Below are 72,089 nucleotides of genomic sequence, written 5' to 3'. Positions count from 1 at the left end.
CACTTGTTGCTCTTTCATAGAACCCAAGTCCAAATCCCAGCGCCTGCATCAAGTTGTGGCTCACTCTAACTCTGGCTCCACAGATTGGATGTTCTGTTCTGCGTACGCATACATACACTGACAACTATCTAGAACATGAATACAGCTGGAGAGTAAGCTCTGTCTCCATGGTTGTTACATCCTTGAGGCTAACATTAAAATCCAATTCTTAATATCCAAGACCTCTTACACCGTTCCACATGATATGAGGGCTCATCACCAAACCTATTGTTTTCATCTGCTGTAAAACACATGTTTTGACCATTTTCCCCAGGTATATACCTAAATGAGTCATTGTTTTCATGGATAAAGGATACAGGGATTTAACACCCTTATTCATTATGTCTACAAAACACAGCTGTAAAAGACCACACAAAAGAGACTCTTTCCAACTCTGGTGGCACAAACCTGTTATCCTAGCTTTGCTAAGGTGGGAGATAATATAATCAATAGTTGTTTTTTTTTTTATTTTATTTTTCTTATTAGTTACATTTTGTTAATTCTGTATACAGCTGTATCCCGATCCCTCATTCCCTCCCCAATGCCACCCTTCCTCCCTCATCTCCTCCCTGCCCCTTTCCAAGTCCACTGATAGGGGAGGACTTCCTCCCCTTTCATATGACTTCGTTTTGTCAGGTATTTTGAGAACTGGCTGCAAAGTCCTCCTCTGTGGCCTAACAGTACTGCTCCTCCCTCGTGGGGTGGGGAGGTCAAAGAGCCAGTCATTGAGTTCCTGTTAGCAATAGTCCTTGTTCCCCTTACTATGGGAAACCAATTGGTTACTGAGCTATCACGGGTCACATCCGAGCAGAGGTTCTAGGTTATATCCACTCATGGTCTTTGGTTGAGTGTCCATCTCAGAAAAGACCCTGTTACGTGCAAACACCATGCCATTTCATTTAAGGTCCTGAGCAGCCACCAATTTCACTGTCTAAGCAGCTCCAGGAACCAGCACCCTATGCATACCAAGGACCAACTCTATCTGGTCTTTTAGCACTGTTAATAGGAGAACAGGAAGTGTGTAAGAACCAAAATGGAGGGTAAACAGGCTACACACTACCATTCACTAGGCTCAGCACAACGCTTGCAATCATTAACTTACAACTGTAGTTACCTGCATGGGGCCACATAAAACCAGCCAAATCAGCACTCAGTCAGGGAAGGGAAGGGACTCACAGGTCGTACTCTTTTTGATACACATATTATTGTAAAGTAATTATGCAATCAAGCTTACCTACTTTCTTTCCCTGATGTGAACAAACTAATCTTCTTTATTAGTAACTTTTCTCATTGCATGACAATATGTTTCACAACTTAGAAAATGGAGGCCATGGTTTGAGAAGTGTTAGTCTAGCATGGCAAGGAAGGCAGGGTGGAAATGTGCTGGTGCTATGGTGGCAGAATTATGAGGTAGTCTACATGACAGCAGACAAAAAGAAAGTAAAGCAGGCTGGAGAAAAGGCAGGTGTAACCCTCAAAGGCCTCATCTAGTTACCTTATTGTTGGCACAGGGACTACTTCTTAACCTCTGAACTATAGGCTATTGATAAAGCCAAGAAGTTTTAACAAAGTTATAGTGATGAATATTTACATCTTAAAACCCAGAAATATCTCAACATGGTTACGTACCTCAGAGTCTTAGAAAAGAAGTTCAACACAAAAGCAATAGAAAGCAACAAGCAATAAAGTTTAAGACAGGAATCAAAGAAATGAAAATTGAAACATAGAATCCAACAGAACTGATTCTTTGGGGGGGAGGAGTGATAGTGGGGATATTTGACAAATACCTAGCCAAACTAACTAAGAGAAAGAAGACCCAATTAATAGAGTTGGAGACATTTCTCTCTACTAATCCCTTCTGGTCCTCCCTACCTCCCTACCTACTTTCAAAGGGAAAGGACATACAGATCCCAATAAGATACAGAACATCAGTATAGAAAACATAAAAGTCCTTTTTTAAAAACAGAAGAAAGTCAAAGCCATGAATCCAGAAAAGAGTACTTGGAGTAATGAAGGAAGATTGGTAAGACAGAAGGGGAAGAAAATAATCAGAATGTTATATCTGTGCATGAAACTTTCAAATAACAAAAATCAACCAAAAATTTAAAAAACCAAGCATGATCTTCTAGCGAAAATTAAAATTTAATATTAAAAACATAAAGCTAAAAATCCAGAAGAAATGGATAAATTCCTAGATACAAATGTTCTACCAAAATTAAATTAGGAAGATATAAAGTTCAATAGATTTATAACAATCAATTATATCAAAGCAGTAATTTAAAAAACAAAATAAATGAATACAGAAAAGATACTTGTAAGAAAAAAAGGATGTGAGTGGGAGGGAGATGAGGAACAGGAGTGTAGAGAGTAATCAGAATGTATGTTTACACATGTATGTTACACATATGAACATATCAAAGAACAAATTTATTTTAAAAATATATAAAATAAGCAACAAGTCAGTTAGGGAAAGAACATGACAAACTCATTTTTCAGATCTTGATCCACACATGAAAACAAAGCCATTTCCTCGGACCCACCCCGATTTGTGGCCCCCAAGAACAGCATGGATCAGAGAGCAGCAGGTAAGTCCCCTCCCCCCATCTACTGGTCTGCCACAGCCTGCCAGCAACAGTGGCCAGGTCTTCCTCTGCCCACCCCACACCCTAGTTTTCTGGCCTGCACCATTTCTTGGGACCACACTGATCTGTACCCTAGAGACCAGCACAGATCAGGGAGCCACAGGAAAACCAGTGGACCGAGGCCATCAGGAACCATGAGCTCTACCTACAATTACAGAGACCTATAAATATCAGAAACCACCAAGCCCACTAATAACAGACTCAACCAAATGGCTAGAGGTCAGCACCAGAGCCATACGACACTGCTAGACATGAAAACAAGAGCACAACAAAATTAAGAACTAAAAACCAGTTTCTCTGATGAACCAATGAAGAAAATAATCCTGGTAAACATTCTTGCACATTGAACAACACATTAAGAAAATAATCCATGAAAAGCAGTGTGATGTCATTCCAAGAATGCAGGGTTTATCCAACATACACAAATCAACGCAATTCGAAAGGGTGAAGAGATGGCTCACTGGTTAAGAACACTTGCTGCTCTTGCTGGAAACCAGCAGCCACTTGGTGGCTTATAACCACCTATAACTCCAGTTCCAGGGTACCTGACACCCTCTTCTGATCTCCATGGATACCAGTAATATATATGGTGTACATACATATATCATGACCCTGGCAGGAAAGCGAATTGTGTTAAGCAAAATAAGCCGGATTCATAAAGACAAATTCTGCCTGTTTTTCTATATTCTCTGGTACGTGGAATCTAGATTTAAAATTATATATGTTAATGTTTTTGTGGAAGTCAGGAAAATAGAAAGGACAACATGAGAAATGAAGAAGAGATTTTAAAGGAAAGATGGTAATGGAAACCATGTGAGTTGAAAGCAGATGCCAGAACTATTTAGGAGAGAAAGGAGCAGTGAGAAGCAGTGGTGGGAGAAAATGGAAGAACAGTTAAAGAGAGAATGGATGAGAACAGAGTCACACATTTATATAAAGTTCCCATAATGAAACCCATTACTTTGCATATTACCTGAAATGATAAATTTTCAAAGAAAAAAAATCTGTCAAAGGTGTTAGCTCTTTAGACCACTCAGGGATGACCCATTAACACCTGAGGAGGTTCAGACAGCAAGTCAGAAGCCGGTGAAGAAATCCTAAACAAGAAATAAGCCCCACCTTGGGCTTGAAGGTGGGCTTGAAACCTGACTGAAACCTGAGTCCACTTCCTGAGACTAACTGCAAAGTCATGATTTTTTTTTCTGATTCCTGTCAAGATGTTTTGCCGAGAGCATCCCAGAGTATGAGGCCATGTGAAAAATACAAAGACACACATGCACATTCTCACCATCTCAAGGCTCAGGTACAACACAGTGGTGCAAAGAAACATAAAAAAATAAAACAAACAAACAAAAAACCCCAGAGGTCCGGAAGACTGCCGTGAAACGATGTCCCCTGGACACGACAGGACTGGATCACTGTATTCACGAACCTGAAGCAGCTGTGATTGCCTGGACATGATCAAGACAATCGACACTACAATATGGAGGAAGACTACTCTAGATGAGGAGTTTCCAACTGATGGTGGCTCCTGGGGAAGGGAGAATAAGCTTTCTCTTAAGGGCTTGACCCTTGCTAGGTCAACCACACTCCAGTGGCTGCCCCACACCCATGAATATTAAAAAGGACATCAAGTTGGGAGATAGATTGAGGACTTCTATAGGTGAGGTCAATAGGTGAGGAGTAGGAACCATCATGACCAAAATACAGTGTATACTTATATGAAATTTGTTTTTCAAAGTTCCTTTAAAATGTTACATTTTTGCTCAATCCCTATCCAGAAAGGCAAAGAGGATGGACATCAGAAGAAGGAGAAAAGAGGGAACAAGTCAGGAGCCTGACACAGAGGACCTCTGAAAAGCTCTGCCCTGCAGACTATCAATGTAGATGCTGAGATTTATGGGCAACCTTTGGGCAGAGTGCAGGAAATCTTAGGAAAGAAGTGGGAAATAGTAAGATCTGGAGAAGACCGGAACTCCGCAAGGAGAGCAACAGAACCAAAAAATCTGAGCACAGGGATCTTTCCTGAGACTCCAACCAAGGACCATGCATGGAGATAACCTAGGACCCCTGCACAGATGTAGCCCATAGCAGTTCAGTATCCAAGTGGGTTCCATTGTAATAGGAACAGGGACTGTCTCTGACATGAACTGATTGGCTTACTCTTTAATTACTTCCCCCTGAGGGGGAAGCAGTATTACCAGGCCACAGAAGACAATGCAGCCACTCCTGATGAGACCTAATTGACTAGGATCAGAAGGAAGGAAAAGAAGACCTCCCCTATCAGTGGACTTGGGGAGGGGCATGCATGCAGAGGGTGGAGGAATGGAGGGATTGGGACAAGAGGAGAGAGGGAATCACAGGGGGGATACAAAGTGAATAAAGTGTAATTAATAAAGAATTTTAAAAAATAAAAATAAAAATGTAAAAAAGAATCACTGGTCTCATAAGAACTTTGGACTAGAAATCAAGAGACTGGCTCTAGTCCAATTCCTGCACTGCACAGGATTTGGTTAGTGATTTGAGGCAAGGCAGATAACATTTGTTTTCTTGATTTATTTGTATGCAAAGTAAGAACACGGGTTAACTACTGAAAACAGTGTTGCAGGATACTTGATCTTACTGTGAACCCCAAAATTGTAAAAAAAAAAAAAAAAAAAAAAGTTATATTTTTATGGATTGTGAGATTTCAAAACAAAATTTTAACTTAAACTACATAATGGAATTACAGGTCTTTGAAAGAGGAGGGCTCAGCTTTAGGTGTGCAAAAAAAAATCCTTCTAGAAGCCTCACAGCAGCTTCATGTTTAGAAGAACTCCCAAACAATAAACGGGAGTTTATTCACCTGAGAGCCAGCAGAGGCAGACACATGACACAATACCAGCCTCCCCTCTGCTGGGGTTCCCTCCTTGCTTGCAGACAACCGGGGCCCAGGGTATGGCTGCATGAAGTTTTCTCCATGGGACTGAGATATGGAACAGCCTTCTCTCCTGGAGCCCTGCTGCCAGGGTGGAAAGATGGTACAAAATTAAGTGAATACTTAATTCAGCCGTGAATACTTAAGTACTGTGCTCATCCTCTGAGATTTTAACTTAATTGGCTGATGGTGGGTTGGTGAGTCAGACTCTTTAGCCAGCACCCTCAGGTGACTGTAAGATGCCAGTCATTTCCCAAGCCAGCCGCGTCAGGTGAAATATGTTGCTATTTCCTATAAAGAAGATATAAAAAGTATGAACTGTATTTTCATTAGAGAAGTTCTCATGTGGCACAGGCTAGCCTTGAACTGTGTTCAAAGATGACTTTGAACCTCTGAAGTTCTGGATTACAAGCATGCACTCCCATGCCTGATTTATGTAGTTCTGGGGTGTTGAACTGAAGGCCTTGTACATGTTAGGCAAGGACTTTGCAAACTAGGCTACATCCCACCCACATGAAATTAAGGGTTTACAAATGGTCTCTGGCTTTCTGTTATGTCCACAGTGACACAAGGCCAAAATATTTGGCCTTGATTCCTGATACCTCTTGGGAGTATATGACAAAGATAAGGCAAATCCAACTACACCTGGTCTTAAGATCATCTGGGGGATTGGCCAAGGCAACCACAATACTGCTACAGGAGCCAACCTTGTTTGAGACTTTGGGAATTATCAGTCCCACTTCCACTTGACTCCCAGAAAGGGAAGAAGAGCCGTTACTCCAGACGGTCACTGGTGGCCAGAAGTACAATCACCCATGCCCATCTAAAGAAGCCTTCTTAGAACCCCACCCCAAAGTATGGGGTTTGGAGGAATTGTCCTGTTTGTCAACATGATTACTTCCACATGCCAAGAAAATAGAGTACCCCAACTTCTTGAAAGCTTTGGCTGGGGACCCTGACAAATGTCATCCAGCCCCTTATGCTGACCTTCCTCTGGCTGTTACCTGTGTCCTTCAGAACACTGTAATCAGTGGGCAATGTTCACTAATATGTTTGCCTGAGCCAGTCTAGCAAACTTCATTGAACTGAGCACAGATGGGCATTATAGAGGCCTCTCAATTACAGGCAGTTGTCAGAAACACAGATTGCATCTTGAAACATGTGATTAATGCTGGAAGTGCGGGAGATAACACAGCTTCTCTGTTTTGCCAAAGTTTCCTGCATTTCTTTTTGAAATAAAATGCATTTCTTTTTGAAATGGAATAAAATAAAATAAAATGGCAAGGAATAATACACACACACACACACAAATGAAGTCATTTGCAGGAAAATGGATGCAACTATCCAGATTAACCTAATTTAGTCAGTCTTATAAAGAGAAGTAGTGAGCTCTCTGCTCCTCCCTGTTCCAGAGACAGCCATATCTTTCCATGAAGTGCCAGCCTCGTCCCTTGGGCATGATGGTGAAGGTCAGAGTGAACAGATTTGGCCGTATTGGATGCCTGGTAACCAGAGCTGCCTGCGGCTCTGGCAAAGTGAAGGTTGTGGCCATCAATGACCCCTTCATCGACCTCATGGTCTACATGTTCCAGTATGACTCTCCCATGGCAACTTCAACAGCACAGTCAAGGCTGAGAATGGGAAGCCTGTCATCGATGGCAAGCCCATCACCATCTTCCAGGAGTGAGATCCTGGAATGGGGCGATGCTGGTATCGAGTATGTTGTGGAGTCTACTGGTGTCTTCACTACTATGGAGAAGGCTGGGGCCTGCTTGAAGAATGGGGCCAAAAAAGGTTATCTCTGCCCCTTCTGCGGATGCCCCCATGTTTGTGATGGGTGTTTACAACTTACTCAAGATTGTAAGCAGTGCTTCCTGCACCACAAACTGCTTAGTTCCGCTGGCCAAGGTCATCCATGACAACTTTCGCATCGTGGAAGGACTCATGACCCCACTCCATGCCATCACTGCTACCCAGAAGACTGGATGACCCCTCTGGAAAGCTGTGGCTTGATGGCCACGGGGCCACCCAAAACATCATCCCTGCATCCACTGGTGCTGCCAAGGCCGTGGGCAAGGTCATCCCAGAGCTGAACAGGAAGCTCACTGGCATGACCCTCCACATTCCCACTCTCAACGTGTCTATCATGGATCTGACATGCCGACTGGAGAAACCTGCCAAGTATGATAACATCAAGAAGGTGGTTATGCAAGGCATCCAAGGGCCCACTGAGGGCATCCTGGGCTACACTGAGGACCCAGGTTGTCTCCTGTGACTTCAACAGTGACTCCCACTCTTCCACCTTTGATGCTGGGGCTGGCGTTGCCCTCAGTGACAACTTTGTAAAGCTCATGTCCTGGTATGACAATGAATATGGCTACAGCAACAGGGTGGTGGACCTCATAGTCTACCTCATGGCCTCCAAGGAGTAAGAAGCCCTGGACTACCCACCCCAACAAGGACAAGAGAGAGGCCCTTGGCTGCTGAGGAGTCCCTGTCCCTGCTCAGCCCCTGACACTGAGCATCTCCCTCAGTTTCCGTCCCAGACCCCCATAGTGGGAGGGGCACAGGGAGCCCTAATCTCTTGAATATCAATAAAGCTCACTGCACCCATACACACAAAAAAAGAGAAGTAATGGGTTTTCTCTCACCTGTGGATCCTTTATAGCTGCATAAATTTATGTATGCACTAGTGACCCGAAAGGAGAAGCAAAACTGTCCGGAGGTAAATGGGGCGGCAGTTGGTATGTGGTGTATGCACGAAGAGCATTGTACACTTGCGTACAGTGACTTAGTGTAGCCTATAGAATAATAATAAACTGTTAAATAAAAACCATAAGACTCATCATTGATTACAACAAGCCAGGCTAAAACTTGAATGGAGTCATGCATGTTAAGATTCTAAGTGAACATGATAAAACCAAATTGTTCATCTAACATTTTAAAGAATCAGAACTCAGCCTACGAGGTGGCTCATGTCTATAATCCCAGCACTCCAGGAGGCACAGGCAGGCAGATCTCTATGAGTTCGAGGCCAGCCTGGTCTACAAAGTGAGTCAAGAGCAGCCAAAGCTATGTAGAGAAACCCTGTCTTGAAAAAAAAAAAAATCAGGAGAAGAAATTTCTAGAAAGGGCCAATTGATTTGGCAGAATAATCAAATTCCCTCTACCTTAATTCTACCACAAGAGAGATCACCTGAGTACTGGGACGTAAGAAACAGCACACCTGCCTGCCAACACAAAAGCAAAAAGCATGAAATTTCCAAAATACATCTAGGAAATTGATAGTGTTTCAACTAAATCACTGAAAAGTTTAAGCTTGAAAGCATTGCAGAACTGGGCAAAAGTCTCAGAACTAAGCTAGTACTATGAGTCACACACACCTTGGACGCAAGAGGCTGAAGTCGGAGGATTGCCACAAACTGGAGGTCTGAATTCAGATGAGCCTAGGCTGCAAAGCAAGACCCTGTCAAAAGCAAGTCTCAGGTTTGGGCATAGTGGTGCATACGTTTACCCCAGCACTCAGGAAGCACAGGCAGATAGATCTCTGTGTGTTTGAGATCAGCCAAGTCTACTTAGTGAGTTCCAGAACAGTGATGGCTGCATAGTGAGACCCTGTCTCAGAACTATCAGAATGAGCAAAATCTGGATCATAGAGATTACAGTTTCTTTTTAAAAATCTTTCTTCTCCCTCCACTCAGATGTAGCCTGTGGTAGCTCAGTAACCAATTGTTTTCCCAAAGTGAGGGGAACAGGGACTATTTCTAACAGGAACTCAATGACTGGCTCTTTGGTCTCCCCACCCCCGAAGGGAGGAGCAGTCCTGTTAGGCCACAGAGGAGGGCTTTGCAGCCAGTCCTGAAGATGCCTGATAAAACAGGATCAGATGAATGGGGAGGAGGTCCCCCCTATCAGTGGACTTGGAAAGGGGCACGGTGGAGATGAGGGAGGGAGGGAGGGACTGGGAGGGAATGAGGGATCGGGACACGGCTGGGATACAGAGTTAATAAAATATAACTTATAAAAAGAATAAAAAATAAAAAAAAATTTAAAAAAAAATATTTCTTCTCTAATGATGGACTGAATTATGTGTTCCAGATCCTGGCTATAAGAGATTCCTCAGAATTCTCACATAAAATTCAGTAGCTTGGTAAATAAATAAATGACATGAAGGCTAGGACTATTATTCAATAATAGAACACTTGCTTAGCATGTGTGAAGCCCTAGGTTCCATTCCCAAGTCTCTTTCTCTCCCTCTCTTTCACACACACACACACCAGAAAGAAGCAAGACTGATTTTATTAAAGACAGGGTTTCAAAGTGTATCCCAGCTGACCTTAAATTTAGATTAGCTTCATAAGTGCTGGAATTACAGGTGTGTTGTCACATCCAACCAGAAGTTCATCTTACAGATATGTGTGTGCTAATGTGTGTCTGTTCATTTAAATCTAGATTTGTGGACCAGTGAAATGGCTCAGCAGATAAAAGTGTTTGCCGCCAAACCTAACAACCTGAGTTCAATCCCCCATCTCCAGGACCCCCAGCAGCTCCTCTCTGACCTGCACCTGTGTGCAACATATGGCACATGAGTCCTACCCCCACCACACACAAAAATAAAGAAATAAATAAAATTTAATAAATAAATCTCATTCCTATATGAGAGAAACACAAAATAGTTGTCATCTTTTCTTCCATTACCATCTATTGTCTTGCCCCCTCTCAAGTTCCCTTTGACCTTCATGGTTCTTTAATGACAGCCACCTGAGCCAAAACCAGACTCTTTGGATGTTAGCAATGTAAAATAACAGCGCACCCCCACTGTGGGTAAGTCTAAATGCTATCAAAGTTGCAAGCCACAGGTGTGAGCAGGAACAGCAAGGGCCTGGGGCAGAAATCGGTCTCCGCCTATCCCTCTCCTAGATAGACATTTCTCAGTGGTGGGATTGATTCCCAAGGGCCAATCACAGACCTTGGGCGGGGAGGTAACCACTTTTAAGAGCGCTTTCCTGCGTCTGTAGCACTGAGTCCGAGTAGGTGCTGGCTGTGGAGAGGTGAGCAATAATCCCGCTGTTTACTCTTCTTTTAAGTGTCTCTTTGATAAAAATTTTCTCCTCCCTTTCTTTGAATGTTTGGATGTCTCTCAGGAAGAACTATGGGGTATGGGGTTTACAGTTTCTTTGAAACAGGGACTTGTGTAGCCCAGGCTGGTCTTCAGTTTGTCCTGCAGCTAAAGATGTCTTTGAACTGACCCTCCTGTCTCCACCCCCAGGGTGCTGGGTTAGAGCTGCGCTTGTACTACCTCTATGCGGTGTTCCAGTGGACGGTAGGCAAGCACCCAACCAAATAAACGGCAACAGCTCTTCTTCTGCCGGAATCCAGGGCCACGCATAAGTCAAGGCTACCCAGGCAAGCACAGCGTTGAGCAAAGCAAGAGTCTGCTGTTGGGGTGCCTTTCTGTTCTTTGGGGGGATGTAAAACACAGATGCAGAAAACTGCAACACCTGAGCCTGCCAGGTCCTATGCCAAGCCATGTGTAGAGCCTGGTTTTGTTCTGTGAGCCCCTCTCCCTTTTTCCCTTTCCTCACCCCCTTCTTCTTTGGGGGACAGGGTCTCGCTGCAGTCCAGTCTTGCCTCAAACTCATGAGTTCTCGTGCATTGGCCTCTTGAGTACTGGACTTACGGACACAGCCCACAATACCTGGCTACACCTCTCCTCCTCAACAGAGTACATCATGCTTTGTTCATACAGATGATGTTACATTCTGAGGTAGTTTTAATTCAGCCTCAGAACTGAATCTTCAGTGATGATCTACCCCAGTTACTGCCTGCACGTGACTTACGTTTATTTCCTAGATGCATGTGTTAATCCTATCATTCAGTGTTTCCAGACCAGGCGTTTTCCGTACCTCCCTCAACACTCCTGAGCCTCGCAGCCTTACCTTACCACTTAGGCTGCTACATATATTTGACTCACCCGGGTACAGCAGCCAGCTGTGAGTGATCACGGTCTAAGCAGCAGGAGCCCTTTCCCCAGCCACCCTAGGACTGTTTCTCAGCCAGCACAGGGAGCTGCCGCACTTCGCACTTCCCAGCCAGTTAATACAACAGGGCGTGGGAAGCAGAGGTTCGGGCGTCTCAGCTTGAGGTCTTGGGGAGCTTTCACACCAACTAGGTTTGTGTCTGAGTGAAGCACACAGATACCCACTCTTATACCCAGTACCTGCTCACACACCCTTGCACAGCCACCTTCGTTTTTCTGTTTTTGCAGGGAGGGTGTCTGTGGTGCTAAGGACAAACCTGGGCCTTGACGCTCCTCAGTACATTCTCCACTAGCTGAGATAACCTGCCCAGCACCTCAGAAGCCAACTGCTAGTGGGGACTTCTTTCTTTTCAGTTGTGTGAACTGGATCATCTACACAGTGTGTGGAGAGAGTGGCATGGCCATGTAGTCTTTCTACTCATATTTTTTTCAATTATGTTCATACCTGCTAATTCTATGGGTGTAGTTTTTTTCTGTGATGACCGGTTTCTACTCCCTCCTCTCCTCCCAGCCCCTCTCCCACACCTTCCTCTGCACCCTCCCCATCCACTCTCCCTCTGTTTCTCTCTAGAAAAAAGTGCAAGCCTCCCATGGATATCGAGCAATCATGGCATACCAAGTTGCAGTAAGACTAGGCACCTCCCTTCATGTTGAGGCTGGATGAGGCAACCCAGTGGGAGGGAAGGGTCCTAAAAGCAAGCCAGAGACAGGCCCTGCTCCCACAAGAAGACCAAGCTACACAATTGCAGAAGACCTATGTCAGTCCTGTGCAGGCTCCTGGGTTGTTGGTTCAGTCTCTGAGCCCCTATGAGCCCAGGTTAGTTGATTCTGTGGGCCACCTGACTAGCTGGGATTGCAGGCATGCACCATTTTTAAATGCTTTAATGCTCCACATTTGTATCTTTCTCTGATAGCCCTTCTTGAACCATCCCATCCAAAGAAGTGGTTCTCAACCTCCCTGATATGTGACCCCAGCATCCCAGCTCCTCATGTTGTAGTGACCCCAACCATAAAATTGTTTTCATGGCTACTTCATAGCTGTAATTTTGCTACTGTTATGAATCATAACGTAGATGCTTTTGGAGATAGAGGTTTGCAGTGTGGTTGTGACCCACAGGCTGAGAACCACTGCTCCACGGCTTCTTGAATTCTGGTAAAGCACCGTGTGACTGAGCATCACCCAGTGCCTTAGTCCAACACAGCGTGTGGTTACTGTGTGTTCTTACTTGTCCCTCCTCCCAGTAGCACTAGACTTTGTGCGTGGTGGGTAACATTAATGTTCCAGAACTGGTCCTTTTAATGCCGCTGAAATATGAGCATTAGATTGACACTTTTATTCAGTGAATTCCTGTGTTTCAGTTATGGGCACTGAAATCACAGGGTCTGTAGATGAACTAGGAAATTGACTTCAGCACCTGGGTGAAAATTGTAACTTTGTTAATGTTTTGCTTTCCTGCTTTTAAAGGATCCACCCTACAAAAACACTCAGTTAACTCTTTCAGTACCTGCTTCGTTCTCAGTGAGCCTGACCCTGCACTGGGATGTAAAGGGCACAGGGATGGTATCCTTGCCAACGTCCTTTTGTGTTTTCTTTTCATTAAGTAATTTATTTACTTTACATCCTAGTAGGAACTTCCCTCCCTTCTCTCCACCCAGTCCCTCCCTCTCATCCTCCTTTCTCTTCTCCTGTACCCCCTCTCTTTTTCTCAGGAAAGGGGAGATTTCCCATGGATGTCAACCTGCCTTGACATATCAAGTAGGTCTGGGCCCATCTTTTAATGATAGACAGGCTATCCAGTTAGGGGAAAGGAGTCCCACAGAGACCGTCGCTGTTCCTTCTGGTAGAGGTCCCACATGAATTCCAGGCTGCACATCTGTTACATATGTGGACAGGGTAGCTAGGACTGTCCATGCATGTTCTCTTGGTGGTGGTTCAGTCTCTGTGAGCCTGTATGCAATGTTCTTGACCTCTCTGGCCCTTTCAATCCTTCCTTTCCCTCTTCCATAAGGTTTCCTGAGCTCTGCCTAATGTTTGGTTGTGGGTCTCTGTAGCAGTTTTTGTCAGGTGCTGGGTGAATCCACTCAGATGATTGTTACACTAGCCTGCTGTCCACAACAATAGCAGAGTGGCATTAGTGGTGCCAATGGTGGGCTCTCTGTTATGGCATGCTACTCAAGTTGGGCCAATCATGATTGGCTAGGTCGAGGGTTTTGTGTGTGTTAGTGTCCCCCGCCCTCCACTGGAAGTCCCACCTGGCTACAGGGGGTGGCCACTTCAGGCTCCATTTCCCCCACTACTAGGACTCTCAGGTAGGGTCACCACTATAGACTCCCAGGAGCCTCCCCCATCCATCAGTTTAAGTTCTCTCTCAGCCCTCCCTCCCTTTCCCCATACCTGATCCCCACCCCTATTCCTCTCCCTGCCCCCTTTCACCCAGTTCCCTCCCTCCGTCTATTTCAGAAGTCTATCTTTTTTTCCCCTTCTGAGTGAGATTCAAGCATCCTCCCTTGAGCTCTCCTTGTTACTTAGCCTCTTTGGATCTGTGGATTATAGAGTGGCTATGCTATATTTTATAGCTAATATCCACTTCTAAATGACTACATACCATGCCTGTCTATCTGGATCTGGGTGGCCTCATTCTGGATAATATTTTCTAGTTCCATCTATTTGCCTGGAAATTTCATGAGGTCCTTGTTTTTATTAGATAAGTAGTGTTCCATTGTTTAACTCTACTACATTTCTAATCTATTCTTCAGTTCAGGGAAATGTAGGTTGTTTCCAGTTTCTGGCTATTACAAATGAAGCTGTGATAAACACAGTTGAGCTAATGTCCTTGTGATATGGTGGACCATCATTGGGCTTATGGCCCAGGAGTGGTATAGCTGGGTTTTGAGGTAGAACTATCCCCAATTTTCTGAAAAATCTCCAGATTGATTTCCAGAGTGGCTGTACAGGTTTGCACTCCCACCAGCAATGGAGGAGTGTTCACCTTGTTCCAGTCCTCCCCAGCATGTACTGTCACTTGAGTTTTTTATCTTAGTGATTTTGATGGATATAAAATATCAGTCCTTTTTGTTTGCATTTCCCCGATGACTAATGAATATGGATATTTAAGTTCTTTGTTTAGATCTATACCCCATTTTAAGTTAGGTTATTTCATTTATAGGTGTTTAATTTCTTGAGTTCTTTATATATTTTGGATATCATCCCTCTGTCAGATATAGGGTTGGTGAAGATCTTTTCACAATCTGTAGGCTGCCATTTTGTGCTATTGATGGTGTCCTTTGCCTTATAGAAGCATTTCAGTTTCAAGAAGTCCCATTTATTAATTATTGCTCCTAATGCCTGGATTGTTGGTGTTTTGTTCAGGAAGTTGTCTCCTGTACCAATGTGTTCAAGGATATTTCCCCACTTTATCTTCTATTAGATTTAGTGTATCCAGTTTTATGTTGAGGTCTTTGATCCACTTGGACTTGAGTTTTGTACAGAGTGGTAAATACGGATCTAATTATATTCTTATACATTCTCAGACATCCAGTTACACCAGCAACATTTGTTAAAGATGCTGTCTTTTGTTTTCCCTGTATGATTTTGGCTTTGTTAAAAATCAAGTGTCTGTAGGTGTGTTGGTTTATTTCTGGGTCTTCAATTGAATCAATCAATTCCACTGATAAATCTGTTTTTATGCCAATATCATGTGGGTTTGTTACTATTGCTCTTTACTACGGCTTGAAAGCAGGAATGGAGATACCTCCAGAAGCTCTTTATTGTACAGGATTGTTTTAGATATCCTGGTTTTTGTTTGCCATATGAAAATTGTTCTTTCAAGGTCTTTAAAGAATTGTTGGGATTTTGATAGGAATTGCATAGACTCTGTAGATTGTTTTGGTAAAATGGCCATTTTAATTATGCTAATCATACTGATCATGAGCATGGGAGATCTTTCCATCTTCTGATATCTTCAATTTCTTTCTTCAGAGACTTGAAGTTCTTGTCATACAGGTCTTTCACTTGCTTGGTTAGAATTACACCAGATATTTTATATTTGCAACTATCATGAAGGGTGTCATCTCCCTGATTCCTCTCTCGGTCTGTTTATCATCTATATAAGGAGGGCTACTGATTTTTTTTTTTTTTTTTTACTTCATTTTGTATTCAGCCACTTTGCTGTAAGAGTTTTTCTATCTCTGGTAGAATTTGGAGGTTCCTTATGTATATCATTATCATCTGTGAAGAGCAATATTTTGACTTCTTTTTCAGTTTGTATCCCCTGATCTCATTTAGTTGTCTTAATTGCTCTAGATAGAACTTCAAGTACTATGTTGAATGGAGAGAGTGGGCAGTCTTATTTTGTCCCTGATTTTAGTGAAATTGCTTTAAGTTTCTCGCCACTTAATTTGATGTTGGCTATTGGCTTGCTGTATATTGCCTTTATTGTGTTTAGGTATGCACCTTGTGTATCCCTAATCTCACCAATACTTTTAACATGAAAGGGCATTGGATTTTGTCAAAGGCTTTTTCAGCATCTAATAAGATGGTGGTTATAGTTCAAGAATATTTGCACAAACTGTTCAGACTCCAGTCTCATTTAGATATGAATGTTTTACTGGATGCCTTTTCCAAGCTGATTGCAATCAGAGCCACAAAAGGACTTGGGAGCCTAATTATGACATTGATCCATTTTCCATGGTCAAGATATAAAGGCAAAAGATGCAGTTAGCTCATACAGGGGGCAGATAGTGATACAGGGTGGTTGGTTCTGATAAGTTATTTTTGCTAGACAAGCAGTTCTAGCTGACTTTTAAATTGATTGGTCCCAGGTAAAATTTATGGTTAGGGACAGCTGTGCTTATGGTTGAGGAATTTCTAGGAATAACAAGGCCACAGAGTATGCTGAGCATAATCACAGTTTTTGGTCAAACTTACCTTGTACAAAGATTCTTTTTCATCAGCAACAAGTTGAGATAATATGGCTGGTGGGCCTGAAACAAAAACGGCTATACCTATGCCAAAAGAACCAATTATGTCATTTTTTTTTTCCTTCAGTTTATATGGTGGATTACATTGAGGGTTTTTCCTTATATTGAATTATCCCAGCGTTCCTGGAATGAAGCCTACTTGATCTTCTTTGATAATGTTTTTAATGTGTTCTTGGGCTTAGTTTGTGATTATTATTTTTGCATCAATGTTCATGAGCGAGAGTGGTCTAAAAATTCTTTCTTTGTCGGATCTTAGTGTGGTTTGGGTGTCAAGGTGACTGTAGCTTCATAGAATGAGTTTGGCAATGTTCCTTCTGTTTCTATTTTGAGGAGTATTATTGGTGTTAGCTCTTCTTTGAAGGTCTGTTAGAATTCTGCACTGAAACCATCTGGCCCTGGGCTTTTTTGGTTGGGAGACTTTTAATGACTACTACTATTTCTTTAGGGGTTATAAGCCTGTTTAAATTGTTTACCTCATTTTGCTATAACGTTGGTAAGTGGTATCTATCAAGGAAATCATCCATTTCATTTAGATTTTCCAATTTTATGGAATGCAGACTTTTTAAGTAAGACCTAATGATTCTTTGGATTTCCTCAGTGTCCATTATATCCCCATTTTCATTTCTGATTTTATTAATTTGGATACTTTTCTTTTTTAGTTAATTATTTTGTGTTTTCTCAAAGAACCAGCTCTAGGTTTCATTATTTCTTATTCTTTGTTTCTAACTTATTGACTTCAGCCCTGAGTTTATTTCTGGCCATCTACTCCTCTTGGGTTTGATTCTTTTCATTCTAGAGCTTTCAGACATGCATTTAAATTGCATTGTATGAGATCTCTCCAATTTCTTTATGAAAATACTTAGTGCTATGAACTTTTTTCTTAGCACTGCTTTCAGTGTGCCCCATAATTTTGGTTATGTTCTTTCATTTTCATTGAATTCTAGGAAATCTTTAATTTCTTTCTTTATTCCTTCCTTGACCCATTGGTCATGGAGTGTAGGGTTGTTCAGTTTCTGTGAGTTTGTAGGCTCTCTGTTTCTGTTGTTGAAGTCTAGCTTTAATTCATGGTAGTCTGATAAGACACAGGGCAATATGTCAATTTTCTTGGATCTGTTGAGGTTTGCTTTACATCTGAGTGTATGGGCAGTTTTGGAGATGGTTCCACGTGGTGCTGAGAAGAAGGTATATTTTGTGTTTAGGTGAAATATTCTGTAAGTAACTGTTAGGTTCATTTGATTCATAACAACTGTTAGTTGCATTTTTTTCTCCATTGAGTTTCTGGATGGCCTGTCCGTTGGTGAAAGTGGGGTGTTGAAGTCTCCTATTAACATGTGGTTCAATGTTTTATTTAAATTTTACTAATGTTTCTTTACAAATGTGGCTACCCTCACATTTGGAGCATAGATATTCAGAATTGAGACTTCATCTTGGATTTTTCCTTAAAGTATGAAGTGTCCTCCATCTTTTTTTATTAATTGTGGTTGAAAGTCTATGTTATTAGAATGACTACTCCAGTTTGCTTCTTGGGTCCATTTACTTGGAAAATCTTTTTCCAGCCCATTACTCTGAGGTAATGCTATTTTTGTTGCTGAGCTGTAATTCTTATATGCAACAGAATGATTTCATTTGTTAGCTTGTGTCTTTTTATTGCAGAATTGAGTCCACTGATGTCAAAAGATATTAATGACCAACAATTGTTAATTCCTGTTATTTTGATATTGATGGTGTGTGTGTATGTGTGTGTGTTTCCCTTTTGTTTTTGCTGGTGTGAAATTATTTCCTGTGTTTTGAGTGTAGTTCATCTCCTTGGTTTTGAGTTTTCCTTCTTGTATCCACTGAATTTGTTGAAAAATATCGTTTAAATTGGTTTTGCTATGGGATGTCTTGTTTTCTCCATGTATGGTGATTGAAAGTTTTGCTGGGTATAGTAGTCTAGGTTGGCATCTGTGGTCTGTTAGACTGTAAGCCATCTGCCCAGGCCCTTCTGGCTTTTAAGGCCTCTGTTGAAAAGTTTCGTGTAATTCTACTAGGTCTGCCTTTATATGTTACTTAGCCTTTTTCCCTTGAAGCTTTTAATAATAATCTTTGTTCTGTATACTTTTTTTATTTTTATGTGACAGGAGGATTTTCTTTTTTGGTCCAATCTATTTGGTGTTCTGTAAGCTTCCTGTATATTTATCAGCATCTCTCTTAAGGTTAGGGAATCTTTCTTATATGATTTTGTTTAAAATACTATTTTTAGGTTAGATCTTTTCATAGTGTCCCAATTTTCCTAGATGTTTTGTTAAAAACTTTTTAAATTTGACATTTTCTTTGACCAATGTTATCAATTTCTTCTATCGTACCTTATACACCTGAGATTCTATTCTCTTCCATCTCTTGTATTCTGTTGGTAATTCTGTAGTTCCTATTTCTTCCCTAAGTTTTATATTTCCAAGATTCCCTCAGTTTGTGTTTTATTGCTTCTATTTCCATTTTCAGGTCTTGAACAGTTTTATTGATTTCCTTCACCTATTGATTGTATTTTCCTATATTTCTTTAAGGAATTTATTTCTTCTTTAAAGGCCCTATAATCTTCATAAAATTGGATTTATGGTCACTTTCTTGTCCTTCAACTGTGTTAGGATATCCTGTGCTTGTATGATAGTGGGGTTCTGATGGTGCCATATTGCCCCAACTCTTGATTGTGTTCTTAGCTGGACTTTAGCCATCTGTTTGTCTTTAGTATTGGCAGGCCTCTGGTAATACAGCCCAAGTTGTAGGCCAGAAAATGGAGTGCCAGAAAATGAAAGCAGGTGCATTATACCTCTGTTGGGAACGTTTTAGGAAAACCAGGGGGCAGGAGGCCGTACCTGGTGGTTCCAGATAGTCACAGGTAGTGCTGTGATCCGGGAGATTTAGTGAACAGCAGTGTAGCTCACCACTGCTGGGCTTGGCTAGGGAGACACAACAGGTAAGGTGCTAGGGCATAGGGGTCATACCTGTCCCAGGTGGCAGCTGGCCTCCAGAGATATAGGCTGAGCTGTGAATGGGGTTGCAAGGGGACTTTTTTTACTTGTTTTATTTTTAATTCGCTTACAAATGACTGGATTGCCAAAGACGTTAGACATCTTAAGTTTTTTGTTAACTCCCCCCTATGCCCTGCTCTCCCCTACTACCCTGGCCCCTAGCCCCCACTACACCTTTAGCCTTTAATATTCTCCCCCATTCTTTCATATCACCTGTGTTCCACTGTCTCCTCTCTATTTTTTTACTTCAATTGCAAGATGTAGGTTTCCATAGAGTTTTTATTATATACCCTCATTCCAGTTCATTTCCAACTTCATTACTTTCACATCCAAGTTTGAACCTCTCCACTCTGACTTGCGCCTCTCTATATTTTTACCTATGTTTTAAGAAGTTCACCTCCCTTAACTCTATCCCCAATGGCCTATCTCTAATTTCTCAGCTTCCACATGTACTCCAAAATACACAAAACAAAATATCCAAAGATACAGGTGTGAAAGCAATAAAGTGTTTGTCTTAATAAGGCAGGGTCTCACCTATTCCTGACTGGCCTTGAACTCCTATGTAGCAGGAAAGCCCTGGAACCTCCTACCCTTTAGCCTCCACCACCCAAGTGCTTTGATTACAGGCATGTAGCAGCATGCCCTGTTTGTGTGAGCACTGAAGATGGAACTCAGGGCTTTGTGCTTGGAGGTAAGCACTGTACCAATGGAACTACACTACCAGACCGTGCAAGTGTTTAAGACTCTGGGTAAGATGCTCAATCCTCATTCAGAAAGGGAAAGAGGATGGACATCAGAAGAGGGAGAAAATGGGGAAAAGAACAGGAGCCAGCCACAGAGGGCCTCTGAAAGACTCTACCCAGCAGGGTATCAAAACATATGCTGAGACTCATAGCCAAACATAGGGCAGAGTTCAGGGAATCTTAGGAAAGAAAAGGGAGATAGAAAGACCTGGAGGAGACAGGCGCTCCATAAGGAGAGCAACAGAACCAAAAAATCTGGGCACAGGGGTCTTTTCTGAGACTGATACTCCAACCAAGGAGCATTCATGGAGATAATCTAGGACCCCTGCACAGATGTAGTCCATGGCAGTTCGGTGTCCAAGTGGGTTCCATAGTAATGGGAACAGGGACTTTCTCTGACATTAACTGTTTGGCCTACTCTTTGATCACCTGCCCCTCGGGGCAACAGCCTTACCAAGCCACAGAGGAAGACAGTGCAGCCACTCCTGATGAGACCTGATAGACTGGGATCAGAGGGAGGGGGAGGAAGACCTCCCCTATCAGTGGACTGGGGGAGGGGAACAGGTAGCAAAGAGGGAAAGAAGGGTGGATTTGGGAGGAAAAGAGGGAGAGGAGGATGGATTTGGGAGGGAAGGGGGGAGGAAGCTACAGGTGGGATACAAAGTGAATAAACATAATTAAGAAAGAAAGAAGAAAAAAAATTAGATGTACACTAACTTAATATGTTTTGAGACAGGGCTTCACTATGATGCCCAGGCTACTCTTATTTTTTTTTAATTCTTATTTAATTATACTTTATTCACTTTGTATCCCCTCTATGGTTCCCTCCCTCCTCCCATCCCAATCCCTCCCTTCCTCCATCCTCTACATGCATGCCCCTCCCCAAGTCCACTGATAAGGGAGGTCTTCTTTTTCTTCCTTTTGATCCTAGTCAATTAGGTCTCATCAGGAGTGTCTGCATTTTCTTCTTCTGTGGCCTGGTAATGCTGCTTCCCCCTCAGGGGGAGGTAATTAAAAAGCAGGCCAAATCAATTCATGTCAGACAGTCCCTGTTCTATTACAATGGAACCCACTTGGATACTAAACTGCCATGGGCTACATCTGTGCAGAGGTCTTAGGTTATCTACATGCATGGTCCTTGGTCCAAGTATCAGTCTCAGGAAAGATCCCTGTGCTCAGATTTTTTGGTTCTGTTGCTTTCCTTGTGGAGTTCCTGTCCTCTCCAGATCTTACTGATTCCCACTTCTTTCCTAAGATTCCCTGCACTCTGCCCAAAGGTTGCCCATAAGTCTCAGCATTGATAGTCTGCAGGGCAGACCTTTTCAGAGGTCCTCTGTGTCAGGCTCCTGACTTGTTCCCTCTTTTCGCTTTTTTCTGATGTCCATCCTCTTTGCCTTTCTGGATAAGGATTGAGCATTTTAGCGAGAGTCCTCCCTCTTGATTAGTTTTTTTTAGGTGTACAGATTTTAGTAGGTTTATCCTATATTATAAGTCTATATGAGTATATACCCTGTGTGTCTTTCTGCTTCTGGGATAGCTCACTCAGGATTATCTTTTCCGCATCCCACCATTTACCTGCAAATTTCATGATTTCCTTGTTTTTTATTGCTGAGTAATATTCCATTGTGTAGATGAACCACAATTTCTGTATCCATTCCTCTGTTGAGAGACATGTGGGCTATTTCCAGCTTCTGGCTATTACAAGTAAGGCTGATGCAAACATGGCTGAGCAAATGTCCTTATTGTGTACTTGAGTCTCTTTTGGATATATGCCTAGGAGTGGTATAGCTGGATCTTCAGGAAGTGCTATTCCTAGTTGTCTGAGAAAACATCAGATTGATTTCCAGAGTGGTTGTACAAGTTTACATTCCCACCAGCAGTAGAGGAGGGTTCCCCTTTCTCCACAACCTCTCCAGCATGTGTTGTCACTTGAGTTTTTATCTTGGCCATTCTGATGGGTATAAGGTGAAATCTTAGGGTCATTTTGATTTGCATTTCTCTTATGACTAAGGATGTTGAGCATTTCTTTAAGTGTTTCTCTGCCATTCGATATTCCTCTATCGAGAATTCTGTTTAGCTCTGTACTCCATTTTTTAAGTGGATTACTTGATTTGTTGTTGTTCAACTTCATGTTCTTTATATATACTGGATATTAGCCCTCTGTCAGATAAAGGGTTGGTGAAGATCCTTTCCCAGTCTGTAGGCAGTCATTTTGTTCTGATAACAGTGTCTTTTGCTTTACAGAAGCTTTTCAGTTTCATGAGGTCCCATTTATTGATTGTTGCTCTTAGAGCCTGTGCTGTTGGTGTTCTGTTCAGGAAGTTGTCTCCTGTGCCAATGAGTTCAAGTCTCTCCCCCACTTTTTCTTCTAAGCGGTTTAGTGTGTCTGGTTTTATATTGATGTCTTTGATCCACTTAGACTTTAGTTATGTGCAGGGTGATAAGTATGGGTCTATTTGCATTTTTCTACATGTAGACATCCAGTTAGACCAGCACCATTTGTTGAAGATGCTGTCTTTTTTCCATTGAATGGTTTTGGCATCTTTTGTCAAAAATCAGGTGTCCTTAAGTGTGTGGATTTGTGTCAGGGTCTTCTATTCAATTCCATTGAATCCACCAGTCTGTTTCTATGCCAGTACCATGCAGTTTTTAGTATTGTTGCTCTATAGTACAACTTGAGATCAGGGATGGAGATACCTCCAGACGATCTTTTACTGTAGAGAATTGTTTTCGCAATTCTGAGTTTCTTGATGTTCCATATGAAGGTGGGAATTTTTCTTTCCAGGTCTGTAAAGAATTGTGTTGGTAATTTGATAGGAATTGCATTGAATCTGTAGATTGCTTTTGGTAAGATGGCCATTTTTACTATATTAATTCTGCCAAGCCATGAGCATGGGAGATCTTTCCATCTTCTCATATCTTCTTCTAATTCTTTCTTCAGAGACTGGAAATTTTTTTCATACAAGTCTTTGACTTGCTTGGTTAGGTTCACACCAAGGTACTTTATGTCCTTTGTGGCTATTCTGAAGGCTGTTTCCCTAATTTCTTTCTCAGCCCTTTTGTCTTTTGTATACAGGAGGCCTACTGATTTTAAGTTAATTTTGTATCCTGCCACTCTGCTGAAGGTGTTTATGAGCTGTAGGAGTTCCCTGATAGAGTTTTTGGGGTCACTCACGTATACTATCACATCATCTGCAAATAGTGATACTTTGATTTCTTCCTTTCTGAATGTATCCCCTTGATCTCCTTTAGTTGTCTTATTGCTCTAGCTAGTATTTTAAGTACTATGTTGAAGAGATATGGAGAGAGTGGGCAGCCTTGTCTTGTCCCTGATTTCAGTGGGATTGATTTAAGTTTCTCTCCATTGAATTTGATATTGGCTATAGGCTTGCTGTTTATTGCCTTTACTATGTTCAGGTATGTGCCTTGTATCCCTGATCTTTCCAAGACTTTAAACATGAATGGATGTTGGATTTTTGTCAAATGCCCAGGCTACTCTTAAAGTCCTAAGTTCAAGTGTTACATTTGCTTGTGCCTCCTGAGTGACTGACACTTTGGGTGTGCACCTACACACATACACACACACACACACATGCAAGTCTCTTAAGTAGATTCTTGGCATGGTTCCTCTACACACCATGAGCATTGATGGAAATGCTTCTATGTATAATAACTGGAAAGGCCTCTATTCTCTCCATAAGATTGGATTTAAGGTCACTTTCTTGTCTTCAGCTGTGTTAGCATATCCTGGTTTGCTGAAATATGACAGCTGGGTTCTGGTGGTACTGGGAATGGGATGCATAGGAAATGGGGCAGGGCTCACCAGTGCTGGGTTTGCCAGGAGGACAAGGCAGCCTGTGTCAAGACCATTGATACACATGGGAAGGCTCACTTTCTCTGAGAATAATGGGAAGGGTTCACAGGTGTAGTGGAAGGGAGATGAGAGGGAAGAACTGGAAGGAAAGGAGCAAGGGGAACTTCCGACAGGGATATAAAGTAAATTAATGGAAAAAACTAATGTTGTTCCTGACTAGCGAGAGATAGCTCAGTTGTTAAGAGCACTTGCTCTTCTTCCAGCAAACCAAAGTTGAGTCCACAACCCTCATATCGGGCAGCTCACAACAGCCTACAGCTGCTGTGCAGCCATTATATGATAATAGCAATGCCCTCTCTGGCCTCCGTGGAACTGCCCTCATGAGGAAATGCACACAAATACACATAAATGAAAATATTACAGTAAATCTTTTTAAAATGTATTCTCTGTAGCTGATACAGTTTTATTGTACACAACCATTTTTTATCCATTCATCTGTTTATGAGCCTCTAGTCTTGTTCTTTAAGGTTTTTTTATTTATGTGCACATGTGTGTATGCACACACATATGGGTATCTGAAGAAGCCAGAAGATGGTGTCAGATCTCCTGAAGCTAAGAGTTCCAGGCAGCTGTGAGCTTCTGGGTGTGGGTGTTGACCCCTCTAGAAGACCAGCCATCTTTCCAGCCCCTGAACTAGATTGTTTCCTCCCAAATTTATTTTAATTCATTGACGCAGAAACTCTCTGCTAATAATTGTTGCCTCCATGTACCCTCTTGTCCTGGGGCCAAAAACCAAGCACAACCCCCTCCCTTATGTCACAGAGATCATTGAGATGGTCTGTGGGCTTCAGAAATTCCAGTTATATATAAGGAAGTCCTAGGACCCAATGTACAGTGTGACTATACTTACTATATGAAAATTTTCTTTAAATATAATTTTTCAAAATAAATGTTCTTACCACAAAATTATAACTTCTCACAATGGAAAAATTAGTTTTCTCCAACAGTTTTACTTGGTATACAAACTAAGCTTAAGGACGGGCTCTATGCCCAGTAGTAGGTGGCCAGCACAAGGCAAACTGAGTGGTACATTTAGGGTTTTGTTGTTTTTTTTTTTTTTTTTTTTTTTTTTTTTTTTTTTTTTTCTTAATCTGCTAGTGCTTTGTCTGGGTGTTTTGGTTTGGTTTTTTTTATAGGTATTTTGCTTAACTACTATGGTTTTTGGATTTTTGTGGTGGTTAGGGATTTCTACGTGTCCAATGTGCCTGTCTCTGAATCTGTTTAATGCCTTTTCTTTGGCTTTATTCAGTTGTGTGTGTGTGTGTGTGTGTGTGTGTCCTGTTCTGGTTTGTTTTTATATTCTCTTGATCCTTGTATTTTCTTTTTAAATGCTTGTTTTCTAATGAGAGAAAGAGGAAGGAAGGGTATGCATTTGGGTAGATGGGGAGGTGGGAAGAATCTGGGAGAGTTGGGAGAGGGGAAACAATAATCAAAACATATTATGGAAAAATGTTTTAACTTTTAAAACATAATAAATGTATTTTAAGTGTTCCTACCACATTACTTGAGGTTCAGCAAGTTGATCATAGTATTTCAGTTTATATATATATTTTTTTTCAATCACATTATCTAATATGAATAGACATAGATACCGTTTTGATTATTTCTCAGTAGAGCTGAGGGGGGAAATGAAATAACTCAAGGTACATATGTGTATATGTAATGGGAATAATTTAGAGAACATATCATGAGCTGAACCATCCATGTATGTTGTCTGTAAAACTTTACCCCTCTCCTGGGTCCATGGTAAATGCAAATAGCTTGCCATTTGACTAAGTGTCAAGAGATTTTCAACCCAACTTCCTTCTTAATATTAATACTTAATGACTGCTGTAGGGGATTAATCTTGAGAGTCGGGCTTTTTTCAGAACATGCAGCCATGTAAAATTATATATAGTCTTTGTTTTTATTCTCACCTAGAGTTCCTTCTCCAGGTGGTTTGTCTGTAAATATTTATGTATACATGTTACCTCACACAGACTCAAGTCTACCTAACTCCATAAACACCATAAGGTAACTATATATCAAATTGTTACAGAGACTTAATGTCATAGATTTTATCAGCTTATTTATGCATTAAGCTTAAAAGTTTCACCAGTGATTTCCTGGGTACAGGAGACAAAGCATTGTAGACTTCTCATATGACTTGAGAGCCTTGCATGTTGTCAAAGAGAGCAAGACACTCAGATTAACCCCTTAAATTAAGCCAAGGAATGGAACTCTATGTGAACTTCACAACTATCCGTAATTTACTCTTAAAGGACCAGAATTGACTGTGCTGAGAGCCCTGCCTTTTTACAGAGGTCATCAGTATTATGAGAGGTTAAAAAGCTGACCCATTCTTTCCATTTCTTCCAATAGTTCTATAGCGCTGCACACTCAGATCTCACTTGTGGGTGAGGATGGAACATCCTGGCCTGCTGAATTTCAATCTAAAGGATGTCCTTGGAAAGCTGGACAAAACTGAGCTGGACGATTTCAAGAATGCATTAAAGAAATGTTCTCTGCCAGATATGCTGAAACAGGTCCCCAAGCTGACGGTGAACCTGGCCAATGGAGCTCAGCTGGCCGAAATTCTCACAGGATACTGCCCCAGTGGCTGGCTAGAGAAAGTCACTGTCCAGATATTAGAGGAGATGAACCGTGCAGACCTAGCTGGGTTAGTAACAAAACAACTGGAAGGTAAGCAGAAGCCACTCCATACTGTGTCCTAGAAGAGGAATTGTCCTAAGGGGTTTGGCTATGTACAAATAAGTCATCTATGATATGTGGCACCTGTAATTCCAGTGCAGGAGAAGCTGAGGCAAGAGGGTTATTTTTGAGTTTTAGACAAGCCTAGGATATATGGTAAGTCACTGTTTCAAAAACAGGAAGACAAGGAGATAAGTGCTTGTCATGAGACATAAGTACCTGAGGCCAATCTCAGAATCTATATTTTTTTAAAAGCAAAGCATTATAAGAATGTACATGATCCCAACACTGGAGAAGTAAAGATAGAAGGGTCCCTGGGGCTTCTGGGTAGACAACCTAGCCTACTTGTTGCTGAGCTCTTGGCCAATGAAAGATTCTGCCTCAGAAACCAAGGCATATAGTACCTGAATCATAACACTCAGGGTTGTCCTTTTGCCTACACACACACACTTAGGCACACACACTTGCTCTCATGTGCATGTGTTTCCTCCACCATTCCACAAACACAAACAGAAAATATTTTTTAAATAAAAATGCAGAAATAGCATTGATTTGCAGAGGCTGCCTATTCAGATCACAAATGATACAACATCAAGTCTGGTGACCATCTACCAAGAACCCCTTCTCAGTCTCTTTAAACTGAAACTACTTATATAAAATTTATTATCCTATTTTTTTTTCTAAGATTTAGTTTTACAGTGTTTGTATATGAGAGAGAGTGTGTGTGTGTGTGTGTGAGTGAATGACAAGGCATGGCTGTTCAGCTATCTGCAGATGCAAGAAGGTTTCAGGTCCCTTCAAGCTCACGGTACAGGCAGTAACAGGTGCCCACTGCTCCAAACCAAATTCAGGTCCTCTGGAAGAGTGTACGTGCTCTTAACTGCTGGAAGAGTGTACGTGCTCTTAGCCGGTGGCCTCACTCTTTAGATATCAAAAATGTTAAGTTAGTTAAAATGTACTTTCTATTTTGTTTTTAATCCTAACTTAGATTTCTTTCACCAAGTAGCTTATAAATATTTGTGTACATACATATTCATAATCTCACACAGTGCATCACTCTACCTGCCTTTAGCTCTGCAGCACTAATAGCATCCTGTGAATTTGTCCTGGCATCTTCAGCACCATATCAGGTTCCCTCATTCTAGTTCCAGTTCCTGTGCTCATCAGCTGCACAGTGTCTCCCTCAACTTATAGCTTTCAAGTGACCGTAGACATGGCCACAGTGGAATGAAATCCCCTGAAATTGAGACCCTTTGCTTTATGCTTATTTAGGATGTTATCCTAATCCATTATAATTGGGGTTAATTAATAAAATATTAAGTGTAGGGCTTCACCTAGGCCTGGAAACTGAGAACTTGTAGCTTATTTTCAAGATGGAGGTGAAGAGAGAGGAAGACTGGGCCTGACCCTCACATTTTGCTTTTGGAACCTCAAAGCCCACCACCCCCAGAGACACACCTCCTCCATAAAGACTACACCTCCCCATCCTTCCTAAACAGTCCACCAACTAGGAACCAAACATTTAAATACATTGAGTCTATGGAGGGTATTGTCATTCAAACACACCCTCTCTAGAGCCTGTGATCTCAGAACAAACCGAGAGCACCTCCTGTGGAGCAAGCCTCAAATACAATCACAAACTAACTTCCTCCCCCCACCCTCAGTCCAGCCTGAGTAAAAGACAAACAGTTGGGGTCTGAGTTCTAAAAGCTGCACATTTCTTCTACCTTTCTTTTTCAGAAGCAGCATTGAAATCACCCAAGAAAGTTTCTTCTGCACCAAGTAAGTTCCTTGTGGATAATTTTTATTGATGGGATATTTGCTGACATGAGGGTTTCTTTTAAAAATACAAGATTCTGTGTTAAACACAAAAGAATATGCAAAGATGGGCCCTAATGTAGGGCCTGTCCCACTGCAAGCTCTGGGCGGAAATTTATAAACTCCAGCAAAGAGGTACTGTCTAATAGAAGTCAGAAGGTAAATATGAGGGTGGGGAGAAGTAAGCTGCCCCTTATCCGGGAAGTTAGGCTGGGTGTTGGGTTTCTTTTTCCTTTTTGTTTGAAAGGTGTATATATGTATATAATGCATTTTAATTTCATCTACCCATATTCCATGCCCTGCAGTATATATGCACACCTATTTTCCTCTCTGAACTTCATACAGTATTTGAGTTTTTTAACCCATTGAGTCAATGGACTGTATGTGTACAAGTTTATACCCATCTACCAGAATATGGATATCCTCTGTTTTACATCTTGGTTTTGTTGTTGCTTCTTAAACCAGTAAGTTTAACTAGCATTGCTTAAAGGAGCATAGCTGAGGGCCTATTTACAGGAACACTAGACAACTTACCAGTGCATACATCACTGAAGAAAATATTGCTCCCTCCGTGATGCAATGCTGGTGGGCCCAAACTCATACAGGTAACCATAGATGCTCAGTTCGAGAATACAACAGCTTTGTCATGCCTGGAGCACAGCATCCCGTAGAACAACTCATTTAGATCTCACATCTGAGATCACACAGTGTCTGCCTCTCTCTGCCTGATTCTTTCTCTGTCTGATTCCTTTCACTTAGCATTTGTTTAATTTTATTTTACTTGAAGCATTCCCATGTGTGGCTGCATGTGTATACACCATGCACATGGAGACCAGAGGAGGACACAGGCACTCTCTGCCTAGGACCTCTTAGTGAACCTAGAGCCAGGCACCTGTGAAGTAGCACACCACATTAGCCCTCTCTGCTCTGCCTCCTGCTACACTGGCATTCCAAGTGTTTATGGCCGAGCCCCGGTTTTTACATGGGTCCTGGGGGTTTGAACTCTGTTCTTCATGCTTGCACAAGAAGCACGCTTACCAAGCTTACCTCATCTCCCCAGCCTCTTTAAAAATTTACATTCAGTTTCTGTGACAGCGTTATCCCAGCTTTATCATTTGCATGTGACCAGTGGTTCCACTCAGCACATTCCAGAGAGCCTCATCTTCAGACTTGATTGCTGATTGGCCATTTTCTTAGTATATTGTGATGTCCCTGGTAACTGTCACCTGATTTCTGGCCAGCCAGTTCCCTCCGGAAATCTTACTGATGAATGCTTTCAGCAAAAAATCCTCTCTGAATTCCAGGTGCTTGTAACCAATTACCTCCTGGGTATTTTTTTTTCAAAGATTTCTAGATTCCCCTCTTACCTTTTGATCTTTGTGTGTTTGCATGTGTGCATTATGTTCTTGTGCTTTCAGGATTGTTCATGCTACAGCCACATCTAGAGGATCACAGTAGGCATTCATCCTTTTCTTTCACCTCGTGTGAGGTAGGGTCTTTTGTTCTTTTCTGCTGTGCTCTCCAGGATAGGTGATTCATTAAATCCCAGAGATTCTCCTGTCCCCACCACACATGTCACCTCAGAGGCACTGAGGTTAGAAATGTTTGCTGCTGTGCCCAGCTTTCTATGGGCTTCTAGTATCCAAGATGAGACCCTCACACCTGTACAGCCAATGTTTTCCCACTGAGCCTTCTCTAGCTCAATTTATGACCCAATGTTCAGTTTCAAGTCCTTCTTTCATTGAGACACTACCCTATTTCTGTGGTTATTCATTTCAGACTCTGGAGTTCCTCCATAAGGCTTACTAATGGTATTAGGAATGACCTTATGTGCCTCTATTCCTCATAGCATGGAATATCATGGTCTGTGTAACACTTTGGTCAGAGATGGAACACATAGGATGGTGGTCCCATAAGATTATGATGGGACTGAAACGTTCCTCTCATGATTTCACAGACATGTTAACATAACGGTGTAGAGAGTACCTCCTGTGTAAGGAATGGTTCTGGCGTAAGTAAACCCATCAGACTGCTATAGAAGTATAGCATATATAGTTATAAATAGAACCATGGCACTTGGTAATTATCATACTACTTATTTTCTCATTGCAGTGTATACACTCTATTTAGAAAGGGGTATGTGTGCCTACAAGTCCATGTGTACAGAAGTGTGCATACAGAGTGCTATCTGATTTTTATCATATGCATGCTCAATTATGCACAGGCTTAAGACAGTAAATAGGGAATTCTCCCTAAAAGTTTAAGAGGACAAAGTTTTGCCTTCCTGCTTATGCACCCAAAACTACTCTAGGCCAAATCAGCCTTTCCTTATATTCAGAAATGTTTGGAATACGCTTAAATAGAAACTCTATAAATTTGATCATTACTAAGGATAGGGAAGCCTCTTTTTCATGTTGTTGCATAGCGTGATATAGGTAGGGGCCAGAAGTTTCTGAGGTCACAAGGTACATTGTTTGCAGAAGGCTGTATTTAAACAGTGTGCTCAAGTACATCATTATGGGGGGGGGGGGTATTGTACTCATTTTTAAACTCTAATTTATTTAGGGTATTACACCTCTACCTCCCTTCAACCCTTTAACCATAAGGGGAGAGAGGGCACAGACCCCTTTACTTCTCCTATCTGTTTAGGGTTGATGGGTTCTTTGGGGTCTGTACTAATCTCCATCAACAGCAAACATAGCAAGCAGTCTCCTCCAAACCACTGCATTGAAATGTTTCTCTCCATCTATCGCCTCCAAACTGCCACACCATCCATTTCTGGATTCCCCAAACTGCCACACTTTGTCTTTCTGGGCTCTCATATTTATATCCCTCAGAGTCCTAGACCATGCCCCTTTTCACGCTTCATGAAGCAGGCTGTTACCAGCTGGCAAAGATCACACCCTGCAGGAGACACTTATCAGCTGCGGACAAATTAAAGCCCAAACTAAAATCCCACATGGGGAATATTTACATAACTGAGTTTTTAAAGAAACCAAGACTTCCATTACAGTGGTATACATAAGCCAAATGTAAATGGGGTTTTCAGGACACACCAGACTGTCTCCTAGGTTTGCCTGAGTCCAGGTTTTACTAGAAGCAGCCTTGAATGTCTCACATTGAAATAAATCTCCTGATTACATCAAGAGGCCATGCTATATGATTGGCTTGCACCTCCATGACTCATGTGAGAACAGTCTGTGGTGTCCCAGAAACCAAAAAACAACCTAATGATGCATTTTTCCAAATGAATTCCCCTTGCCAAGCAACATAGGAATGCAGCCTAAGTTCTGTTGTAATTCCCTTACCAGGAAAGTAACACAACTCTAATTCAGAATCTGGTACACTTTCACTTATATGCCCAGTGTCTCTTTAACATTCTCTCTGTATAATCTTGGTATAAAGTGCTGATGCTCATTGATTGAACTTGTTCTGTCTCCAAGTCCTATTCTCTCCAGATCATGGATCTCATACAATGACAAATGAAAGTTATCTTTCTTCTTTCAGAAGTATTACCCACGGAGGCACAAGTTTTCATGGAGAAAGAAGCACAAGGAGCTGAAAAACCAGGTTGGTTTTGCAACATTCACTGTGTTGTATGCTAAACAAAGCCCTCCTCCTCCCACACTCTTTCTATAAACTCCAATTTCTTGTTTCTTCTACCATTTTGTTTTGATAGCTTCATATGTGATCACTGTTCGTACATCACTCCAGCCCATCCCTCCCCCCCTTGAACTCCTCCATTTTCCTTCCTCTCCCTCTAATCCATAATCTTTTTAATTGTTTGTTGTTTTCCTGGTTCGAAATCAAATAATTGCTTTTATTTTGTATTTATTCTTCTCTCTCACCATATATACCAACCACAGCATTCCCACCCTACACTCTGCCCAGTTCCTCCCAGCTCCTTTCTCCCCCAGATCCATTTTCCTTTATTAAAGAGCAAGCCTCCCAAGGATATCAACCAAACATAGCATGACAAGGTGTAATAAGACTAGGCATAAACCCTCACATCAAGGCTGGACTGGAGAACTGAGCAGGAGGAAAAGGGTCCAAAGAACAGGCAAAAAGGGTCAGAGAAAGCCCCAGTCACACTGTTAGGATTTCCACAAACACACCAAGCTAAACAACCACAGCAGGCAGGCAAGAGGAGCCAGTGAAGACCCACGCAGGCTCATTAGCTGCTGCTTCAGTCACTGTGAGCTTCTGAGTCCTGCTTAGTTGACAATGTGGGCATGTTCTCCTGGTGTCCTCACCGCTTCTGAATCTTAAAATCCTTCTCCCCCTCCTTTCCATGTGGTTCCCTGAGCTCTGCCTAATGTTTGGCTATGGGTCCTAATCTGCTCCCATCAGCTCCCTGAGGAAACCTCTCTGACAGTACGGCTTGGCACCAATCTCAGAACACAGCAGAATATAGGAATCATTTCACTGTTTTTGTTTTTTGTTTGACTGTTGGTCTGTTTTGGTCAGGCATGTTTGTTTCTACCCTAGGTCTCTAACCCATTCAGCTTCCAGTCCCTCACCATCCAGGCAGCGTCTCAAATTAGACTAGTCATTAGATGGCCATTCTTTATTATTTTTTTATTTTTATTAATTGCAGTTTATTCACTTTGTAACCCACCTGTAGCTCCCTCCCTCTCCCCTCCCAATCCTACTCACCCTCTCTCTCCTCCATTGGTACCCCTCCCCCAGTCCATTGATAAGGGAGGTCCTCCTCCCCTTCCATCTGATCCTAGTCTATCAGGTCTCATCAGAAGTGGCTGCATTGTCTTCCTCTGTGGCCTGGAAGGCTGCTGCCCCCTCAGGGGGAGGTAATCAAAGAGCAGGCCAATCAGTTCATATCAGAGACAGCCCCTGTTCCCAATACTAGAAAATTCTCTTGGACACTGAGCTGCCGTGGGCTACATCTGTGCAGGGATTCTAGGTTGTCTCCGTGAATGCTCCTTGGTTGGAGCATCAGTCTCAGAAAAGACCCCTGTGTCCAGATGTTTTGGTTTTGTTGCTCTCCTTGTGGGGCTCCTATCCTCTCCAGGTCTTTCTCTCTCCCCTTCTTTCATAAAATTCCCTGCACTCTGCCCAAAGTTTGGCTATAAGTCTCAGCATCTGCTTTGATACCCTGCAGGGTAGAGTCTTTCAGAGGCCCTCTGTAATTCCCTGTTTTCTCCCTCTTCTGATGTCCATCCTCTTTGCCTTTCTGAATGAGGATTGAGCATCTTACCCAGAGTCCTTCTTGATTAGTTTCCTTAGGTCTAAAGATTTTAGTATGGCTATCCTATATTATTTGACTAGTATCTGCTTATAAGTGAGTGTATACACTGCCTAGCTTTTTGTTTCTGGATTACCTCACCCAGTCTGGTCTTTTCTAGTTCCATCCATTTGCCTGCAAATTTTTGTTTTAGCTCACCTAGGTTTTTTGTTTTTTTTCTATATAAAGTTGAGTATTCTTTAAAAGTCTATAAAGAAATATGTTGAATTTTGATGGGAATTACTTTAGATATGTAGAATTTTTTGGTAGGATAGACATTTTCACTATGTTCTACTGATTCATGAGCAAAGGAAATCTTTCTATCTTATTATATTCTCCATCTTCTATCTTCAAAGACTTGAAGTTTTGTCATACAAGTCTTTCATTTGTTTGGTTAGGGTTACCCCAAGAAATTTTATGTTTATGGTTGTTGGCAATGGTGGTGTTTCCCTGATTCTTTTTCAGACTCTTAGTCATTTATATAGAAGGGCTACTGGTTTTTTAAATTATGTTGTATTCAGCAACTTTACTAGCAGTGTTTATGTGCTCTAGATGTTCCTTGGTAAAATTTTGGAGGTTGCTTATGTATACTTCCATATCATGTGCAAATAACAATACTTTGACTTCTTCCTTTCTACTTGTATCTTGATTTGTATCTTTGTGGTCTACTCCAGCTGTCTTATTGCTCTCGCTAGAACTTCAAGCAGATGTATCTTTTAAGTAGATATGAGAAAGTGGACAGTGTTATATTGTTCCTGAATTTAGTGGCATTGAGTGTGTCTCCATTTAATTTAATGCTCATAGGCTTGCTGTAAATTGTTTTTATGACGTTTAGGTATGTCCCTTGTATCCCTGATCTGTCCCAATACTTTTATTTTGAAGTGGTGTTGGATATTGTCAGAGGCTTTTTCAGTGTCTAGTAAGATAATCACGTGAATTTTTTCTTTCAGTTTGTTTATATGGTAGACATTGACTGATTTTTATTTTTTGTATGTTGAACTGCATTTCTGAGGTGAAGCCTACTTGGTCATGGTGAATGATCTTTTTGATGTGTTTTTGGATTCAGTTTGAGAGTATTTGGTTAAAGTATTTTTGTATCTATGTTCATAGGGAAATTGCTTTATAATTCTTTGGATCTTTGTGTGGCCTCCTAAAATGAATTTGGTACTGTTCCTTATTTTTATTTAGTGGAATAATTTGAGGAGTATTGGTATTAGCTCGTCTTTGAAAGTCTGATAGAATTCTGAACTAAAACCCCCTAACCCTGGGCTTTTTTTGTTTGAGAGACAATGACTGTTTGTTTCCTTAGGGGGTTGTAGGTTTAAGTTGTTTATCTGATCTTAATTTAACTCTGGTAAGTGGTATCTATCAAGAAAATTATCCATTTATTTTATTTCCAATTTTATGGTGTACAGGTTTTTGAAGTAAGACCTAATGATTCTTTGGATTTCTTCCATGTTATGTCCCCTTTTTCTGATTTTGTTAATTTGGATATTGTGTAACTACCTTTTAGTTAGCTTGGCCACAGGTTTGTCTACTTTGTTTATTTTCTCAAAGAACCAACTGTTTCATTGATTATATTGTTCATGGTTTCTTCGAGACAGGGTTTTTCTGTGTAGTCCTGGCTGTCCTGGGAGTGAGTCTGTGGGCCAGGTTAGCCTCTAACTCTGAGATCCATCTTTCTCTGCCTCCCAAGTACTGAGATTAAATGTGTGTGCCACCACTGCCTGCCTGTTTTGATTTTGATTCCAGCCTCCAGTTTGATTATTTTCTGCCAGCTCCTACTCTTTGGTTATGAAAAGGCTGCTTTTGTTCTAGAGCTTTCATGTGTGCTGTTACCAGTCTGAGATCTCTCCAATATTTTTATATACACAGACTATTACATTTACATTGTTCAAGATGACCAGTTGGGATTGGATAACTTGAAAAAGTGGATTCTCTCTCCCAGCAGCCATTAACCACTTGTAGTTCTTCATCTAGGCATGGGACAATGTAAAATTTCACCTCTCTGCATTGGCATGTCAAATGGTCTCATTATATTGATATTGTTTAGGCAGCCATATTTTTGAGGTTTTACCAGTGAATTTCCCTTGTCATTTTTAAGGGACACTAGCAATAGGACTTAGGTTTAAACTCTTCCACTATGACGATATTCCCTTAGCCTTAGTTGTAGGGGTTGGGCACCCCATAATCACTTACTGTCTGCATTTTGACTAGCTTTGGGTCTCTGGAATGGTTTCCATCTGTTGCTAAAAGAAGTTTCTTTGAGGGATGAGAACTACACTTAATTTGTGGGTATAAAGGTTAGTGTTTAGAATACAGTTAGAAATTATATTGGTTTAGTAAAATAGCTGAAGTAGGTTTTCCTCTAGGGTCTATCACCTCTCCAGCCACTGGTACTCGACCAGGTTTATAGTGCCAAGCATGAATTCCTTCCTGTCAAGTGGGACTTAAGTCCAACTTAATATCTGTTGGTTACCCCCAAAATATAAGTGCCACTACTACATCCTTGGAGGTATATTATCAGCCATGTCAACATTATGTTCGTAGCCTTTATGGCTGGGTAAGGCTACTGATTGCTCTTCTCTGGTAGCTTGCGTATCACTTTCTGAAATTATGAGACCAACTCCTCACACCTGATCTGAAATCAACTAAGTGTTCCACCGTTTCCAATATTCCAGTTGCTCTTTGACAATGGCTTCCTTCCTAACATAAGAAAATGAAGTGGACACTTAAGAAAATCAAAATTCACTTTCTAGAAGGACAGAAATTGAAATAGAATTGAGAAATAATAATAGAATTTCTTAGGACTTTTACAGTGCCTAGACAAAGGTTAAAGCATCCCCTTGCTCTATATGTAGCAACACATACCATTCATCCCACCATTTAGTACATGAAGGTATAAAATTGGGAGCTCAAGTTTCTTACTGTGCTACATAGTACATTTGTAGCCAGCCTGAGATACCTGAGTCCCTGTCTCAAAAAATAAAAAACAGAAAATATGCACTGAGACCGATGGCTCAGTTGGTAAAGTGTTTGCCGTACAAGCATAAAGAATATGGTGTTTGATTCCCAGCACCCACACAAAGCCAGGCATGACAGAGTGAGCCTGTAATCCCAGTCCTGGAGGAGGGGTACCAGAGGATCCCTGTCCAGCCAGCCTACTTCAATCAGTGAGCTCCTGGTCCCACAAGAAACCCTGCAGAGAGGTTGGCTATACTGGTTTATGCTCCCACCAATAGTAAATAAGGGTTTCTCTTTCCCCCAGCTTCATCAGCATTTATTTTTTTTTTAAGAAAATCAATTTCATTGAGGTGACATGGAGTTTTTTCAATTAAATTTTTATTTTTTTATATTAATTTACTTTGTATCCCAGCTGTTGCTCCCTCCTTCATTCCCTCCCAATCCCACCCTCCCTCATCTCCTCCCTGACCCTCTAAGTCCACTGATAGGGGAGGTCCTCCTCCCCTTCCATCTGATCCTAGCTTATCAGGTATCCTCAGGACTGGCTCCTCTGTGGCATAGCAAGACTGCTCCTCCCTCGGGGGTGGGGTGTCAAAGAGCCAGCCACTGAGTTCATGTCAGAGACAGTCCCTGTTCCCCTTACTGGGATACCCCCTTGGATACTGAGCTGCCATGGGCTACATCTGAGCAGGGGTTCTAGGTTATATCCATGTATGGTCCTTGGTTGGAGAAACAGTCTCAAAAAATACCCCTGTGCCCAGATATATTTGGTCCTTGTGGAGCTCCTATCCTCTCTAGATCATACTAACTCCCCCTTCTTTCATATGATTCCCTGCACTCTAGCCAAGGTTTGGTTATGACTCTCAGCATCTGCTTTGATACACTGCTAGGTAGAGTCTTTCAGAGGCCCTCAGTGGTAGGCCCCTGTCCTGTTTCTTTTCTCCTACTTGCAATGTTCATCCCATTTGTCTTTCTAAGTGAGGATTGATCATCTTACCCCGGGTCCTCTTTCTTGTTTATCATCTTTAGGTGTACAGATTTTAGTATGTTTATCTTATCTTATAGGTCTAGTATCCACTTATAAGTGAGTATAGACTGTGTGATGACATGGAATTTTAAAGTAGTTTTAGTTTATTGCCCCCATACATACATACATTTTTTCATACATGGTTTTTAAACTGTTTTTTATATAGTGACTAATCTTGAAACCAATACCACCATTTCTCAAAGCTTACATAATACTAGAACTTTGAGAAGTGTCCATTTTTCAGTCCATTATTGATTGTATTGTTTGAATGTCTCTATTGCATCATTTCTCCTTTTTTCCTCTCTACAAACCTGCCCATACACCACTCCTTGATCTATTTCAAATTCATTTTATTACCTGGTAATTATAATTGGGTAACTAATCAGTATGCTCTTATAAAGAAGACTATTTTGCCCACTCTTGGCTTTTCTTGGTTGCCTGTATTGCTTTGTATGGGGTTGAGACCTTGTGGGATTTCCAATGTCCACACAAACATATCTATTGGTGTTTTCTCTATTCAGCTCTTATTAGGGCAGTCATGTTAGTGAGGTTGGATGAGTGTAGCTTCTGATATTCCTAGGAGACACATTCTCATAGGAAACTCCCTAATCCTCTGCCTCTTATAATTTTCCACCCCTTCTACTTCAATGTTTTTTGAACCTAAAGTGTAGGAGTTGTTTTTTTTTAGATGTTATAGTTAGGCTCAGGAGACCAGATCTCATTATCAGTTGGGACTGAGTTCCACAACTCTGAATTTTGATTGTGGTTTTCTGTAGTGGTCTCTATCTGTTGCAAAGATTTTCCTTGATAAGGGTGACTGCTGCATTCATCTGTGAGTATAAGTGCAAATACGTGGAGTGTGGTTAGGTATTAGCCTGGTTTAGTAAAGTGTTGATTATAGGTTCTCCAAGATCCATGAATTCATTAGCCCTGGGTAGTTGGATAGGTTTCCAGTATCAGGTGTGGTATCCCTCTTATTGAGCAGGTCTCCAGTCCAATTGGACCAACACCAAGGTATTTGTGCCACTTCTCCCTTTGAGTTATGCCATGCTAGTCATTGTTATGGTTTATATGAGTCAGAATTGGGTAGAATTATTGGTGGTTTTCCTCCTTTAGGAAGCTTGCATGGTATAGTACTTCTGGTACAGTGCCTTCTGGTATAGCTAGTCCTCAAGGAAGAGGTATTCAGGTCAGTTCCATCTCCAAGACTTCTTGGTCCTGTGTCCAAAGTGCACAGTCTTTGAAAATGAGGACCTACCTTCCACCTCACAGGAGGCAACCAAAAACAATAACAATAACCTGTAAGATTTTTAGAGTCTCATGGACAACCCTGACCAACAACTCAGAAGAAGGCTTCTCATACCTGATGTTGAGGAATTTGTTAGATGATCTTTAGCTTTTCAAGGGACCATTGTCAGCCCAGATGAGAAATTTTTACTTAAACTGTGTGTGCGTGTGCATACATGCGTGCATGTGTGTGTGTATTTCTACACAGACTTCATGTGTTGTAGGTTTTCTTGGTTAAATAGTAGTTTGGTTCCTTATGACTTTTTCTGGCATCCCTAATGTTATTTTACCCCTCCTTTGGCATTTTATCATTCGCCCTCCATAATTAGAGTACCATATTTCCACCCTTTGCCCCAGCAATGGTCCCTTTTCACTTTCCTGGTTTCTGTACTTTCTCCAGAATATGGACACTCACATCTAAAGATTTGGAGCTAAGAGCTTCCAATGACAGAGACAATGTGACATTTGTCTTTCCGCGTCTGGGTTATCTCACTAAATACGACCTTTTCTAGTTCTACCTGTTTATCTTCAAAGTTCATATGTTCATTTTTCTCTACAGCTAAATAAATAGGAATGCCTGGGGTATAAGTAGCACGTTTTCATTACCCCTTCTTAGTTGTAGGATATTAAGATACTTTGTATTTCCTAGATATTGTGAATAGAGCAGCAATGAATGTGGCTTAGAAAGTATCGGGAGTAAGGTTCAAGACCTTTGGGCAGAATTATTTTTAGCTTCTTAGGAATTCTCCTTACTGCTAGGCCAGTTTGCATCTCACCAACAGTGAATGAGGGTTTTCTTTTCCCTCCACCCACACCAGCATCAGTTGTCGGTTGTTTTGTTGATCTTTGCCATTCTAAGTGGGGTAAGGTGAAACATCCATTGTTTCAGTTTGTTTCCCTGATTTCTAGAGACAAAATGAACACATTTTGAGATATTTCTTAACCATTGTTTTTCTTTGGGAAGTCTCTGTTCATGTCTCAGACCCATTTTTTTTTGACTGGGCTGTTTGTTTTGTTTCATATTGTTTTGTTTTGTTGCTTTGATTCTGTGTGTTTTGAGCTCTTTATATATTCTGTATATTAATCCTCTGTCAGATGTATAGCTGGCAATGGTCCTTTCCCATTCTATGGGCTTCCTTTTTACCTGGCTGATTGTTTCCTTAGCTATGCTGAAGCTTTTTAGTTTTATGAAGTCCCACTTTTTGATCGTTGGTCTTAATTCTTGTTCATATGGAGTCCTATCCAGAGAGTCCGTCCCTACACCTATTTAACGTAGGCTATTTCCTATGTTTTCTCCAGTTTCAGCATTTCAGGTTTCCTATCTATGCCTTTGATTCAGTTTTTGTGCGAGGTAATATGGGTCTAATTTTGTTTTTCTGAATGTGGGCATACAGTTTCCCAGCACTGTTGGCTGAAGATGCTTTCTTTTCTTCGGCATATGGGTGGGGGTAGCAGAGGGATTTTTTTTTCATCTTTATCAAATATTAACTGGCTGAAGCTATGTGTACTCATGTTTGAGCCTTCAATTTTGTTCCATTAGTCTACATGTCTGTTCTGTGCCAATCAATATTTTTATTACTATGGCTCTATAATATATCTTAAAATCCAGAATGGTATTTTATCCTTCCCTGATCATTTTGCTCAAGATTATTTTGGTTGTCCAGAGTCTTTTGTAGCTGCATATGAATTCTAGGATTTTTTTTCATTTTTGTGAAGAATGAGATGGAGATTTTGATTGTTATTGCATTGAATCTGTAAACCACTTTTGGTAAAAGTGTCATTTTCACAATATTCTGCCAGTCCATACGCATGGAATATCTTTCCATTTTCTAGTGTCATTATCTCTTTCATCCAGTGTTTTCATTGTAGAGTTCCTCCACTTCTTTGGATATGTTTATTACTGGATATATTCTTTTACTTTTTATGTTTTGAGAGCATATTGAGAGAAAGTATGTTTGCAGTCTGTTTGTTATTGGTGTACAGAAAAGCTATTGATTTTTTGCATGTGGGTTTTGTAGCTCACCACGTTGAATTTGTCATTTCTAGAATTTTTCTGATAGAAATTTGGGGATCTCTAATGTAATTATGTTATCTGAAAATAAGAATAATTTTATTTTTTATATTTATGTCACTTTAATTTTTCTCTCTTGCTTTATTGCTCCAGCTAATATTTTGAGCACAATATTGGAGGGAAAAAGTGGGATGGGGACATTCACGTCTCATTCTTCACGTCAGTTGTATTGCTGTGATATTTTCGCTAGGGTGGTGTTGGCTATGGGTTTCTTGCATATCACTTTTATGTTGAGGGATGTCCTCTCTAGCACTAGATTCCCTAGGATTTTTATCAGGAAGGCATGTTGGATTTTGTCAAAGGCTTTTTATGCATCTATTACGATGATTTTGTGATTTTTGTCTTTAAGTAGAGAATTATATTTAATGACTTGTGGATTTTTAGCTATCCTTGCATTTCAGAGATAAAGCCAACATGGTCACAGTGTATAATCTTTTTATGCATGCCTAAGTTCTGTTTATAAAATAGCTTGAGCATTTTGAGTCTATTCATTAGGGATACTGGCTTTTAGTTTCTTTTTTGTTGTGTCTTTATCTGATTTAGGTGTTGGGGTGATACTGGAACTAGTTTGGGTGTGTGTCTTCTATTTCTACTTTAATAGCTCAGGAAAGATGAATTGTAGCTCTTTGAAAGTCTGGTAGAATTCTGTGAACCAGTGTAGCACTGAACTGATTTTTTTTAATTTTTTTTTTATTTTTTTACTATTAATTACACTTTATTCATTTTTTATTCCCCCATAAGCCCCTCCCTCTTCCCCTCCCGATCCCACCCTCCCTCCCCCTTCCTCATGCATGCCCCTCCCCAAGTCCACTGATAGGGGAGGTCCTCTTCTCCGTCCTTCTGATCTTAGTCTATCAGATCACCTCAGGAGTGGCTGCATTGTCATCTTCTGTGGCCTGGTAAGGCTGCTCCCCCCTCAGGGGGAGGTGATCAAAGAGCAGGCCAATCAGATTATGTCAGAGGCAGTCTCTCTTCCCATTACTATGTAGCCCACTTGGACACTGAACTATCATGTGCTACATCTGTGCAGGGGTTCTAGGTTATCTCCATGAATAGTCCTTGGTTGGAGTATGAGTCTCTGGGAAGTTCCCTGTGTTCAAGTTTTCTGGTTCTGTTGTTCTCCTTGTGTGGTTCCCGTCCTCTCCAGCTCTGAATTTTTTAACTAGAAGGCTTTTGACTATTCTGATATCCTCGTTTCTTAGGAGTCTCTTTAAGTTGTTGACTTCTTGGTTAAATTTTGGTGCTTTGGCTGAATCTGGACAGTCATCTATTTCTTTTAGGCTTCCCACCTTAATGGAGTACATACTAGAATATTAGTTTTTTGGTGTGTCTTTTAACACTTCCCTATTCGTTTCTGATTCTGTTAATTTGTGTTCTTTCTTTTGGTTAGTTTGGCCAAAGAGTCTGTCAATCTTGCTATTTCTTTTTTTTTTTTCAAAGAACTAGATCTTATGTGAATTCATTTTTTTTCCTGCTATCTTTGTTTATATTTCACTGATTTGTTTTTTTTTATTATTTCTTGCTGTTGACTGACTTTGGTTTTAGTTTGTTCTTGTTTCTACAACTTGTTGAATTACCTTATTAAGCCACTTACTGTGCTAATTTTTTAGCATAGGCAGTCAGAGCTATAAATTTCCCTAATTCAACTCCTTTTAATGTCCCAGCAATTTTGTTTCTCGTTTTCATTTATTCCAGAAAACTTATTTTTCATTTTTTTCTTTGATTCATTAAGCAACTCATTATGAAATTACTAATCTCTATGAGTTTCTGTATTTACCAAAAACTTGTTTGCTGTCAGTTTTAAGTCTTACTGTATTGTGATCAGATAGGCTACAGGGAGTGATTTCAATCTTTTCTCATTTGTAAAGATTTGTATTGTGCTCCAGGATACAGTCTATATTAGAAAAGCTCCCATATGCCACCTAATAGAATGTGGATTCTTTGGTATTTGGATAAAATAGTCTCTAGTTAGCTATTAAGTCCAAATGATATATGATGTCAATTTTGTATTTGTTCATTTTTTTATCTAGGTGAACTGTCTATTTGAGAAAGTGAGATATTGGATGTTAATCTATATATTTAAAACAAGCAGTACATTTTTAATGAAGTTGAATGTCCCAAAGTTTTATGCACATGTATTTAGAATAGTAATGTCTTCTGGGTTAACTCTTCTCTTGACTAAAATGAAGTGTCCCTCTTTATTCTGATTAATTTTAGCTTGAAGTCTATTTTGTCAGATATTAGGATAAAATGGCTGCTTGCTTCCTAGTCCTATTTGACTGCAGTATTTTTGGTCATCCTTTTATTCTAAGGCAGTACATTATCTCTAAGGCTGATAATGTGTTTTAGACGGCAGATGATTTTTTTGTGTGCCTCTGTTTGGCCAGATTTTTTTTTTATTCCTTCAGTCAGCCTGAGTATTTTGATTAGATAGCTGAGATTATTGATATTTAAGCTTATTTCTGAAATATGTGTGTTAATTAGAGTCATCATGTTAATTTTTATGGTGTTATTTTTATTCTTAGTGGTACTTTGTATTTTAATAATTATGGAATATTTCTTTCCAGTCTCTGATATACTACTCATTCCCCTTTTCAGTCTGAAATAATCACTTCTTGGATTTTCTTTCAGCTTAGTTTTTTGGACATAAGAGGTTTTTTTGTTTTTTGTTTTAGGTTGTTTATATCATGGGAAAATTTTTCTTTCAGTTATGGCAGATAGTTTTGCTGACGTTTAATTCTTCACTGATCATCACAGTCTTCTAGGACTTGAAATGCATTGCTCCAGGCTCTTCTGGCTTTCAGAGTTTTCATTGCTGTTGTTCTGATGGGCTTTCCTCTATATGACTTGTGTGTGTGTGTTTCTTTTGAAGCTTTCTTTGTGGTGTATGTTTAGTATTTTAACTATGGCATTCCACAAGTTTTTCTTTTCTGACTCTGTTTATTTGTTGTTCTGTGTCTTTTCTGTCTGTATAAGTGCATCTTTCCTCAGTTTGAGAAAGTTTTCTTCCATGATTTTGTAGATCTCGTCTACGCTATTGACCTAAGATTCTTCCCCTCATCTATACTTATAATTTGAAGCTTTGGTTTTTCATGGTGCCCCATACTTCCTGTATGTTCTTTTTCTGTGTTTATTTGTCATATTCCTTGCTTATTTGGTCTGGGAGCCTCCATTTTGAGTCCTAATTTTTCTGTCTTCTGTTTGATTCATTCTACTTGTGAGCATTTCCTTTGGGTTGGGTGTTTTTTGGTTTTTCAAATCCATGTTCATCTAACCTTTGAGTCCTCTTCAGTGTTTCTGTCTCCTTGTTGAAGTCTATTCTCAAGTCCTGGATTGTATTGTCTGAACCATTTCCAAAAGCCTTATGTTTGTAGTTTTGGTGGGTTATTTTTTTTGGGGGGGGGTCGCTTGGCATTTTTTTCTCTCCTTAATTTCATTGAGCAATTTTTGTTCCTTAAGGTCCTTTAATTCTTTAAATTTTATAATTTTTCTTTTAAATTATTTGCTCATTTAGGTAATTCTTATTGGCAAATATTTTTTCAAGAGTTTTGGTTATTAAAAAGGAAATACTGGCTTGATCTTTCATATTGTCAGTATTTTTGTGGTGAGATTTGGACATGTGACCTTGTTTGGTCAATTTTAAGTCTGATATTGTCTGAGCAGATTGAGGCAGAAGAGGATGCACGCGAAGGCTGTCCTGAAAGGTTGGAAATCACTTTTGTGGGATAAAGTCAGATGTACTGAGGCAACTAGGAGATGGTCTAAAAGATGTGCCTACCAGTCTAAGTCTGAAGTGTGGAGGTATATCTGGCTGAGTGGAGAGGTTGAATATGGCATACAGAACGGTCTGTAGGTTAAGATATAGGTGGAAGGGATATGGCCAGAAGTCAGGGCACTGGAATGTAGGACCCAAGCTAGATATAGTGGTTTGGGGATAAGCTAAGAATGGATGGTCAGGTAAACCCCTGGGCTGGATCCTGGAGAATACAATGGAAGGTCTATCTGGGTAGAAAGTTTGGATGAGACACAGAAGAAACCTGTGGGTGGTGACAGGTAGAGCAAGTGTTGGTGGAAGTCTAGAAGAAGCCTTAGAGGTGGGTGGCAGTGCAGGCAGGGGGCACACGACTGGGCTGGGACATTGGAGTATCAAGGCTATATTTGGTGGGTTAAGAAGTCATAGAGATGGGAGGTCAGGGCAAGTCAACCTGGCTTGGCTCTAGAGGAAAAGATGGGCAGTCTAGCCAGGTGTAGAAGTTAGATATGGTTCTGAATAGACTTCTATTTATATGTTTATAGTGCTGTGTTAGATGTAAAGCTAACAAATATTCCCCTATTCTGTAGACTCCTCATTGAATTGTTTCCTTGAGAGCAGAAACTTCTGAACTCTGTGCAGTCCATTTGTCAGTCTTGGCTTTACTTCCACTGAAGTCCTTTCCACAAAGTGCTTATCTAAATCTATATCTTGAAGAGTTTCCCTCTTTAACAGCTTCAGAATTTTGTATTTTCTACTGTATTTCATAATAATTTCATTAATCCTCCTAGAATTTCATAAAATTCATTTTGATCATATTCACCCTTCTTCCCCAAAATGTTCCAAGGTCCATCCCCACCTTCACAATGTCATGCTCTGTTTTTAACCCAAGGAATCAAATGTGCACAGACCAAATGTGCACTGTTGTTCAGAGCCTGCCCTGAAGCATGGTCCGTTTACCAGAAGTCATACCCATTAAAAAAATAGGTTCTTCCTTCCTTCCCTGCCCAGGTAGCTATCAATTGCCAATAGTTCTTTGCTAGGGGTGAGATTTTTTGCCCACTCCAACCCACCCACCCATCCTGCCTCCATGCTGGGATCCTGTCTCACTTGAGTTTACACAGATTTGTACATCTAACCGCTCCAGCAACTTCACATGTGCAGCTTCTGTCATGTCCTGAAAACACTTTGCTTGTCAGTCACCCACCAGACCTTTCTGCTCCCTCTTCTGCAATGGTCTCTGATCCTTGGGTAGAATATAAAGTAGATGTCCTATTTCAGACTGAGTACTCCTCAGAATTTCAGATCCACTGTCTTAATGTTTCAGCTTTTTCCCACTTTTGCATAATACTATTATAAATTGTACAGAAGAAAATTTTCTTTCTAATCATCTTGGTTTTGATTTCCTGGGTCCCTAATAAGAGAAAGATTAAGACAAAACTTGAAGTATTATTACATGTGTTTCTTCACATGGGAGGCACCCAGCAGATGAAGAATTCTCACAAGTCTAAAACTTCTGACTTATGGAGCATTCCCAAAAATGAATTGTGAATTTTAGAAAGTGAGAGAAAAATGTATGTGCCACAAGGGATAGAAAGAGACACAAATGAAGCGCATAGATTCTCTATGCTTTCTCCAGGTGAATACTTCTCCTCTTTGCAGAAGAAAAGGCACCTTTGTGATTTAAACCCTAATTAGAGGCAAACAAAAGGGTAAGGGCTTTTTTTTTTTTTACCTTACCCTTCGTTCTCATTTCCTTACACCCTTATTTCCACTATTAGCACAAATTAATTCTCATACTAAAGAGATGGTTTGAAGCATCAAACCCTGGTCACTTGTAGCACATAGGTATACCAGTTTTCATACAGTGCCTGAGAGGTGGTGTGTGTTAGATAGGTAGCACTCTATTCTTCATTAAAGTTTGTGATAGGTAATATCGAGCTGAAGATACCATACAGATTCATTTCCTGAGCTCTCACTACTTGTTCTGCTCCAGTACAGAAAACAGACAAGTTGTTATAATAAACTACGTTGCGGGCTATTTAATATTAGCTAGCATATATTAACTATGTATGATCATCTAATGACATGTTCATATATATATTGTGTGTCTTTACCATATTCACCTCCATTGCCCTCTTGTCTCCCCTTTCCCTCCTGATACCTTTTTTCTCATTTTATTTTATTCAATATCTCACTTATTTTACTCACTTTACATCTTCGTAGCCTCTTTCCTTTTCCCCTGTCTCACACTTTCTTTTTCTCAGAAAAGGAGAGCTCCCTTTCCCATCCACCCCAGCTCATCAAGTTGCATCAGGACTGAACTGTCCTGCCTCTCCTGTGGCCTGACAACACAGTCCTGCCAGGGGAAAGTGTTCAAAAGCTGGCAAGTGAGTCTGTGGCCTATGCAGTCCCCACTTCCCTTACTAGAGGACCCACAGGAGGCCTAAGCTGCCCATCTGATACAACTTTGGAGGGGGGCTAGGTCCAGTCCATGCATGGTCTTGGTTGGTGCTTCAGTCTCAGCAAGACCCTCTAAGCCTGGTTAGATGGTTCTATTGTTTTTCTTGTGGGGCTCCTGTCACTTCCAGGTCCTTTTCTCTTTCCTCCCATTATTCCCCAAGACTCCCTATGCATTGATCAAACATTAGCTGTGAGTCTCAGCATCTGTTTTTTGAGGTACTGCTGGGTGGAGCCTCTCAGAAGACAACTCTGACAGGCTCCTGTCTGCAAGCTTAGAGTATCATTCAGAGGGTCAGGGGTTGGCACTCTCCCGTAGGGTGGGTCTTTGGTTGGGCCAGGAATAGGTTGTACATTTCCTCATTCTCTGCTCTATCTGTTCTTATCTTTACCCCTGCACATTTGTAGGCAGGGGAAGTTTGGGTCCAAATTTTTATGGGTGGATTACTGTTCCCCTTCCTCTGCTAGACTAGTCTAGTTAGAGGATGTCCTCTTCTGTCTTCTACGGCCTCTGCTACTAGGAGTCTCTGCTTGAATTCCCCTCATATCCTCCCAGGAGCATGTCCTGACTTAGGTCTCCAGATTTTCACAGATATACCCCTACCCTCAGTTTCCCTTTTCTCCACAGGTCTTCTGTCCTCTCACCCCCTTTCTCCTTAGGTCTTATCTCTACCCTGTTAACTCTGTGCCCCCTCTCCTACCTTGTTCCCTCTCTTCAGCCAATACTTCTGTCTGTTCTATCTCCCCTTACAAGTGAGATTTAAGCATCCTCTCTTGGATCCTCTGTGTTACCTATCTTGGGTCTAGGCCCCGTAGTGTGCTTATCCTGTACTTTATGTTTAATCTCCACTTATAAGTGAGTACATACCATGTAAGTCTTTCTGGGTCTGGGTTACCTCACTCAGGATGATCTTTTCTAGTTCCATCCATTTGCCTGCAAATTTCATGATTTCCTTGTTTATATTTGCTGAGTAGTATTCCATTGTGTCCTAATACCTTTTTATTTCCCAACAAGTCCTCTTTTTGTGTGTTTGTGTGTGTTGAGTGTGTGTGTGTATGTGTGTATGTAGTATAGTGAGTGTATGAGTGGTGTGTGTGTGTGTGTTTGTTTCTGGTATGAGTTTCTGATTAGTGTGTGTGTGCTGAGTGTGTCTGTGTGTGGTGAATGTATCCGTGTGTGATGAGTGTGATGACTGTGTGTAGTGAGTGTCTAGGTGATGAGTATGTAAGTATGTATGTGTGTAGTGAATTGTGTATGGTAAGTGTGTGAGGGTGTGTGGTGTATGTGTGTAGTGAGTGTGGGAGGTGTGTGTGTGTGTTTGTGTGTGCGTGTGTGTGGAGTATAATTTTGTCTATCCCCTACCCCTGTCATTGATGGTAAAGAACACAGGCATAAAAAGTTGTGGAAGAGTGAATACACAGATAAATGGAGGAAGAGCCTCTGGCCTAAATACAATGAAGACATCTACGTGGATACAGAGAGCTACAGAGCACTCATGCTGGCTTGTAATCCAAAGGCAGAGATGCCATTTGCTCACACAGTCGTCCTGCACGGCCCTCCAGGCTCTGGGAAAAGCACAATGGCAAAGAGGCTAATGGTAGAATGGTCAGAGAGCAAGCAGGCCCAGATGTTCCCATGTGCCTTCTACATCAGCTGCAGGGAAATTAACAATATTGATCCTTGTACTTTTGCACACCTCCTCTTCATGGACAATAACTCCTGGAGGGCTCATGTGACACAGCAAATAGGCTGGGACAGGAAATTCCTGTTTGTGGTGGACGGTTTTGATGAGCTGGTAGCCCCAGCAGGAGCTCTGCTCTGTGACCTCTGTGGTGACTGGGACACAGTGCAGCCTGCAGCTGTCTTACTGACCAGCTTGCTCAAGAGGAAGATGGCACCTCACGCCACACTGCTAGTGACCACACGGAGAAAGGCTTTGAAGCAAATCCACCTCATGACAGATCAGCCCATGCTCATAGAGACGAAGGGCTTCTCGGAGCAGGAAATACAGGAGTACTTTCGGAAATACTTTAACGGTGAGGAGGGTGAAGATGAGGAGCAGGAGGAAGAGGAGAAGGAAGGGGAGGAGAAGGAACTGCGAGCTCTTAGTGCAGTGAGGGGTAACGCTTCTCTCTTCCGAATGGCCTCCCTTCCTGCCACATGCGGGCTACTCTGCCTCTCCCTGGAGCTCGGGATGAAGAGCGGGGAAGACCCTGCCCTGACATGCCAGACCCATACCTGCATGTTCCTGAGCTTCCTCTGCAGAGTCTTCTCACTAGAAACCTCTGAAGGCAGTCTCAACACAGAACTCCACACCTTATTCAAGAAAATATGCACGCTGGCTGCTGATAGTCTGTTGGAACAGCTGCCCATACTCCGTGAGGAAGACTTCCTGAAATTACAATTGGACCCAAATAAGTTGCATCCCATAATATACAAGTACATCCTCCTTCAAAATTGTTCCAGTAAATGTCTCTCCTTCAGCTGTCTTGGTATCCAGCAGCTCCTGGCTGCCATAATATTTGTTCAGGAACTTGAGCAGGAAGGCAAGAATGTCTCAAAATATAGTATACAGAATATGCTTTCGAGGGAAGCAAGATTAAAAAACCCCAACTTGTCTGGACTGCTGCTGTTTGTATTTGGCCTCTTGAATGAGACTTGGATTCAAAAGTTGAAGACCATTTTAGGCTGCCAAATATCAATCGGAGTCAAGAAGAAATTCCTGGAGTGTGAGTCGGGGGAAAACAAACCCTTCCTCTTGTTGATGGATCTACCAGAGATTTTGTCCTGTCTCTATGAGTCTCAGGAGGAGGGCCTTGTGAAGGAAGCCATGGCCCTCTTTGAGGAAATCTCCTTGCATTTGAAAACCAACACAGATCTCATGTATGCTTCATTCTGCCTCAAGAATTCTCAGAACTTACGGACAATGTCCCTGCAAGTAGAAAAGGGTGTCTTCCCAGAGAACGATGTTTCACTGGAGTCCACAGCTCAAGATCAAAGGTATGAACTTTATTTTCCATTTCTGGCTTCTTCATGATGCTTTTGTCCTCCATCTTATCCCATGTATTTTTAGTGAGAGGTTGAAGTCTCCATTCTCTGTAGCACAGGGTAGAACATTTTGTACATTCCCGATTAATAAAGTGAGATGATTAAGCATGCCTAACTGACAGTGAAAACATCTTAATGCCTACACTCTCCTCTCCTTGGGTGAGCAATTGTTCTATTACTTCCCTTATGGGATTTTCATAGAGTTTTAGTTGATTCTCCTGCCTGTACCCCTCATCTCCCTGCCCACCATCTATGCTAAACCTTTTTATTCATGGTATCCCTGCTTCTAATTTTACATCACCTGTGTTTTTGATGGTTTTGTGTGTGCAGAAGTCAGAGGATAGCTCATGGAAAGCACTTCTCTCCTTGAACCATGTGTCTCCTAGAAATTGAATTTATCATTAGTTGCAGCACTTTTGCCAGTGAATCCTCCTGCCTGTCCTCACATTACATGTGCTCTGTTATCTTCTCCCTTAAAGCCTATTTTGTTTTCCCCACTCATAGGTCTGGAGAGGTGGCTCAGCAGCTAGCACTTGCTGGTCTTCCAGAGGGACTGTATTCAGTTCCAAGCACCTTTGTTGTGACTTACAACTGTCTGTAAATCCAGTTCCATCGGGATCATGTATGCTGCTCTTGCCTTCATGGGTGCTAGGCATGTACTTGGTGCATAGGTATACATGCAGACAGAAAACCCACACACATGAATCCTAAATATTCAAAGTCATACATTCTCCCTTAACCTGCCCTAACCTTGTACCTTTCTCAACTCAAGCACTATTTCATATTCAAGCTGTCTTTTTTAATTGATATATATGAGAGAATGTTCAGTATTTGTCCTTCTGGTTCAGCTTACTTCAGTTTACATAATGTCTTTGGTGTTACTGCAAATGATGAGATTTCATTTTTCTATAAAGAAAAATAACATAACAGTTGCAGAAAGATAGAAGTCACTAAATGGAGGAGCCAGATTCAGATAAATACCATGTTCTCTCTCATACACTGATTCTAGATTTTAATTTGTGTATGTGTGTGTATATGTATATACATATATATATGTTCAGGGTTATGTTATGAAAATTAAAAAACTGTAGTGATTAATTTCTGTCAGATGAACACAAACAAAATCATCTGGGAGAAGAAAATGCCATTCAAGGCGTTTTCTCCATCAGACTGGTTTGTAAGCCATCTGGGAGACATATTTTGGTTGATATGAGAAGGCCCAGCCCACTGTGGGGGGCTTCATTCCTGGGATGGTGGTCTTGGGTGTTATTAGAAAGCAGATTGAGCAAGTCGGTAAACAGTGTTCCTCCATGGCCTGTATGTACTTCAGTTCCTACTTTGAGTTCCTACCCTCAGTCATGGACTGTGATCAGGAGAAAAGCCAAATAAACCCTTTACTCCAAAAGTTCCTTTGGGTCATGCTGCTTAATCACCACAACAGAGAAGCAAAGTAGACCAGTAGGCATGAGACTGGAAGGCATCTTAGGAACCATGTAGATAACTGAATGCTAACTAGTTGCATGAAAACATAAAGGCACCAGGAAGAAGCAGGCAAGAGAGTGGAGAAGGAGCAGTAAGAACAAGGTACACGGTAAAATGTCATAACAACCATCTCTTTGGATGCTGATATAAAAGACAAATTTCAAAAACTTTTGTAGAAACTGAAGATGGCATAGTCCTTAAAGCTCAATCCTTAAATCACTTAAAACAAGGCAACTTGAAAGACCTGAGTTTAGATCATCAGAGCCCAGACAAAAACACAGGGTAGTGCCTGTAACCTCAGTGATGGCAGATGGAAGGTGGAGACAGGTGGGTTCTGGAGGCTTAAGTGCCTGCTGGCCTAGCCTACTTGGTGAAATTCCAAACCAATGATTGATTCTGCCTCACAAAAAAGGTGGAAGGTGCTTGAGGATTTATGGGGGCATGCAAGCACACATGAATACATGTAGAAATAAAACTTAGCCTCTTTGTTTTTGTAGGTCCCAGGATGACCAGCACCTGTTAACTGTCTGGACAGACTTTTGTGACATGTTTAATTCAAATGAAAAACTGGTTTCTCTGGACATCAGTGAAAGCTTCTTCAACAGCTCCTTGCTGCAGATTCTTTGTGAAAAGCTGCCCTCTGCTCCCTGTCGTCTCCAGAAAGTAGTGTAAGTAGAAGCTGATCTCCAGAGGAGAACCCCTAGCTTTTGACCAAAGTGCTCACAATTTTATTACTGGAAAAAATCCTCAAACTCCTATCCCAGACTCTAAACAGGTACCCAAGACAAAAGGAATCTAGAGGGGCCCTGCCCTTAATTATATCTAGTGAAGGATCTTTGGTATAATACAGGATACGTTTTTGGTGTCCACAAACACCATAAGAAAAATAAAGATCCCCAGGCAGTTGGAGTTCTACTGTGGCAACCAGTGGGCCCTGGACAGAACAGAGTCCCCAGCCTCTGCAGGCATGTGAGCGATGTATTTCTTTGTTGGAGGGGAAAGGTTGGTCTGTGTACTGTAGAATGGTGACACTGTCCCTGACTTCCCCAGATATCAAAGCACTTTCTTCCTTCAGTCACGAGATGCCTCAGTCTACAGGTATCTGTGTCCCCAGGGGACACAGTCATGACAGGCTGGAAGCCACTGATGTGGAAAGATAGAAAGCAATGTGCCTTGAGGCATGAGCATGAAGAGTCAACTGGGCAAGGTGTGTGTGCCCACGGCCAAAAGCATGCTCACAAATGAATGAAATTGGAATAAAAGTGGTTGCATTAAAATCTTGGCAGGGAAAAAGTAAATATGTAACTTGAATGCATGAGTGCAGAGTGCAGAGTGTGGAAAACTTTTCAGTCTTACTTGATATCATCTGTAGACTATATTCCTAAAAGGCTTAAATCTAGGGAGATGTGAGTCACAAAGGGTTTAGGAAATTTTTGTTAAGTTTTTTACCTGTGTATGTATGTACACCAGGGGCATTCCCAGTGCCAATGGAGATCAGAAGAAGGCACCAGCTTCCCAGGAACTGAAATGTCAGACAGTAGTCACCATTCTGTGGGAACTGGAAACCAAACCTGAGTCCTCTGCAAGAGTGACAAGTTCCTTGACCACTGAGCCATCTCTCTGACACCTGTTAATTCGTTCTTGATGTATAAGGGTTCTCATCTTGTAAGGATTTCACTAACTGTGCCATGTGGTTCTAAATACAGAAGAGCTCCTCAGTCTTTCACAAGACACACTGGTTGTGGAAAGGTGCCCACTAGTAACACATCAAAGAAAATGGATGTTGCCTCTTTTCAAAAAAAAGGGGGGCTTTTGTGTGGAAAATAGCCTATATATGTATGTGTGTGTATGTATGTTTGCATGTATGTGTATATATCTATATATCTCTATGATATATGTATGTATATATGTATGTATATATCTCCATGATATATACATAGAGATATATATACACACATATAGTGCATTTTGTAGATGTTTGAAATGATTAAAGAAACCAGAACTTCAGATAGTTCCTAAAGAGAAATGTTGGTCAATGGAACCAAAGCTTGAGGTGAGAAAGATCTGGAAATTAGCATATATTATAATGTCATTACAGTATTAATATAACATAGTCCATCTTTGCTATGAGTTGGGGGCTTGGAGGGTGGTTAAGATGGCTTTTATGAGACAGGGTCTCATTATGTAGCCCTGGCTTTTCAACCATTCATCTGTAGGCTGTGTTGGCTTCACAATTCTGACAATCTAGCCACCTCCCACGTGGTCAGATTATAGATATATGCCACCACACATGGCAGGAAAGCGTAGATCTTCTGTGTTCTCTCGCACGAAATAGAAAATTACTTATTTCACACAATATGATCTTTCACCCATTTTCTTGAAACACTATCTCCAGGGAGTCTGTTGCCTTCTTCTGAACTCTGAAGGCAGCTACATTCACACATGAATATGCCCACACTCATATTCACATGCAGATACACACATTGTCATGTAATTTAAATCTCTTAAAAATCTAGCTTACATAGAGAATATCATGAGTGTACAAAAAAGGCATATCTAGCCAAAATCAGCATGTTTCTTGGTCATTTCTGGGGTATAGGATTGTAGCTATGAAGTCAGAATTGTAGCTATGTGAGATGGTGGATATGTTAAATATCTTGATTTGGTCAATTAGCTCATGAGGTGCACAGGTAACAGAACAGTCTTGTATAAGTGAAATACAATTTTGTCAATGATGCCTTGAATAATGGGGTGCTTTAATGTGGGGAGGCTAAAATTTAAACATACTGCTTCAGTTTGTGGAGGTAGAGTAAAAATCTCATCTTTTAAAATTTTTACTATATTTATTATTGTGTGGCATATTATTGTATAGTCATGTAATGTATATATTTGTGTGAGTGGAAACCAGAGCAACTTGTCAGAATTGACTCTTTCCTTTCACCATGCGGGCCCCAGGGATCAAATTGAGGCTGACAGGTTTGGTGTCCAGTGTTTTTATTCACCAAGCCATCTCACTGATGCTCAAGATGTCAGCTTTTGTGTTCTTTTCCTCAGCCTCAAAAATATTTCCCCAGATGATGCTTACGAGAAATTGTGCCTCATTTTTAATGGTTATGAAACCCTCTCACATCTGACCCTGGAAGGTGGCAACCTGAACACTGTGCTTCCCTCCCTCTGTGAGGTTGTGAAAAATCCAGCATGTAAACTGCAGTTTCTCAGGTATCTCTCTTCATAAGATTCCGGTGGTATGAGACTATCTCGGGTCTGCCTATACAGCAAATCTAAATTAAAGGGAAAGGTTACTTAGTATTTTTTTTAAAAAACCCTCTATGCAGGGCACACAGACCAAAAGATGAACAAAAACTTCCGTCTTCACCTTCCCTGAGGTCTGAACAACCTAAACAAGTCTCTATGACAACCCTGTAACAGGAAACTCCTAGAATCCCGAGTAACAGCTATATTAGGTTATTTTCTTGTAGTTGTGGTTCAGAACGTAGGCTTGAGGACCCCATCTTCCCAGCAAAGACTTTCCAGAGCACCAGTTAACCCCTTCCCTACCATCACTCTTGATTGGAGTGCCAGCTCTTTGGGGTATTCTTTACTGCTGGTACCACCACTCCTGTCCTGTGATCACAGATCCTAACACGATTACATTTGAACCAGCAGCAGGAACATAGTGTAAGCTCACAAACTATTCCTCTGCATTCCTTGGAATGTGATCTTCACCCATTTAACTAGGTTTTGTTGTTAGTAAGGAGGGGATGACACATCCCATAAGGACTGGCAGACGAGGTCAAAGAATCCATGAGACAAGTTGTAGCTGCTGTCAGTAGCATCCCTGGCAAAAAACTCCTTTTTTCTTTTCCTGAGAGAATTATCTGGGAGTGAACGTGTATAGCTTGAATATGAGACTCAATTTTCATTTTAAATGAATATGCTAATGTCCAAAATGAAAAAATTCCATGTAAGCCCAGTGTATGTAATTTGGAAGCAATTGACAGCCCATATAATATGCCAATACCTTGATTTAATTTGGTTACATAATTATCGTGTAGATCTGAGAGGCTCTTCATTATCTTTAGTAGATTTAGCTATGTCACAAATCTCTACATGCTATTCCATGTGAGTTATCAACTTGAAACATTCAATATGAAGATACAAATTTTATTTCCAATATAAAAATGGAGATAATAAAAATCTGTTATGTGCCTAGAATCGTGGGACTAGGGAGGCTGAGGCAGGAGAGCTACAAGTTTGAAGTACATATTGTGAGACCCAGTCCCTTAAGTAATATAGGAAGCTGAGTTTGGTGGTGCATACCTTTGATTCAAGAACTTGGGAGGCAGAGGCAGAGAAATCTCGAGTTCAAGGACAGCCTGATATAGATAATGGGTTTGGAGCGGTTTGGAGCCAGTCAGGGCCAGATAACAGCTGTCTCAAAACTACATCTATATGTTCATAAATTCATGGCAGCACAATTAGCACTGCATGTATGCACATGCGTGTGGAGCCATCCTTGAGGCATGGAACACCTACCAGTGGCTACAACACCAAAGAAAAAGTGCCTCTCCCTCCCCTGGCTGCCATCAACTGCCAATATCTCTTCAGCTAAGGGTGGGGCTAACGAGGATATAAACTGGGCGTAGAAGTGTGTTGAGTTGGCATGGGGTGGGATTTGTAGGAAAGGATGTGAATAAGATACATTATATATGTTGTTTATTTATGTGTGAAATATTAAAAGAACAAAAATAATTTGAGAGAGTTTCACTGTGTAGTTCTGACTGGCCTGAAACTCGCTATATAGACTAAACTGGTCTGAACCTCACAGATCTGCCTTCCTCCACCCCTAGTTGCTGGTATTAAAAGCATTCTTGGTGAAAATGTATTCAGGAGAAAATGAACTTGGTGAACTTAGGCAACTAGACCATGTTTTTGTACTCATAATGGAAGGTAGAACACAAAACAGCCCAAGAGTATAAATAGTGTGCCTTTAAAACTAGGAAGTAAGCCATTCATTCCTACAACAGGAAAGAAAACACAAAAGTTTGTGGGGGGGGCGGTTAATCCAAGGAGAGCAAGCTTAATCAGAAACAATCTAACCACCTCAACTAGGCCCAGTCAATTTCTGCTAGTTTATTTGCAAGCCTGATTTGGTGTGCTACTATCTCTTGTAATTTATTCTTTTACTTTGGCTGGCTATACACTTAGTGAAGTCATCCACAACTGGGAGAACAGCTTTCCTACATCACTATGGAAAACTCTGGGCCATTCAGAACATACTTGTTGTCATTGCCCCCGCAGGCTGGGATCTTGTTCTACCACTATTGAGAAATGGGATGACTTCTTCCCAGCCCTGAACGTCAGTCAAGTCCTGACATGTCTGGATCTTACAGACAGTGAACTCTCAGACAAGGGTGCCAAGCTGCTGTGTAACACTTGGAAGCAATCAACGTGCAAGCTTCAGAGGGTATCGTAAGTACCTCCTCCTTCCTGTGAAGTCTGAGCTGCGGAGAGGAGAGACATGGGTAACACCACACTCACCAGGCAAGCCATGAGTCCACCCAGAGATACAGGCACCCTGCATCACTCATTTTGCTCTTCTCATTCTTTTTTATCGAGAATTTCATACATTGTATGCATGTGTATGTCATTTGATAAAATTCATTCCCCATTTTCTGTCCTCTGAATTCATCTGCTCCTCACCAGTGCCTCCTAACTTCATGTGCTCTTTGCTTAAACCCACTGAGTCTACTTACTGTAGGATAATCTGCTAGAGCCTGAGTCACCTCCCTGATGCTCCATCAACTCTTCCTACCCCAGAAGCCATCAACTACCAGTTGATGGCTCCCGAGCTGTGGGGTGGCAACATGTGCCCTTCCTTATCCATGCTGGATTTTTGCTGGCTTGGTCATACAAAGGCCTTATTAGGATTTCTTTCCTCATTCCAAATTCCTCATGTGATCATGACTGTGTGATAGACTTTACCTTCTGGAGACTGCTGGAAATGTCCTCTGTTTTAACTGTGTGTGATTTGTTCATTTAGCTGATTTGGTGTACTTTGGTTTGGGGTTTTTGTTTTAGGTGGGATTTTTTTTGACAGTTTCACACGTGTGTACCATGTATATTGACACTCTCACCCCCACCTCCCAATCTGGCCCTCTCCAGTCTCTCTCATTTATATCTATTCATTTTGTATTGTGATCCACCAAAATTAACTAGGGCAATCAGTGAAACTCAGTTTAGAGCTTTGTGTTAAAGCCCTAGTGGGCTTGGCAGAGGAGACACAACTAAGGGTAGTGATCCCTCTTCTCCTAAAATCTATCTGTAGACAACAGTTGAAAGGTAAAGGGTGAAAAAAATAAAATTAAAAAAAAAAAGAAAGGTAAAGGGTGGAGCCCTGTGAGCCTTTCCCCTTCCTAGACTGACTGTTGGTAGAGCCAGTCATGTTTGGTTCAGCTGTTTGACTTATCCACAGGCTGGAGAACTGTCGCCTCACCGAAGACTGTTGCAAGGACCTCTCTCTTGTGATCATCAGCCAGACTCTGACACACCTCAACCTGGCCAAAAACATTCTTGGAGATGATGGAATAAAAATCCTGTGTGAAAGCTTAAGCCACACAAAATGTATACTACAGACCCTAGTGTAAGTCTTTTTCTGCCTGTGTGTGTGCGCGTGTGTGTGTATCTTATACATTTGAGTAGAATACACATAAAAGTAATTCATGATTATTCTAACTACCACACATAGTATGCTAATGATCTCCCATTGTATAGTAACATGTTAATATTATATAGGAAATTGAGAGGGAGATCTCATTTCCAGATCTGACATCCTTTTTGGCTTTGATTTTGAGACAGTGTCTTATGTATCCCAGACCAGCTTTGAATTCATTGTATAACAGAGGCTGACCTTGAACTCCTGAGCCTACACCTACCAAATACCTGGATTGTAAGAATGTGCCACCATGCCTAGCAGAAGTTTTCTTTTTCTTCTGTTTTTAAATCTTTGTAAAGTCTGATCCACTGAGTCCCATTAGTACTGCTGACACACACTCAGGTGTGGGATCATCCACTTGGGACATCAACAACCTCCCAAAGAATAGTGACTCTTCCTCCCCAAGAAGCCATCAACTACCAACAGCCTCTAGCTAGGGTAGGTCCTCAGGAATCCTCCCCATATGTGCAGTATTTTTGCCTGACTTGGTCTTCTGTAGGTAACTAGAGCTCCTGGGACTTGGTGTGGGCCATAGCCATGCCAGCTCCAGAGACACACCTTCACAGCACTCCTCCCCACCCTCCAAAGCTTACATTGTTTTAATATTTTTATGAGACCAAATCTCCCTCTGTAGTACAGGCTGGCTTCCTACTCAAAACAATCCTCCTGCCTCATACTCCCAAGTGCTGTGTCCCAAGCACAGCTGGGTGTCCTCTTCAAACCCTATGATCTTACCCCTGTGAAACAAAGTATGCATGATTGTGTAGAGGTAGAATTAGTTTGTCTACAAGCTCAATGTGGCCCTGATTTTCACCCTGGAATTTACAGGATTCATTTTCTTTTACATATATTTTATTTTGAGATTAAAATATAGTTAGAATATTTCTCTCCCTTCCCTTTTCTCCAAACCTTCCAATGTAACCCTCCCACTCTCCTATAAACTTGTGGCCTCTTTTCAGTAACTGTTATTTTATGCATATATGTGTATATATATTTATTCCTATATGTAACCTTGTTGGGACCATAAAATGTTATTTGTAGGTATATTTTTGGTGCTCACCATTTGGCACTGGACAACCAACTGGTGGTCCCTAGGGCTTGAGCACCTCTCCTGCACCCAGCTTTCCTCAGTTGCCTATTCTTTGTGTACAGCTGAGGCCCTGTGGGCTTTCCCATATCCAGGTTTGCCCAGTCATTACTATCACCCTTACTCAGCTCATATCTGAGCACTCGGCTTTGGTGAGACTTCATGGGGTGTTTCTGGTATTACCAGGAGACATAATCTCATAGTAAACTTCCTGATCCCTCTGGCTCTTCCAATATTTCCCCCTCTTCAACAATCTTCCCTGAGCCTTGGATGCAGGAGGTTTTTGATGGTATATCCATCAGAACTAGGCTCCAAAACTGTGCGGTTTGATTGGTTGCAGTGTTCTGCTGTGGTCTCTAATTGTTGCAAAGAGAAGTTACATATAATTGGTTTGCAAAGAATAATGAGGCTGTTTGCAGAAATTGTATTTTGTATTGACAGCACTGCTGTTCTGCGTAACAGAGGTCGCCACTTCTGTTTAAACACTGGCTCTGTTGGTATGGGGGTACACTCTAGCTCATTTGTTTCTTGTTACTATGATAAATACCATGACAAAAAGCAACTTGGAGAGGAAGGGGTTTATTTCAAATTACATTTTGTAGTCCATCATGAAGGGAAGTCAAGGCAGGACCTGCAGGCAGCATTTGGTGCAGAGGCCATGGAAGGAGTGTTGCTTTACTGGCTTGTTCAATGCTCAGTTTGCTTTCTTATACAACTCAGCACCATTTGTCCATGAGCAGCACCACCTACATTAGGCTGAGGCTCTTCTAAATCAACCATCAATCAAGAAAATGCCTTACAGACTTGCCTACAAGCCAGTCTTATGGAGGTACTTTCTCAACTGAGGTTTCTTCTTCCTAGATTTCTCTAGCTGCTGTCAAGTTGACCAAGAAAAATAAAACAAATAGTGCAGTTTGTGTACAAGATCCAAATTTCCATCCTCAACAGCATGAAAGAAAGGATGGAGGAGGGAAGAAGGAAGGGGGAAGCTGTCAGCTTTTTATATAGTTTTAACCTTTGTTATAACTTTAAACAGCCAGGGTCTGGTGACGAGTTGGTTATTTAAATGAGATGAAATACTGAGTTCATAATTCGAGATAGATGGAAGGAAAGAACTCCCCAACAATATAAATACCCAAACACTAAATTTCAAAGCTGTGAAAACTCTACCTGCCTCATCTTTATTTTTTTACTACAGTAGGTTTTATAGAAAATAAACAAAAACACAACATTGAAAATCATAAACACAGCCACAAGAAAGAAAATATTACAACATAATAATCAAATGATAAAATTGGGCAGAGTCATAAATTGCTGCTTTCAAAGTGATAGCTAACAGATAATATAAAAATGTTACAATGAACAAGGTTATTCAACTGTGTTACTCTAGAATTCATGATAGCCTTATCTTTAACTTACAGTCTCACTATGTTAGAAGGCACTATCAGTCCAAGCATGTTGACACATGCCTGTAAAATGACCTTTCGGAAGTTAGAGGCAGGAGGATCACAGCCTAAGCTACAGAGTGACAAAAAAAAATCACCATGGAAATCTCAGTACCTTCCAAAATAGCCAAACACAGCCATGAAATAATTGTCAGCATTTATTAAGCTCCTACTTGTACAAGCATCAGGCTAGGAACTTACCATTGATCTATGCCCCCATTCATAAAGTACTACAAATTTAATTTCTTTCTTTGTTGGGGTAGAAGAACTGCATTTACCTGTGAGCATAAGCATTTAAAAGGTGGTTGTAAACCACGTATCCATTAAATGAAGTGTTCTCTTTATTCTCTTCTGTAGTCTTTGCCCTCTTCTATCCACAGGTGGTTGTCTTGGTTGACAGCAGCAGGCTTGAGGTTTCATCTCATACCAACGAATCTTTCTTATTCTTAGAAAATGTCATATATGTATTTTGATTATATTTACTCTCCTCCAACTTCTTTATGGAAGTGGGAGTTTTTGAAAAACACAATAAAGAAACTCGCTCTCTCATTCCATTCTAACATCCTCATTTATTCCAATGTCTCTAAGCTTGACTGAAAGCCATAGCTTGAGGTAGAAGGTTGTGGTTTGGGTACATCATCCCAGAATGGAGTAAGGGATTCACTTGCTTCTGATTTTGTCCCTGTGCATGTGATTTTCCAGATTGTGGTCCTGCAACATCACCAGCAATGGCTGCCACCACATCGCAAAGATGCTCAGACAAACACAGAGCCTGGAGCATTTGGATCTGGGGCAAAATCGCATTGGAACCGTAGGTGCAAAGATTCTGTGTGAGGTTTTGAAGGAATCAAAATCTCAGACTAACTTGAAAAGTCTATGGTGAGTTATGCTTTGTTGAACTGTAATCTGTACCTCAAAAGGGCTGGCAGGTGTAGCAGATGCCTTCGGGAGCAATACAGGGGTCTTAAGTCAGTTGAGTACTGTATCACATTTTCTTTAGTATGTGCATCGATGGTTAATGCATAGAGGTCAATAAGACAACATGAAGGAGTTGATTCTCTCTTCACACCATGTGGGATCTGAAGTTCAAACCCAGGTCAGCAGCCCTGACAGCAAGGGCCTTTACCCACTGATATACCTCTCCAGCCTAAGTTGAGTTTTCTTTTAAATCACTAGGCAAGGGCTAGAGAGGTAATTATGCAACACTTAAGATCTCTTGTTGCCCTTGCAAAAACAACCTAAGTTTTGTTCCCAAGCTCATATCAGGTGGCTCCAAATTGCCCAGAACCACAAGCTCCATAGGATCATCTCCCTTCTTCTAGCCTCCTTGGGCAGACAACCATGCATGTAAAGTAAAAGAAAATAAAAACAGAAATCAGCTAATGGTTATTATTTGTTGCTGCACAATCATGAGATCAGGACTCAGATTCCCAGCATCAACATTAAAAAAAAGCTAAGTATGATGGTACATGCCTCCAATGTCAGCACTGGGAAGGCAGGGACTGAGGGATCTCTGAGACTCAATAGGCAGCCATTCTAGCCAGATCACAAACTCCAGGTTCATAGAGAAAATCTATCTCAAAATATGAGGTAGAGAGTGATGAAAGTACACAGTGATAAACCCCTGACCTCAACACACAAGAGCATAATATACATTCACACATGAACACATACACACATATACATTCACACACACAAACAGGGCACACAAATGTCTCCTTGTCCCACAAATCCCAGGCAAGTTAGGAGTCTCAAATGCTCTTGATGACAACCCTTCACTGTGAGAGTCATAAAGGATAATAATAGAAGTCAAATGATTGTCATGCAACAAAATGTCTCCCCTGTTCACTCTCACTGTCACAGATACCAGGATTCCTTGTCATTTTTGTGGTTGAGGAATATTCCATTGTAGTTATCTACCACACTTTCTTTAACCCACCAAATCCACTGGTGGTACTTAGGTTGTTATTCTTGGGCCAGTATCAGTAGATCTTCAATTAATGCCAGGAAACTTAAAAACCCAGACTTGGAGAAGCAGTAAGAAAGTGATCTCCAAGGCATAGGGGTGGGAAAGGAAATATTGATAAAACTTCCAGCTGTTATAAAGAAGACAAGTTTGGGGGCTCATAGTATGGTGGTAACCAAATTATTTCCTTGTGGTCATTGATACACAAATTTTTGAAACAGGTTTTGCTATGTAGTCCAGACTGCCCTAAAACTTGCAATCTTCTAGTCCCAGTCTCCCGAGAGCTAGTTCTACAGCTGTGTTCCACCATGCCTAGTTTGTCAGTTAAATATTTTTAAAGAAATTTTGTCATCGTGTGCCTATAACACACATTAGTGTAGTGTGTCTGCAGTGTTCAGTTTCTGTTTTGTAATAGAAATGCTTGTAGCTTTTAAATTTTCAGTATCCAGGTAATACCACAGAATAATCAAAACAGAGTCCCTGGGTACAGTTCAGACACCAGGGCTTTGTTTTTGTTTTTCGGTTTCTTTGGTTTTTGTTTTTTGGCACAAAAGAATCATAAACTGGGAGTGATGTGTGGCTGAAATCCCATCACTCAGGATGAGGTAGGAGAGTTGAGGGTTCACTGCCAGACTTGGATATATAGTAAGACTCTGTCTTGAAAATAAAACAATACGCTTATGGTGTAAGACAATGTGTACCTGAGGGTCTTGAACGCACTGTCCTACCTTAGCCTACCAAGTGCCAGAATCAACCATGCCTGGCTGATTCCATAGCTTGGCTATCGTCAGTGTTATTGCAGTCAGAAATCAGTATTTTTAATGTATCTTTTAATTTTAATGTTTCTAATATGTATTGTTATAAGGAGTCACTGTGCATTTTCCATATTTGTGTATAATATAATTTGATCATATTTATATCCCGTTAGCCTCCCTTGTCACTCTCCCTCTGGTCCCCTTCCTCTGTCCAACCAGTTCCCCTTCCATTTTTATGGGTTTTGTGTGTGTGTGTGTGTATGTGTGTCCCAGTGTATTTAACCAGGGTTGGCCATAGATAGTGTTACTTTCAGGAGCATGAGCTCCTTGCCTGTGGCTATATCACTGAAAACAGTGTATCTCCCTTTTCCAGAAACCAAGAAATGTCTATAAATCCCAAGGCGGCAGGGGAGGCATCAGTACATCTACAACTCTATCATGGTTGTAATTTATGCTAGTAAGAACACTGAGTGAACATCCTCAGAATTATACAGAGTTAACCTGTGGCCATAGTAATTTTTGGTGCATATCTGCTGGCAGGAGAGTGATGGTGTCAGTGTTGACAGCTCTCTGGGGAATGAGAATGTAGTTCAGCAGTTAGTGCTCACCTAGCATAGAGGTGGCCCTGGATTCCATGTAGTGCCCTATTATCATACCAATAGGGTGTGATAACTCATTTGCTGTGTAACACTATTCCTGGGGAGATAGGAATAAACATCTACTCATTGCAAGATTAGGAACTGATGACAGACCAAAATAAAGTTACTACCAAAGTCCAGCTTGGTGAACCAAAGAGTTTATTGGGGTTGCCAATAGACATATGGGTGAGGGTCTATTAACAAAAGCAGAAATGACTCAAAGGCAGTCGAAACACCAAAGCCCACCCCACCCCCCAGCATGTGAAATGGCTCAAGAAAGCTGGAAACCTAAAGCACACTGCAAACCTGTAGGTGGCACAACAGGTTGGGGAACAGCTCTTTCAGGCAGCTCAGCTAGTCTGCAGGTGTCTCTATTAGTCCTTGCAGTTTCTATATGCATAGTGAGGGAGGGTGCTAGTGAATCTGTCAGTTTCAGGGACTTCCTAGCTTAACAAGCTTCTGAGCTTAACAAGCTTCCCCTCAGGACAAAATTAATTCACCTCCCTTTAGAACAGTGGTTCTCAAACTTCGTGAAGCTGCAACCTTTTATACAGTTCCTCAGGTTGTGGTGAGCTGGTTTCCGCCTTCCACCTTCCTGATGGTGAGTGCTCTCTGTCACGAACAACTCCACATTTGGCTAAGGCTGAGGATCTGGCTTGCTTCCATGTATGTGGACCTATCTGCATTGCCCACGTGGCACGCCTGGGTTGGCTACCCAGAGGCTATTTAAGCTGTGGGCTGGCTTTCCCCAGGGTCCGAGGATTGTTCAAGGTTCCTGAATAAACTGCATTGAAAAAAAAATTATTTTTGTTTCTTCACAGTAAGTCATGTTGCTAATCTTGAGAATCTTAATGTAAATATCTGTTTTTCAATCGTCTTAGGTGACCCCTGTGATCTTTTTTCTTAGTTTATTCCCTTTCTATCCCACCTGTAGCTTCCTCCCCATCCCCTCCCAATTCCACCCTCCCTTTTCTCCACCCATGCCCCTCCCTGAGTCCACTGATAGAGGAGGTCCTCCTCCCTTCCCATCTGACCCCCTAGCCTATCAGGTCTCATCAAGAGTGGCTGCATTGTTTTCCTCTGGACTGGTAAGGCTGCTCCCCCCTCAGGGGGAAGTGATCAAAGAGCCAGCCACTGAGTTCATGTCAGAGACAGTCCCTATTCCCATTACTAGGGAACCCTCTTGGACACTGAGCTGCCATGGGCTACATCTGTGCAGGGGTTCTAGGTTATCTCCATGAATGGTCATTGGTTGGAGTATCAGTCTCAGAAAAGACCCCTATGTCCAGATTTTTTGGTCCCTGTGATTATCTTGGAGGAAATTGCTACAAAATATCAGTCAGCACCAAATCCTTTGTGTATCATCTCATTGGTGAATTCTAGATAGTAGAATGAGGTGTGTCTACTGCAAACATGGCTGTCATAACTAAAAGAAAAAATATCATTATTACTCAAATGTCGGCCAAGCCATGAGCTCAGTGTTTGCTTTGTAAATTCATTCAACAGTGTGGACTAAATTTAGCCCATGACCTGGGCTGTTATCCCACATATGTGAGACTGTATACTTATTCATGTATGCGCACATCACTTGATCCTCTCTTCCGTCTCCTGCATTCTTGGCAACTCCAAATGAAATAAGGCTTTTTCCTGTGCCAAATGCATCCATTTTTCTGTTTCCTTCAAGTAAATATTGAGATCTTTGTCCAAAATGGAATTAATCTTTCTCCCCTGTCTAAAAACTTTAGTCCCTCTGAGCAGATTTCCTCACTTTGTATGTTATCCTCTATCTACTTGTCCTTCAAAGGCCAGTCTACTCTGAAATCTTCTTCCAGTTATCTATATTTCACACCTCTACCTATTCAAACACACATCTAGGTGCATGAGTTGACTTCTCAAGGGTCTGTACTCTGATCTCTTTGTATCCCCTGTGGGTTTTCTTCTCAAACTTCATTTAATGTTTTACTGTAGCTCTCTTCTGCAGAAAATAAGTAGAGCTACCATAACACAAGTGTGCTCTCTTCTACTACGTGAGTCAGAAATCCAGTTCAGATCAACAGGCTCACCCTTTATTCACCAATACATCTCACTCCCACCACCCACCAACATGTTATCAACTCTTTTCCATGTATCCCAAGCTAGCTTCAAATTCACTTCTGATCTTCCCAAAGTGCTGGGACCACTGCCAAACACCACCATGCCCAGTTTTATGTGGCATTGGTGATAAAACTTGGAGCTTATTCATTCTACCAACTAAGCTACAACTCGAGCCCCATAAAATAACATTATGATCACTTTTATGTCCCTCATGTTATCCCTCTGCTCAAAACCCTCGGTGGATTCTATCCCAATCCAAACAAAATCTTGTTGCTGGAGTATCTCCAGTGTGCTGGCCTCTTCCTATGACCTCATTTTCTACAGCCTTTTCTGATTCACTGAGCTGGCTGTCTTGATGCTGTGATTTATTCTGCTGTAGCATCATGTACATATTTTTATTTTCTTTACTGTCCTTTGCTTTGTTACCTTGAGGTGATCTGAATTTTCTGATTGCTTTACGGGATCTCACTGCATAACCCAGACTGAAACCTACTTTCTTGGCCTTCACACATGTACTATAGCATGCTCAGTGTGGTACTGTTCACATAACATTAGTAAGCCAACTTTGGGCCTTTGAACTCTTTCCCTGCCTGGAGATCTGCAACTCCAGATTGCTGCAGTTTTTTCTCTTTTCTCTCTCATATCACCTGTACTCCTTGATCTGGCACTCCCTGATTGCCTTGCCTTGTACACGTCATACTCATAGTATGCCATTTTCTTGCCCAAGAGCATAAACTTCTGTATTTACTCTTGGGGCCTTACTTCCTACTATGTGCCTGTCATACTCGATGATACCCAAAACATGGATTAATGAGCTACTTCTTAAATACATAGTGTTTTTGTTCTATGAAATTCTCATACATATGTATACCATGTGTTTTGATCCATCTCTCCACATCCTCCATGTCTTTCCTAGGACTGCGTAACCCCTCTCCCTCCCAAATTCATGTTCTTTTGTTATTAATTATTCCCCATGGTCAAACAAATACTGTTCATATGCACATAGGTGTGAAGACAGGGGAACCTACCATTCTTCATCTCTAAAGTGAATTTCTACATCAACTGACAATAGCTTTTCAGTAAGGAGTAAGGCCTCTGTAGCACCTCCTCCATCTGTTCTGAAATTTTGGTTGGCTCAATCTGTACAGGTCCTGTGCAGGTAACCACAGTTGCTGTGAGTTCGTTTGTGCAGCAGTCATGTCATGTCCAGAGGACAGCATTTCACATTGCTTCTCTTTATGCTCCAGCTCTTAGACAATCCACCCCCTCTTTAAAGATGTTTTCCTGAGCATTGAGTGGAGACAAGTTGATGAAGATGGCCCTCTGTGGCTAAGCATTTTATCACTTATTCTCAGCATTGTGATAAGTTAAGGTTTCTTTATTAACCATATTCACTGTAAAAAGCTTTTCTGACGAAACTTGAATACACAGATCTGTAGTCATAAACACAAGTATTTTTAATGGTTTGACAGTGTGACCATCTAGTGAAATAACAACATGTTATGCACTAGAAAACTTTTAACCATGTTTACAGTACTAGAAACGCCTCCTTTGTAGCAGCCTTAAATCCAATCAAACTTATTGGTAACCCCTAAAACTGCCATGCCACTATTGTACCAACAGCACAATTTGCCTAGGAGATGAGTGTTGACATATACATAGTACAGTTCTATGTAAGACTTAACAAGTTAAGCTTTGTGTTTTGTCTTCCAGGCTGTGTGGATGCTCCATCACACCACTCTGCTGCAAAGACATTTCTGAGACTCTGAGAAAAAACAAAAGCCTGAACACTCTAGACCTAGCTCATAACACATTGGGAACTGATGCAGTAAAGACATTCTGTGAAGAACTGAAACTTAAAGTTTGCCCACTTCAAACACTCAGGTATGATTCCACTGTTTCCTGATTCATGGTGATTCCTACATGGAGGTCTTGGTGGAGAAGAGACACACAGACTGGGTGATTCACTGTTGGCATCAGTCACTGACAGCTTAATCTGTTGTCATTTAACCAACAATTAATATTTTTTTAACATTTCAAGACAGGATTTTTGGTTAGCCCTGGATGTCCTGGAACTCACTTCATTAAACAGGCTAACCTCAAACTCAGAAATAAGCCAGCCTCTGCCTTCCAAGTGCTGGGATGTGCCACCACATCCAGTGGTCACCGATCTTTACAACTTTCTTCTTTTTTTTTTTCTTAATTTTTTTTATTAATTACACTTTGTTTACTTTGTATACCTTTGTAGTTCCCTCCATTCCCCCTCCCAAACCCTCCCTTCCTCCTCCTTCTTCACGCATGCCCCTCCCCAAGTCCACTGGTAGGGGAGGTCTTCTTTTCCTTCCTTCTGATCCTAGTCCATAGGTCTCATCAGAAGTGGCTGTACTGAAGTTTTAATGTGAACGCAATGTACTTACTGTGTCTATAAAATGTGTTACAAGTCACACCTCAGACCTCATGGCATGTGAGGGGAAACATTAGTTCACACACCCCCACAGAGCATGCTTCTGAACCTAGTCTGATAAATTACATGCTTCCATCATTTAAAAACTCTTTGTCTAAAGTTTACTGACTTTTAAAGGCCAAGCAGCTACAAAGCCTTCAGAGGAAGATCTTTGGACCCTGTCCGAAGGCAGCACAGGCTGTTCCAAGGTCAGAGCCTCTTTGGAGGTGATGGCATAGCTCATTGCTAAAGCACCTTCCAAGTGTGCGCCCTGCCCCAGTTTGTTTGTTTTCATTCCATTACTTTTGTCCTATTTTTATTTTATTTTATTTTTTTTCAATGCAGTTTATTCAGGAACCTTGAACAATCCTCGGACCCCGGGGAAAGCCAGCCCACAGCTTAAATAGCCTCTGGGTAGCCAACCCAGGCGTGCCACGGGGGCTACAACTTTCTTCTTAACCCTTCTGTTGTACTGATAGGTAAACTGAGTTATAGAATGAATGCAAGGGAGACCAAGAAGCCACAAGTGTTAGGCACTGTCTATTAGGGAAAGCAAACTGCAAGTCTAACATGGTGTCTCTAGAAAATTAGATGCCTGATATGATGGCCCAGGCCTTCTGGACCTTGGGAAGTTGAGATGAGATGCCACACATGGGCTTTCATAGTGAACTTCAATCATTCCTAGACTACAGCATGAGATGCTTTCTCAAAATAGCACAAATAAAGTGGCTTCTACTCAAGCAGGAGAACCCCAGAGCCACATAAGTGCCAAACATGAAAGTATGTGTTTGTTGGTGCTTTGAAGAGGTAGAGACAGGGAGGTCTTAAGCAATATACAGCTTAATCTAGCCGATCTATGAGCTCCAGTCAGAGACCCTGAATCAAAATATAATGACTCTATTTAATATAAAAATAATAAATAAAATAAAAATAAAAAACAAAATGTGATGCTGAAGGATCCAGGGCTAGGCGGTCTCTCTGTATTACTACAGATAGCCCTACATACTGATTTAATAGGAAAAAGATGAGTGTGTAGCTCAGTTACTCAGTGAAGTTGCTTAATATGTGCCTTGAATTTGATCCCCAGAACTGCATAGAACTGGGTGTTATGGTAAATTTGGAAGGTGGAGGTGGGAAGATCAGATATTCAAGACCGTTTATACTACATAGTAAGCTGATGCTAGCCAGCATAGGCTACATGAGATACAATAGGATGGGGCTAGGAAGTTAGGGGGTAAAATACTTACTGTGATAACATGAGGATCTTAGTTTTAATCACTAGTACCCACATAAAAGTCTACACATACAGGTCTACAACTCCAGTACTCAGAGATGGAGTCAGGAAGATTCTGGCAGCTTGCTGGCCAGTCAGTTTACTTAAAATGGTGAGCTCCAGGGTATCGGAGAGACACTATCTCAAAAAACAAGAGAGTGGGGATTGAACAGGTGGCTCAGAAGTAAAAAGCACTCACTGCTCTTGCAGAGGACCCAAGTTTGTTTTCAACGACTGTGTAGTGGGTCCCAGCCATCTTTAACTCCCATTGCAGTGATCTCCCACAGGCACCAGGAACCAGACATGCACACAGTGCACACACATATGTGCAGGCAAAACACTCATCTACGGAAACATTCTGGTAAAGAACTGATTAAGACATTCCTATGCCAACCCCTGGCCTCTGCAGACAGCCACAGGAGTGAGTTCCACCAACACATGCATGGGCAGATGCCATATACAAAAATTTTAAATATTAAAATGCAATTCTACCTTGCAGTGTAGTGCTAAAGTGACCCATGAGACAGTTAAGGAATGTGGGAATTCTAAATGTCCTTGAAACAACAAACCATTTTTCTCCTTCGGTTGTGTCCTAGGTTAAAATTTGATGGAGCTAACCCCAGTATCCAGAAGCTAATCCAAGAAATGAAAGAGAGCCATCCACAACTGACCATTAAGAATGACCAACTGGATTCTAAAAAAAAGGGACCTTCTCTCCCTCATTGCATTTTCTGAGGTCATTATTGTAATTTAGATAAAAATCTTTATTGCCAACTCTATTTCAAAGTGCAATGCATAGGAATAAAACGCTATTCAGATTCAAAGAATAAACTTGGTTTCAGAGTTCTGAGAAGCATTTTCTATAAGAAATGGCAAAAATTCTGCTCAGACCTTAACACATCCATATTAAGTTCACCTAAACACAGGTCTCTCTGTGTCTCCTTCTTTGTATATTATACACACAAATACATTGTCTCTTTGTAAATATTAGAAAACATACCCACCCACAGTCTCTTTGTACATCACACACACAAGCACATTCTCTTTGCATATTTATTTTAAACATACATATAATCTACAAATTTCAGCTTCATTTTTTTGACTGCCAAGATCACTTTATCTTTGTATTTTTACAGGAACAAAGCTTAGACTTATACAAATCTTTACCTTTCTCTAGATGCTATGCTATAACTATACACATAATTATGTGTGTGTATACAGTCTCCATATTTTCATTACTTTACCATTTTCTTATTTACAGATTGAAATACACAAGTGGGTTTTACTTCTCGGTAAACACAGCTCTTATTTCTCAATATACCCATGATACATTTCACATGTAGCATTGTTTGGTGACTTGTGTGGGGTTTATACACAGATGTGGGTGGGATGGAGGATAAAGACATTTAGCCCAACTATCAACATAACAGAGGGTACTCAGAGGGCCTTCACCCTTATGGAAGAAGGGGTTAACAGACCTAGACGGGACAGGAGATCCACAAGGGGAGCGACAGAACCGGAAAATAGGAGCCCAGGGGGCCCTGCAGAGACTGATGAATCAACCAAGAACCATCCATGGAGAGGACTT

General features: G+C 41.2%; 1 protein-coding gene and 1 pseudogene across 1 annotated transcript; both read left to right on the top strand.

Moving 5' to 3' along the window:
- Positions 1-7,058: 7,058 nt before the first annotated feature.
- LOC110544294 (glyceraldehyde-3-phosphate dehydrogenase-like) lies at positions 7,059-8,030 on the top strand (annotated as a pseudogene).
- Positions 8,031-26,645: 18,615 nt separating this feature from the next.
- Positions 26,646-71,236, top strand: Nlrp2 (NLR family pyrin domain containing 2). The gene is made up of 12 exons (XM_021627077.1): positions 26,646-26,925; positions 28,675-28,716; positions 29,589-29,609; positions 32,284-32,322; positions 48,938-50,555; positions 52,583-52,753; positions 55,140-55,304; positions 57,387-57,557; positions 58,561-58,728; positions 62,035-62,211; positions 68,499-68,669; positions 71,098-71,236. The coding sequence occupies exons 1-12, from the start codon at positions 26,646-26,648 to the stop codon at positions 71,234-71,236; spliced, it is 3,162 nt and encodes a 1,053-aa protein (XP_021482752.1).
- The last annotated feature ends 853 nt before the right edge of the window (positions 71,237-72,089 follow it).

This window comes from Meriones unguiculatus, chromosome 14 (genome assembly GCF_030254825.1).
Source record: "Meriones unguiculatus strain TT.TT164.6M chromosome 14, Bangor_MerUng_6.1, whole genome shotgun sequence".
Lineage (NCBI taxonomy): Eukaryota > Metazoa > Chordata > Mammalia > Rodentia > Muridae > Meriones > Meriones unguiculatus.
The sequence above is the reverse complement of the archived record's forward strand: the minus strand, read 5'-3'. Positions and strand labels throughout refer to the sequence as shown.

Coding starts and splice junctions, on each gene's coding strand:
- Nlrp2 (XM_021627077.1), top strand. CDS start 26,646: ATGGAACATCCTGGCCTGCTGAATTTCAATCTAAAGGATGTCCTTGGA. Junction 32,323..48,937: donor ACAAGGAGCTGAAAAACCAG/GTTGGTTTTGCA, acceptor TTGATGGTAAAG/AACACAGGCATAAAAAGTTG. Junction 68,670..71,097: donor TGCCCACTTCAAACACTCAG/GTATGATTCCAC, acceptor GTTGTGTCCTAG/GTTAAAATTTGATGGAGCTA.